Here is a 72089-nt window from a genome sequence, read left to right as displayed (position 1 = left end):
TAAAAACTAATTCTACGGTTCCTATTGCCGCAGCTGCAACACTTGCAGTTGTTCCCAAGAACAGTGTCACTTCACCTTCACTCAGCCTTCTGCTAACTTTGAACCCCTGCAGTGAGTTACACGCATGAGTTGAAGCCCCGGAGTCAACACACCAGGACACAGAAGTAACTAACATATTAGTTTCTATGACACAAGTTTCGATATTACCTTTCTTAGATTCCAGGTAGGTAGGACAGTTCCTCTTCCAGTGGCCGGTCTGCTTGCAGAAGTGACAGACATCAGATGCCTTGTTCTTCTTCTGCTTCTTGGGTTTGGTAGTCTTCTTCTGGGGCTTCTTTGCCTTTCTCTTTCTCTTGCCCGATTTGTTAGCTTCAGCAAGCATAACCACAGGCTCATCCTTCTTGAGTAAATCCTCGGCCCTCTGCAACATATTGCAGAGTTCCTGGATGCTGACATTCAGCTTATTCATATTGTAGTTCATAGTGAACGCATTGAAGGAAGAGGGCAAAGAATTTAGGATGGCATCCACTTGCGTGCCAAGATCTAGCCCGGATCCAAGAGCTTCAAGTTCGTTGATGTATCCCATCATCCGAAGACAATGGTCATGAACTTTCTGCCCTTTGGTCATCTGCGCGGTCATGAACAATTTCAGGACCTTCTGTCGAGTAGAACGGTTCTGCTCCTCATACATTGTCCTTAGACTGTCCAATATGTCCTTGGCAAGTTCGATCTGATCGAACTGCCTCTGTATTGAGTTGTCTAATGAGGCAATGACAAAGCAGCGGGCTAGGGAGTTCTTATCCTCCCAATCTTGGTAGTCCCTCCTACGGGCCTCAGAAGCCCTATCACCCGGACGTTCCGGGGCAGGATTTTTCACTACCTTGTCTAACTTTTCAGAAGTTAGGACCAGCATAAGATTTCTGTACCAGTCGGCATAGTTTGGGCCCTTAAGCTTGTTATCGTCTAGAAGCTTTGCAAATTGACCGTTTGCCATTTTCTGATAAAACAGCAAAATCATTAGTCCACAACCTTAGTTTGATTCATGTTTACCTACATAGATATGGCTTTTAATCTATGTTCCATTCCCATTTGTTCATCTCTGAGATTTCCCTCCTATCTCAGTGACGGAGACGACGAAATGTCTCTGGAAATGTGGGAAATCACATGGGGTGCGTGAAGCCAACTGTTTCAGCTGCATAACCCCACCACCTTTCTGTGACGGATCATATCCACTCATCAAATGAGTTTCCCTTTGGCCTCTGTCAGACAAGGTTCAGAGCCGTTTTCAGGTAAACCCTTCTGTCAGTGAGTGCACACCCATCATATTCAGGTTACGCCAAGGTACCGTGAGAGAGTTCCCATTTTCTGGTGAAGCCCCTCCCACATCGGTCTATGACGCCCCTATCATCTTATGAAACACTCTAACAGATCCAACAGCAAATGGATAGCCCAATTTTATGGTGCGTTTCCTCATTACTGATGGACCCATCATTGTGCTAATGACGGAAGGCCTTTAGAGAGTCCATCATATGGATCTCCCTATCACTTGCATTCATATTTGCTGGAGGGAACAAAATCACGGCCTAGTTCTAATTTAGGTCAAACCAAAGTGGCTCCCACTGACTTTCATAAAGTCAGATTTCTGGTGGGCCTTAATCGGCTAGGGGTTCCGTACGCATCCCTTTTCAGGGTTGTGGGGCCCACCAGGCAAAGAGGGGGTCATCCAATGACCTTCAGGGACACCATGGCAATGATGTGCATTCAGCCATGGTGTGCGCAAGAGCCACTAACGAGTCATCACGGGCCAAGTACTTATGGCCCATGGTCGCAGCACATCAAACATCCAAACATCACATGTAAAGGAGGAATTGATCCAATCAATTAATTGCTGTAAAGCCCATTCAACGGCCCATTTAAAAACCAAGTCATTAACGATTAATGTCCACTAGGTGTATGGGCTGAATCGCAGATAGCAGTTCGGCCCATACAGCTTATCTCACAATAATGGGCTTTTGCAGTTTTAACCCTTTAAAACTGGGCTTTACAAGTGGGCCGAATTAATCCCTGTAATTGAACATCAGATTTGGAACGAAAGTGTGAGACAATTGGACTGAGAACAGCCCCTTTCGAAACCCAGATTCGGTCCAAACAGTTTTGGTCCAATCTAGTCCGAAATGGTCCAAAACTGATTTTCAATTCAAGAATTAATTATTGAATGATCTGAAATTAATAGTTTTGATTTCTAGCAAACACAAAACAATTATGGACTGTTCGCACCACCTGCAAAACAGAGGTTAATCACAAGGGTTGCAGTTTCATAAACTGCAAATCGCAGAAAACGATTTCTCCATCTGCAAATCTCCTGCGCCGCCATCTTCTTCCATCTTCTTTAATCAAGAAAAATAACAGAAATCCTATTTCTATTAATTACATTCTTGATCAAATCCTATACATTCAGTCTAAAAAAAAAAAAAATTATTTACAGACCGAATTGAATGAAATAAATAAATAGAAAAGAAAAAGGGTGCGCAGACCATCTGCGCTAAAACTGCACTGCGATCTCCAGGTTTGAACAGTCCATTAAATCAAAATAAATAAAGAACAATTCCAAATAAATTTTGGATTTAATAGAAATTAATTTCAGATCAATCGCCCTTAACAAGAAACAGTTTCTTGAAAAAAAAAAAAAGAAAACAATCTGCGCAAATCTTGAAAGAACACCTTCTATCCATCTGCGCAGGGTCAGATCTGATTTTCTTTTGGTTCAAGATTCGAACTTGTGGCTCTGATACCACTGAAAGAATGGTAGGATCCATCTAATGGACGCCATAAAGGTTGCGGAATGGGTGGGGCGAATTTCAAAAATTTCCTACCTTCTCCCAACTGGGAATCATATTCCCTGAATTTAGAATACAATATTCAAGGATCTACTTGAACCCTAATCAAACCAGATCTGTACCAAAAGATAAATGGGAGGATTATACCTGATCCGGAGAAGCAGTATCTCCCAAAGTTGGTGTTCACGCCCAAAGAATGCTCCAAGATCTGTCCCTACTGAAGATGACACAGCTGTGGATGAAACAGAACCAGCAGGGTGCGTCCTACACACTGGATCCTTCACAAGAATCCCCTGGATGTACTAAACACTGAATTCTTTCAGTCTTTCTTGCAAGACTGATGTCAAGAACTGGTTTCTTGACTTTCTTTTCTGCAAAGATCAAATCTTGCAACAATGCAGATGGCGGCGGCAGGAGGAGATTTCCAGAAACGAAAAAGCTGAACTGTTTTTTTTTTTGGAGAGAATGAGATCTAATCTCAATTCGCAGGAACCTTTCTTGCTTACCAGAACCTCTTTGATCGAAATCTGATTTCCCTCTCTTGGTTCATTCGAAAATCTCCTCTCTTTTCTTCTTGATTAAGAAATCTCCTAATTAGGAGTTATCCCAATCCAAATCAGTGTTTGGATAGGGGATAATCTTAATCCCTTTTCCAGATAGAGTTAGCTTACTCCTGATCTTATCAGGAGGTTACCAGATTCAAATCTGATTTGAATTTGGTCTCTAAGAGTGGATAAGGCTAAGAGCCCAATCCTTTTTGCTAACTTCAATCTCAAATTCGCCCCATTGATGGGTGATCATATCAGCCCACTTCGAAATGGGCTTTTGGCCCATTAAGTATTCAGTGTTTAATTAGTTTCCAATCTGCTGCCCAGTTGGGCTTCTTTGTATGGCGTGGGACCCAAGCATTGATCTACACACCAGCCACATGGGTTCGGCCCAGCCTTTAATGCAAGGCCCAGCCAAATTCACTGAAAATCTCAATGAACCCCTTGAGTCCATCGTATGAACCCTATGGGCCCAACACTTACATTAAGTGGTCCCTGGGCCAAGCCATCTTATAAAAACCCAGGGACTGTGGGCAGGTGCAAGATTAGCCCATCAGGTATTATCCTAAATGGTCTTACACTTAACCTCTCAGCCCTTAATGATCAAGCACTGCCCGACAAGAGAGGACCTCTCCCTCGGCTGCAAGGAACAGTGCCGCACTCTCCTCTCACATGGATCCCGGGAATTAAAACCATTTGCAAACATTTTGAAACCGTACATATATATGTAAATATATTAATTTTGCAAAAACAAAATTCCAACGATTGAAATCAACTGCCGGCAGTTTGGTTTCCATCAGAGAGAGTGCATTCCCGATCATTACCCTTTGTCCGACAAAGTGGCTGATTCTGTCACTATGACCACCCACTCAGATGAATTCTCAAACAGCCCCAACATACCCAGGTTTTGATCCCCACTAAGGATCTCACTGATTGGCATATCAAAGGCAGCCTGATCCAGCACCTAGTGAAGTGTCATAATCGAGTCTAGGGGTCAGGTGTAACTTTCCAGTTTTGCCCATCTATCTCCAAGGTCCAGGGCAAGACTGGAAATCTGGTCCGGTTCAAGGATTCAAGTAATCCCATGCTGTATGTGCCTCGGGTCTTACCCTGATGGCTGAGACAGGCCATCCCAACACTTGGTGGCACACCAGTATCAGCCTTGACAGGATAAATCTCCCCAGACTTATCCAACGGCTGTGAACATTTAAAACTAACATGAGTCTCTACAAATGTCCAGTTTTAGGGTTTTACACAGAATTAAACCAAACAACATGAATCAAACATGCACTTTATTTATTTCCACTAAATAACAAAAGTACATCAAAATGATTGAAGCTAAGGGCATACAAAACTGTCTAACACGTCTAGTGGACGCAACCTCAGGGCATGAGTTGTTGAGTTTCTTAGATGCCTATTTGGGCTACAACCAGATCAGGATGGACCTAGTTGACGAAGAAAAGACTGCCTTCATAACCGAGCTCGGCCTGTACTGTTACAAGGTCATGCCCTTTGGGTTAAAAAATGCCGGGGCAAACTTTCAGAGACTTGTAAATAAATTATTTGAGCCATTGATTGGCAGAAAAATAGAATGTTATGTAGACGACATGGTCATCAAAACCCAATTTTCACAAGATTTAATACAAGATTTGCATTCAGTTTTTGAAATTCTGCGTAAATTTAACATGAAATTGAACCCAAATAAGTGTGTCTTTGGTGCCACCTCGGGTAAATTTCTAGGGTACATCTTTAACCGACGCGACATTGAGGCTAACCCGGATAAAATTAAGGCTATCCTAGATATGAGATCACCCCGAAAATTGAAGGAGGTTCAGAGGTTGAACGGCCATATAGCCGCTCTGAGCCACTTCATGTCCAAATCGGCAGATCGCTACCTACCTTTCTTTAAGGCAATTAAAAGCAAAGGCTTTGAATGGACTGAAGAGTGCCAGTTCATGTTCGACGAGCACAAAAGGTACCTCGCTAGTATACCGATCTTAACCCGACCCAAGGAGGGTGATGTTTTGGAGCTGTATCTCTTGGCAAGTGACGAGGTGGTCAGCTCGGTACTGATAAAAGAGGTAGATCGGGTCCAGTGACCTATCTACTATGTTAGCAAAGTGTTGTAGGGAGCTAAGACGAGGTACCCAGAGATCAAAAAATTGGCATACGCGCTAGTCATTGCAGCTCGGAAGCTTCGTCCGTACTTCCAAGCTCATACTGTCGTTGTCCTCACCAACAAGCCTCTAAGGCAAGTCTTGCTCAAGCCCGAGGTCTCTGGTAGGTTGACGAAGTGGGCCATCAAGCTCAGCGAGTACGATCCCCAATACAAGCTGCAAACTACTATCAAGGCCCAAGCCTTGGCAGACTTTGTCGCGGAATGCACTTTCAGCTCCAAAGTCCCCAGGCCGGTTGAACACGTAGATGGCTCGTCAAACCAGCAGGGCAGCGGAGCTGGGATCATTCTGTATGGGCCAAGCGGTGTGAAACTGGAGTATGCACTACGCTTCGAGTTCGCGGCATCCAATGATAGCTATAATTATATAACCCTAGCAAGTGCACTAGTTATCAAGTAGTATAAAGATATCGTTCCCACGAGGATTTAACAAAATAAGTATTAGAACTATAGCCTTCCTTAATTATTTGGACAACCGAATTTCAGATCTAACAATAAGAACTACTGAAAATTAAGAATAGAAGAAAAAGAAATAAAAATAAGAGCAATAAATAACAAAACTTGTAATGATCTAATTAGAAGCGCTAGGACTGCTGGTCCACCTAACCCTTCCAATGGATATCAATTTATTAGATTAACCAAGATAATTTGTTATTTTCATAAGCTAAAGTTTTTCCAAATTTATTTAATATTCCCTCTTAGGATATATCAAATCTACCTCTATCAAGTAACCCCCCCGATCTCTCGACTAGAGTTCTCGTGATAGAGATGCATTAAGTTCTATGAAAAACTTATATCATCCGATGAATCATGTATATATATTTCTATATACCATTCAATTCACACTATGAATTATTCAGTCGATTATGTGAATTCCTCTCTCGATTCATTCACATAAACCAAATCAATTAAGAGGTGGCCAAGCTCTTAAACGCATTATGCATAATAACTCATAGACAATATGAAAATAACAATCTTGGATAAATCAGAATAAAAATCAATTCATTGTCGTGGTTAGGCTTCCCACAGCCCTAGCTACAAATAAATTAGTTCATGATAAAGGAAATAAAACAAACAAGGGGTAAGAAAGAACTCATGATGTCGCCCTTGAAGCTGAGATCTTGTCTTCTCCTTGCTGCCACCTCCTTCTTGAAGCCTTCTTGCCTTGCTGATCTCCTTATTGAAGCTTTCTTGATTGTCCTCTTGATTACTTCAGAGAGAGATTCCATGAATTCGGTGCTGGTCCGCCCAACCCTCTTTATTATTTTAGGGGGAGAGGTTGTTATAACTACTTGGAGTTATCTCCAGAATGGACAAACCAGGTTAGTTCTAAATTAATCCTATCCTATATTATTTCTTATCTAGTAATCTCAATCTTCTTTGACTTTCTAGAATTACATTTGAAATTCAAATCTGAGAAGACTCTGGATTCTTGAATTCGAGTTGGGCTGCTTTAATAACTTGGGCTGCTATAAGGATTTTCTACGAATTGGGCTTCAGCTATGAACTGGGCTTTACTACGGATTTGCTTCGTCTTTGGGCCCGATTTTGACCTCGATGCAGGACGAATCGGATGCCGGATATGAGAGTTATGCCCAGATTACTGAACGGTACCGAAACTGTGAAAAATCATCTAATTAGACTTGTCTTCCTTCTGCCGGCTTCTTTCCTTGCCCTGAATCGAAATACAAGAGTAATGAGTCCAATTAAGTGTTAAATTAAGTGTAAAAAGACTGAATTTCAAAGATAAGAATATGATAATTTTTATTCACATCAACTCCCCCACTTAAACTTTGCCCGTCCTCGGGCAAGACAAAACTCAAGCAAAAACAAAATAACTACCTACCGATTTTTAAACTCTCTCTCAACATGATGCTAGTCCTCTAGCATACCTTGATCAAATTTTCTAGTCTTTCCATTTTCCACTTCTTTCTCATCTTTAACTTATCAGAGAGTAATCTCAAATCACCATTCCTCATGATCCCAAGTTAAATCAACAGTCAAGGAAAACAAGCATTCCACCGAATGAACATTTTTGGACTAAAATAAGCACTCATTGTTTTAACAATCAAAATGCAGCAAGATTCAAATACACTTTCTTTGTTTTTGAGGTATCATTAGCCTCTCAGGTCAAAACAAGGTATGCTATTACCATAGGCTTGCTTAATGATGCGAATAAAATTTATCATATTCTTATCTATAAAAATTCAGTCTTTCTACACTTAATTTACATTTAAATGGACTCATTACTCTTGTATTTCGGTTCAGGGCATGAAAGAAGGCATCAGGAGAAAAGCAAGGCAAATCGAATGATTTTTCACAGTTTTGGCACCGATCAATAATCTGGGCCTACCTCTCGTATCCGAGATCTGATTGGGCTGATTCAAGACTCACTAAAAAGATAAGAGAGAAAGATACAACTTTCATGTTTTGAGCTTTTGCAGATTCGGCTTGTATCGAAGTCAAATCCAGGACCAAAGTCGGGGCAAATTCGTAGGAAGGCCCAATTCGTAGCTGAAGCCCAACTTGCAGAAAAGCCTTGCAGCAGCCCAATTCACAGAGGAAGCCTAATACGAATGCAAGAACAAGAAACTGAGAAGAGTCCTACCATATTTAAATTTATGATGTAATCCTAGAAAGATAAAGAGATTGAGTTCACTAGATAAAGAGATAAGAGTAGGATTAGACTAGAACTTTCTATTTTTGAAAGATAAACTCCAAGAAGGAGTTGGAGACCACCCCCTCCCCTTTAAGCTATATAAAGGAATGGGGGGTGGACTAGAGAGGTATCAAGAAAGGAAGGAGTAACCAATCCATCAAGAAAGAAGACTGGAAGAAGGAGGTGGCGGCAAGGAGAAGAGGAAATCTCAGCTCCAAGGGCGACACCATGAGTTCTTTCTTTCCTCTTGTTTGCTTTATTTCCTCTAGTATGAACTGATTTATTTGTAGCTAGGGCTGTGAAAAGCCTAATCATAACAATGGATATATTTTTATTCTGATTTTTCCAAGATTGTGATTTCCATATAGTCTATGAGTTATTTGCTTAATGCGATTAGGAGTGACCATCTCCTAATTGATTAGGTTTATATGAATGAATCGGGAGAGAAATTCATATATTGGACCACATAATTCATGGTGTGAATTGAATGGTATATAGGAATATATACACATGATTCATTTGAATATATGAGTTTTTCTTGCACTTAATGCATTTCTATCATTGAGAACTCTAGTCGAGGGATCGAGGGGTTACTTGATAGAAGTAGGTTTAATATATCTTGGGAAAGAATATTAAATAAAATTGGGAAAAACTTCAGCTTATGGGAATGACAAATTATCTTGGTTAATCGCATCCATTAATATTCATTGGGATGGTTAGGCAGACCAAAGGTCCTAGCGAATTCAGTCAATCGTTGCATACTTCAGTTTTGGTACTCTTGCTCTCATTTTCTTTTTCTATTTTTCAGTAGCTTTTACTCTTAAATCTGAAATTCGATTGTCCAAATAATTAGGTAAGGTTGTAGTTCTAATACTTATTTTGTTAAATTCTTGTGGGAACGATATTTTTATACTACTTGATAACTAGTGCACTTGCTAGTGTTATAATTATAGCTATCAAGTTTTTGGCGTCGTTGTCGGGGATTTAATCCTAAAATAATATTAGAACTTGTTAACCTTGATTAATTTGGATTTTTATTTCTGTTTTTATTATTTTTTTATTTTATTTTTTTTTATTTGTTCGCATTCTTGCTTTGTTCAGATCTACTAGTGCATGACACGCACTAGAAGAGAGGGACTTGCAAAATTCGATCCTGAAATTGAGAGGACCCTTTGCTTATTACAAAGGGCCAACAAAGGTAAAGCGAGAGAGGAGGTTGAAATTGGCGAACCAGCTATAGAAATTGACGAAGAGATGGTAGAAGCAAATCGCACCCTTTTGGACTATGCTTGTCCAACAAATGATGGGGCTGCTTCCAGCATTTGCAAGCCCACAATTCAGGCCAATAATTTCAAAATCAAGCCTGCAATCATCCAAATGATTCAGACAAGTATTCAATTTAGTGGGTTACCAAGTGATGATCTTAATGCACATATTGTTAATTTCCTAGAAATATGTGATGCATTTAAACATAATGGAGTTAGCGATGATGCTATTAGGCTAAGATTGTTTCCATTTTCATTGTGTGATAGAGCTAAAGATTGGCTTAACTCATTCTCTGTAGGAAGTATCACCACTTGGAATGGCCTGACCCAAAAATTCTTGGCTAAGTATTTCCCACCCTCTAAAACAGCAAAATTAATTAATGATATCACTACTTTTTCTCAATTAGAGAGGGAATCTTTGTATGAAGCATGGGAACAATTCAAGGAGATGCTTAGGAAGTGTCCTCACCATGGGATACCAACTTGGCATCAAATTCAAACCTTTTATAATGGTATTACCCCCTCTAATCGTTCTATTATTGATGCAGCTGCAAGTGGTGTACTCCCCTTCGATCAGTTCGGTCATTACTCCACAATCATGAGAAAGACACTAGAGGAAGCTTATGATCTAGTGGAAGAGATGGTGCCGAATAGTTACTAGTGGAGTAATGACCGAACTGATCGAAGGGGAGTACACCACATCGATTCCCTTGCAGCCCTATCTACTCAACTTGCTAGTCTGAATAAAAAATTTGATACTTTTAATATTGCAGCAATGAATACATCATCTAGCATCCCATGTGATTTCTGTGGTCAAATAGGACATACTAATTCTGACTGTCCATTAGGTAATCCTTTTGCTTCACATGAGCATGCTAATTTTATCTCTCATACTGGCAGGCCAAATTTCAACCCCTACTCAAACACATAAAACCTACGGTGGAGGAATCATCCAAATTTTTTATGGAACAACAACCAGCAAAAAGCACCCATGGGATTCCAACAACAGCCGCCCCCACAAGAAAAGAGTAATTTGGAAGAAATGATTTCTAAGTTCATCAATGCTACTGAAGCAAAGCTCCAAGAACATGATAAGAGATTCTTAAGTCAAGAAGCATCAATCAAGAACTTAGAAGTCCAAATGGGGCAGATTGTGAATCTGTTGTTGGAAAGAAAGGAGGGACGGCTGCCCAGCAATACGGAGAAGAATCCAAGAGAACAAGTAAATGCCATAGCTTTGAGAAGTGGGAAAACAATTGGCGAGACCCAGAATGATGACAAGGAAGCTAAAGTAGCCAATTCACAAAAGGAGACTGAAGGGAGTACACCTAAACTGAATTTAGATGCTATTAAACTTCCTCTCCCCTACCCTGGAAGAATTTTGAAAGCTAACTTGGATAGACAATTTGAGAAATTTTTAGAAGTATTTAGAAAAATACATATTAATCTCCCTCTTCTTGATGTATTGTCACAGATGCCGAAATATGCCAAATTCTTGAAAGAGGTGATGTCGAATAAAAGGAAGTGGGAGGACTGTGAGATGGTGAAGCTAAATGAAGAGTGCTCAGCCATTCTTCAAAGTAAACTGCCCCCAAAGCTTAAGGATCCAGGGAGTTTTTCTATACCTTGCACCATAGGGAATGCTGAATTTGAGAAAGCTTTATGTGATCTAGGTGCTAGTATAAATTTAATGCCCTACTCTAATTTTAAAAGACTCGGATTGAATGAACTAACATCTACAACTATTACCCTACAATTGACCGATTGAAGCATTAAACACCTAGGGGAATAGTGGAAGATGTCTTAGTTAAAGTAGGTAATTTCATCATCCCTGCTGATTTCATTGTGTTGATTATGGAGGAGGATAGGATGATGCCATTGATTCTAGGGAAACCCTTTCTTGCTACTGGTAATGCTTTAATTGATGTACAAAAGGGTCTACTTACTCTTAGGATCAATGATGAAGAAGTGGTATTTAATGTATTTCAAGCCATGAAGTATCCCAACACAAGTGAACATGAGATATATGTAATCGACTGTATTGATGTTTGGGCAGCCGATATTAACAAATCAAAGTTAGATGACCCATTTGAAAGCTGCATTATTAATTCATGTAAAAACATGTAGGTCATGGAGGAAGAGGTAAAGGAGGCGATGAACTATTTAGAGGCCGGTCAGGAAGAGTTCAAGCCAAGACACTTCTAGTGATCTCAATCTTCTTTGACTTTCTAGAATTACATTTGAAATTCAAATATGAGAAGACTCTGGATTCTTGAATTCGAGTTGAGCTGCTTTAATAACTTGGGCTGCTACAAGGCATTTCTGTGAATTGGGCTAAAGCTATGAATTGGGCTTCACTATGGATTTGCTTCGACTTTGGGCCCGATTTTGACCTCAATGCAGGCCGAATCTGTCAAAACCCAAAACATAAAAGTTGTGAAGTTCTCTCTCATCGTTCCAGTGAATTTGGAATCAGCCCAATCGGAGGCCGGATATGAGAGTTATTCCCAGATTACTGAACGGTGTCGAAATTGTGAAAAATCATCTGATTAGCCTTGTCTTCCTTCTGTCGGCTTCTTTCCTTGCCCTGGATCCTTCACGTAGATGGCTCGTCAAACCAGCAGGGCAGCGGAGCTGGGATCATTCTGTACGGGCCAAGTGGTGTGAAACTAGAGTATGCACTACGCTTCGAGTTCGCGGCATCCAACAATGAAGCGGAGTACGAGGTGTTACTAGCCGGGCTGGCTCTAGCAAACGAAGTGAAAGCCAAACACATTGTCATCTGCAGTGATTCTCAGCTCGTGGTCAACCAGGTTACGGGTGAGTACAAAGCTCGCGAGCCAACCATGATCACTTACTTAGCCAAAGTAAGAGAGGCTCTGCTTAACTTCCAGTCACACTTCATCTAGTAGATTCCGAGATCAGAGAACGCTGAGGCCGATGCGCTATCCCGGTTAGCCAGCAACAATGATAACACCATGAGAACCGTGCATATAAAGAACTTACCTCGGCCTAGCATTCTCGGGGGGGGGGGGGGGGGGGGGGGGCAGAGGAGGTTGCTCCCGTCGTTCAAGCAGAGTCGAGCTTGATCAATCCGCCCATGAGCTTCCTGCTACACGGAACCCTCCCTACAGATTGTAATGCTGTCAGAAGGGTAGAGCGTCAGGCAGCCAAATATGTCATGATAGATGAACGGTTGTACCGAAGATCTTACACGCTCCCCTACCTGCGCTGCTTGCGACCTTCCGAGGCCGAACTCGTCCTCCGTGATACTCATGAGGGCCTGTGCGGTAAACACTTGGGGGGAGGGCTCTCGCCCAGAAAGCACTACGACAAGGGTATTACTGGCCAATGATGAAGGCAGATGCAATCAAGCTCGTCAGAAGATGTGACAAGTGTTAGAAGCACGCCAACATCCACCACCAGCCTACCACCGACCTAAAATATCTTACCAGCCTGTGGCCCTTCGCACAGTGGGGGATCAACATACTTGGACCATTCCCACCAGCAACAGGGTAGGAAGGTTCTTAGTGGTGGCAGTTGACTGTTTTACTATGTGGGTTGAGGTTGAACCTCTCGCGACGATTACAGCTCGGAATGTGCAAAACTTCTTCTGGAAGAGTATAGTATGCCATTTCGGACTTCCCCGAGTACTAATCGTCGACAATGGTAAGCAATTCGAGAACATCAAATTCCAAAACTGGTGCAAAAACAAGGGGATACAACAAAACTTTACCTCGGTAGCGCACCCTCAAGCAAACGGCCAAGCGGAAGTCACGAACAGAGCCATCCTCCGTGGACTAAAGGCACGCCTAGACCGAGCTAAAGGACTATGGGCAGACGAGCTACCCAGTGTTCTATGGGCTTATCGGACCACGGTGAAGACTGCTACAGGAGAGACTCCCTTCAACCTCACTTATGGCTCCGAGGCAGTTATCCCAGCCGAGGTCGAGGTTCCCACGTTACGTCTAGAAGCGCACGACGACAAAGCAAACAAAGACAAGCTATGCACCAGCCTCGACCTACTTGACCAGGTACGGGACCTCGCATACCTAAGGACCACGGCCTACCAGCAGAGAGTAGCTCGGTACTATAATGCTAGGGTCAAAAAGTGGAACCTCCGCGTCGGAGACCTGGTCCTTCGTAAAGTTATGGTGCTTGAGCTCGATGTTGGTAAGCTCAGGCCAAATTTGGAAGGACCCTACCGAGTAAAGCGGGTGCGCGGGGAAGGAACATACGAGCTCGAAACCCTAGAAGGGAAACAAGTACCTCGGGCATGGAATATTGTCAACTTAAGGCAATAATACCTATAAATTACTGAACTGAGTGGACTACAAGTCGCTCTCTGAGCCTAAGGGCCAAAATGTCGAGCTAACAAAAAGACCTCGGCACTATAAGAGCTAGTCGCCTCTTCGACATGGGCAAACTCCAGAAGGGGGTGGACCGCAGTCGCTCCCAGAGCCTAAGGGCCAAAATGTCGAGCTAACAATGACCTCAGCACTATAAGACCCAGTCGCCTCTTCGCCATGGGCAGACTCTAGGAGAGTGTGACTATAAGTCACTCCCTCAGCCTAAGGGCTAAAACGCCGATTTAACTAAGGGCATCGACACTATATATGACCTAACCGCCTCATCGGCGTAGGCTTAGTATGCCAAGGATGCAGGCATCTCAGTATACAACAGGTTGGACCCGCTAGGGACAACTATCAATTCAGGTAACCTAGGAGTAGACAGGTCGGGCATATGCCTTACTATGTCACTCACCTTGGTGTACGTTATAAAAATCACCCCTACAAAGTATTGGGAGACAGTTCGGGGTGACGACAGTTGAAAAACCTTACTTCGGGCACTTAACTCTAAAAGCTCGGATAAAGCAATCATTTCGGCAAAAGGATAAAGTGACAACACTTGGCAAAAAACAAAATTCATTAATGGAGAGTTCTATACAATGAGCTCAATATATATAAAAAAAAAAAAAAGAGAGAAGAGGAAACTAAAGCTGAGCTCGCAGGCTCATAGTACAAGGACAACTATTTTGGGGGCTCGTCGTTTCTACTCGGGACCTCCTCGGGAGCTTTAACCAGGTCGGTGACATCTACCTCTTCGTCACCACCCTCCTCTTCGGAATCGGGATCCTCTGTAGCTTGACGGGCTATGTCATTCGTGATCTGTGAAGTGGTGATGGCACTTGTGTCAAGCTTGGGGTACGTGTTCCTTATCAACCACCTGCTAAGCTTAAAGCCCTTACGATAGGCCTCCCCCAGCACGACACCGAACCTGTCTGACTTGACATAGTCCGTAACGGCCTTGACGTTCATCTCCTCTATGGCCTGGGTGAAGATCTTGGTTTTCTCCTCAATATCAACTTTGAGGAACTCCACCTCGTGCTCCAGGGCTCCCTTATCCTGCTTAAGGCCTTTCACCTCAAGCTCTAAGTCCCCCTTGTCTGCCTTGAGGGCGTTCATCTCGCTCCTCAGCCCGTCCCTCTCACGTGCCAACTCTTCTTTCTCCGCCATCAGTGCTTCGATGACGTTTTTCTGAGCTGAAGCATCGCTCTCCAACCGATGGATTTGGCCGTGAGCTGCCCTCAGATCAGTATGGGCTGTGCGAGCCGAGTCCTCGGCAGCCAGAGCCTGCTTCATGTGCTTCTCGGACTGAAGGGTCAAGGCGTGCATGACGGAGTTCACCTGACAAGAGGAGGTCGGTTAGCACCGAAGAGGTAATGACAAAAAAAAAGGAGAGAAGTTTTTAGAACTTACCACCATAGAGTGGGTGGCAGCCCGGGCCCCGAGCTTAGCAGGAGTGAGGTCGGCCCATTCGGTAACATCTTCGGCGTAGACAGCCCCCTTACTCTTCCGAAGGCTGCACTGTGGGATCAAGATACTCTGGGATCCCTCCTGGCTCCCCGAGCTGGAAATTGCCGTCTCAACTACGCGAATGGGCTCGACAGAGGCTTCAACGGCTGCATTAGTGGCTTCGGTAGCGACCTCGGGCTCCATAGCTGCCTTAGAAACAGGCTTTGCCGTCGTCTCGAGCTCCCGAGGTGGTAAATCCTCCTCCAAGTCAATGACCGGAGAGGCATCAGGAAGCTCGGGCTCAGAGGTAGGGACCTGCGGAGACTCGACGCGAGCTCTCTTGGCAGCTCGCTTCTTTCTCCCCTTCATATGGCGGAAAAGCCTCTCCCCCTTAAGCTTTTCTTCCTCCATGGGTCCTGCAACAAAGCTCGGCGTCAACAACTCAAAGGTACAAGCTACTAAGGTAAAATGTTTAACTCTAGGTAAGGCAACCTACCTAGGCTCAAGCCGGCCTGTATGAGCTTGCTCTCAGCGATATAATCCTTGTAATCAAACCCGAGCTCAGCCCATGACTGGAGCGCCTCCCTTGTCTCCTTGTCCAGTATAACGCTGGGGTCCTGAATATTCTACCTCCAATGAGTGGGGAAGGGCCACCCCGCGGTGTTCCGGACTACAAAGTAGTCCTGTTTCTAAGCTGGGACTTTGCTAGGAAGCTTATGCAGTAACTTGTAGCCCGGGCGAGGGGACAGGTAGTAGGCCCGCCTGTGCTCAGGGAGAACGCTTGAAGCGCTCTTCTTTATTGACATAATTGAACAAAAAATATCTAAGTCCAGGGGGAGGGCGTAGTCAAAGCAGAGGGAGATGGTCCCGACCACATTACGAATGGAGTAAGGGTGGAGCTGGTCTAGGGTGACGTTGAAGTGTTTTAAGACCTCCACAATGAGAGGGTGAAGAGGAAGGCGGAGCCCGGCTATGAGCTGCTCCCTAAAGATCATGATCTCATCAGGACTGTGCTCCCAAGGGAAGTTACCCGCGGGCAAACTGTAAGTATACTCCCTAGGGAGATTGTACTCCTGGATAAGATACCGGAGCCTCTCCAGGGTCATGGTGGAAGGACCGAACTTATCCGGCATCTGACCTCGGTGAGAGGTGGACGACAAGATTACCCGAGGCCTCCCGCGCCTCGTGAGAAGACTAGACCTCGGTAGGGCCACCCTGAGCCAAGGTACCCACCTCGGGCTCATCCAGTTGACTATTGAAACTAGACATGGTGATAGAGAGAAACGAACTGGAAGAAATAAGGAAACTGAAAGAAAAGCTAAGGGGACTCACCAAGGAAAAGCTACCGAACTGGAGAGAATTGACCCGAGCTGGAGACCTTAAACGTGAGCTCAAGACGAATGCTGAGAACTTATGGTGAGGGAAAAATGACCAGGACCCCCACTATTTATAGCCGCTATACTCGGGTATCAACGGTCAAGATCAAGACGATCTAACGGCTCTCAAGAAAACTGGCTACGCGACCCCCGAGGCAAAATCGATTTAGCGTGTTTTTTGACGTCCGCAGAGTCCATAGATCGTGTGACATCTGCACATGAACTGTATGCAACCTGGGTTGCTCTTGATTGAGCCGAGCAGTGAACTGGTCCAACCAATGAGCTGTCTGACAAGAAGGCCTGAGCTCCGAGCCAAATCCACCCGGCACACCGCGGACTCCCCGCGCTGGGTCAGAACCCCCAGCACGGGGAGTGGGGGGCAATTGATGGAGGGTGATTTGGCCCGACCTCGTAGCATGGGGACACATGGACATGACCTGGCATAAGTGACAACTCAACGTGACAGCCTGGCCATAACTCGGCGTAACGAACTCACCGGAGCCCGACCGGACAGCTTGGCGGACGAGGCAACTTGTCGAGAAATAACATCCAGTTCGCCCTGAATTCTCTCCAAGGGTGGAGTGAACCGAGCTCCCCCCCCCCCCCCAGCGAGGGGACCCGACCTCCTCTTAAGACCAGAAATCTGCAATGGGCTTGTCCGTACTTTTCTATTTTTTTTTATTTTTTATTTTATCAAAAGTACACTTGAATGAAATTGTACTCCTTTTTATTTATATACTTTTACAGCATATTATCAATGTAAATATGCATTGGGAAATGTGTTTTCTGTCATTTGTGTGCATAAATGTAATGGAGCAAAACACAGGCAAAAGTGAACCAGAGCACAAATTTACCTTGAACCAGGATTTACACTCTGTTTGCATCATTTCCAAACGCAGCCTTAATTCCTCTGAGAAAAGAATGGCCTGCAAGGATCAAGAAAACGTGTTATTGTCTTGTCTATTACTGACTAGGGTTTGGAAAAAGCAGTTCAAATCACCTTTTGCGATGAACTGGTACAAAATTTGAACCATCATATCGTTATGTGTTCAAGTTTTCCATCTCCCTCTCCGACTCTAGTATTATATGTTTGACCTGTTCTTCACCAGTGGAGAAGCAGCGGTTTTGGAAAAGATAGTACAAAATAGCTTTGTAACAACAAAGTAGTGACAACAACGAAGCAAAAACACACTAACTAGATCGATCATCTGTTCAAGTTTCTTATCTCCTTGTCTAACTTCAGTGCCCTATATTTGGATTGTTCTACGTTGGTGAGGAGAGTAGTGGTTTGAAGCGATCGTTAACCCTAATGTTTTTGAGTTTGGGAAGAAATGATCACTCCATGTAGATGTGCAAACTTAAGCAAGGTTAGTTCCATCATTTTGCACTTGTAAACACGGCTTCATATCATTGGTGGAAATTTAGGGTGGAATCTGATACAAATGAAAGTTTAATTAGGTAGTTAAGTGATATACCCGTATATATGGGGCTATAAGGAATCTACACTATTAATATTTAATAAAACTCATATTCTTAGAAAGATTTATCATTTGATCTTACTCGGAAAAAATCCAAGTTTTTAAAATAAACTAATGGGGCTCCTGCATTTCTTAAAAAAATCCAAGTTGAAGGACCCTTATGGCATTTTCAATTGGGCAAAGCCAAACTGATTCCAGCCCAAACATTATTTTTGGATTAGTTTTGTTCGATAAACTTGCATTAATTTTTCTATTAATTTTTATTTTGGTTAGATAAATTTTTGCTAATTTTTCTTATTCCAAATTGAATTTAAGTGGGTTTTATTTTTTATTATTTTTATTATGTTTTATTAAAATTTATTCATTTTAATTTAATTTAAATGTGGGTGCATAATACAAAAAATAATTTGAAATTAAGACTCAGTTTGGAAAAAATACAAATATGATGAGGGCGGATTTGGCTCTCTAGTGAAATTATGACACCTGACACCTCATGCCAACCAAGTACAGCCTCTTGTCAACTAGACAGCTCGAGCTAGCTACAGGCAGCTCGGCACCTGATCAGCTCGACACCTCACAGGTAGCTCAGCACCTGGTTAGCTCGGCACCTCACAGGCAGCTCGGCACCTTATATATAGCTCGGCACCCGGTCAGCCCGACACCTCACAGGTAGCTCGGCACCTAGTCAGCTCGGCACCTCACAAGGAGCTCGCCACCAAGGAGCTCGCCACCAGGTAGCTCGGAGCTCGCCACCTAGGAGCTCGCCACTAGGTAGCTTGGAGTTCGCCACCAAGGAGCTCGCCACCAGGTAGCTCGGAGCTCGCCACCAAGGAGCTCGTAGTAGGATAGATCGCTCGAAGCCTCACGGAGAGCATTCCATCTGACAGTCGTACCAGAAGATTGCACCCACGTCTCTCGCCTGACGGCACCGTACCTGCCAGCCCTGAAAGGTGTCTCTCATCTGGTAGGGCCATACTCTGCAATGGTTACCTGCGCCCACTAGCTCAGCTCTGGCAATAACGGCTGCGGCAGAGAATTAGAGGTGGTTACGCCAGATCTGTCAGGAACCCGCTATATAAGAGCTCCGACCCCCTAGGGGAGGAAATGGAGGTAACCCCAGCTCTCTAGCTCTCTCATTTCTCTAATATCATCTCCAAGCTCTCTACTATCAGGGCGCTAACTTAAGCATCGGAGTGTTCCCGCTGGGAAAGCTCCCCGGGTCCTCTGATTCAGTTCTCGTAGGTTCCCCGGCTCCCACTGGAAGAGCTCCCCGGGTCCTCTGATTCAGTTCTCGCAGGTTCCTCGGGTCCCGCCAGAAGAGCTCCCCGGGTCCTCTGATTCAGTTCTCGCAGGTTCCTCAGCTCCCGCCGGGAGAGCTCCTCGGGTCCTCTGGTTCATTTCTCGCAGGTTCCTCGGCTCCCGCCAGGAGAGCTCCCTAGGTCCTCTGATCTAGTTCTCGCATGTTCCTCGGCTCCTGCCGTCTACAAAGAGGAGCGGATCATCTCATGCAGAGGGCAGTCGGGTTACACTACACTAGAAGGCTCGCCACCAAGGCAGCGCACCCAGCAGCTCGTCCCCAAGTAGCTCACCACCAGGGAGCTCGCCCCCAAGTAGCTCATCACCAGGGAGCTCGCCCCCAAGTAGCTCACCACCGGGGAGTTCGCCACCAAGTAGCTCACCACCAGGTACTTCGTCACCAAGGAGATCCACCATCCTCTGAGTCACAGGCCACTTGAGAGCAGGTCAAATGACGAGATACTTAGCCAAAAAATCGATACATCACGAAAAAAAAAATTGATATGTGACCAAAACCGGTCGCATCAAAATACAAATATGCATAATGCAAATACAAGGCTTACAATACAATATACACATTTTTGAACTGTACATATTTGTACTTGTACTCTATCCATATTGAGCTTAGATGGCTAATTTAAAACATGTAATGAAATATTTCCCATACATATATACTAATATTTGTTAACTTGCTTTAGAATTATTTATTAGTATTTATGTGATTTTTCGTAATTTATCTTAGTAATTTTTTATTTTGACTAACTTCATGTGTTGCTATTATATACTATTACCAATACTATTACATAACTAATTTTTTGATTAATTTAATATATTGACATGGCATAAATTAGGAACGGTAATTGGCCGAGCTCAGGTTAGGGACTATCCTTCCCATCCTTATCTCCAATTTTTATGCAACTATCCATCCATAGCCTTGATTCTTGTCAGCGAGAAAAATGAAACTCCTTTCCCAATGGGGAACTTGTTCCCATTGGGGACCTGAATCCTCAATTTATTTAATTAAAAATTGCTTTGCAAAAAATATTTGTTTCATTAATCACTAAGATAACATAGATCTTGGAATCTATGTTATTTCAAGGCAAGTTTGGATTCAAATCTTATTTCAAGGCAAGTTTGGTTCCCAGGCAAGTTCCACTAAGGTCAGTTTCATAATGCCAACCAAGGTCTGTTCAGGTAGGATAAACCCCTAGATCTTGGAATCGACCTGGGTGGGGGTCAATTCCAAGAATTTGGAACCAAATCCTACCCTATAACAGATTAGGTAGGGTTGGTTCAAGGCCGGTTCAAAGTAGGTTCCATTTGGTTTTGGGTAGAGCCTACTCATTTACTCACCCCTAATAGAGACCCACCAAACTTTCAAATTCCGACAAAGACCCCTCTGTTAGCATTTCATCAATTAACGTTAAAAAATATTCTCATGTGATTGTATTTAAACTTTTTTAAATCCCCAAGCTACTCTTTTTCCAATGATTTTTAGCATCTTTTTTGTAATTAATTTCCATCTGTTACTTGTTTAGTTGATATTATTTGATTGTTTGTGTTTGCTACAATGTTTTTCATAAAGTTTCTTGTTTTCTTTTTGTTGCTATTTCCATTTAATAGAAGTTTATTGAGTGGATATCTGCTAAACTAACTTCTTCTGTCACACGACCCAAGTTAACCGAGGGGCGGTCTTTGTCGCAAATGAAACTTTAGGGGGTAATTTCCACTACCACTAAATTATAGGGTAATAATCTGTAATTTACCTTAATGATTTATGATTATAGTAAGATTTTATAATCAGTTATTAATTTTTATTATTTTTTTCTAGTAGTACATTAGATATGCTTTAATTATCGTATTTCATATTTGAAGTTTAAAGTAAACATGTATTAAGAAAGTGGAGAGAGAGAGATAAGATAATCTACTAGGGATGTAGGGATGTGAGTAGGAATGGCAACAAGGTGGGGCATCCTCTCCCTATCCCTACCCTATCATATTCTTTCCCCACCCCATCCCTTGTGCCGGGGTGGGGTACCTATTCTCCGTCGGGGACGGGAAATCTATGAATTTTCCCCACCTCGATTGAACCTTAGAGGTATTTTAAAAATATGATTATAGGAATTTGGCAGTATTTTATGAATTGGATTATGACAATTTGGGGGTATTATAAAAATGGAATTATGGGATCCTAGGGTTTTAAGAATTTTGAAGAAACTTAGATATATTTTAAAAATTAATATTAAACCTAGGGATATTTTACTAGCTTACCATCAAGTTTGAGAAATTATATGTAAACCCCATCCTCGGTTCGAGGCAAAAACATCTTCCCTATCCCCATTTACGATCGGGAAAACCTGCCCCATTCAGATCGGTTGGGGCGGGGTGAGGCCCCAATTCTACGAGAAAAATTGCCATTGGAATGCTTGAAACATCAACCAGTGGACAATTCAAATGGTTCAATGGGTTAACACCCGTCTCAAATGGGTTTTGACCAAGTCAACCTTTGGTTAGGGATAAAATCTTGACCTCCGGATGATGCGTTAAACATTTCAAGCATCCTACATCAAAGCTATAAAAACACTTGCAAAAAAAAAAGTTTTTGTTGTTCAGTCCACCCCAACAAATCTTACCCCCACTACACAAGTGGGAGTGCAGTCTATTATCCCTAAAAAAAGCCAAAGTGCATACGACCATGATAGGAACCAAATAATTAAAGCTACAAATTGAATAAGCGGTTTTGTAATGGCTGAAGTAGTTGAACTAAATGACTATTACTATCGCTTTTCTTTTTTGTGAACTAAATAATTAAATATTAAAATATCTATATTAAAATAAGTCATTCAATTCCACTTCAGCCATTGTCAAAGGGCCCTTAAACGTAGTCCTTGTAAAATAAAAATATCTACTCTAACTTTGTGGCTCTCAAGATCAGAAGTCCTGATGGACAGTGGAAAATGCTGCTAGTTTCTCACTCGTGATTTTAGCCATTAATGCCCACTATCCAGCCTTCTTCATTTGGGTCTGAACTCTGAACTCTGAAATCAAGGCCAACCTGGTTCACTCACCTTTTCAACAACCAATTCATGTACTTCGTGATCCCCCCTCCTTGAGCCAACAACATCTCAACAAAGACTTCTTTTTACCTTCTCCGTCTTCTCTTTCTTAATTTGCTTCTGAGACAAAATTTTTATTAAGTAGTTGATGAATGAGGAGGTATAAGGCAACAAAGCAAGCACGTGGTCTCTAAACAATGAATAATTAATAACGAGCTCACATCTTCTGCTTCAGTGGCTTCACCTCACTGTATATATGTGTCCTCTCTCCACCCTAAAACTATTCGCCAGTTAAGACATGGATCTCTTGTTTCTACTGCTCCTTCTCTTCTCCCTCCTCTCTCTGTGTCTTTCTGTTTCTGCCTGCTGCTATCCATCAAAGAGAAAACCCAACTCCCATCTCGCATTCAAATCCTACCCTCTCCTTGGAATAGGTCCAGACTTCTTGAGAAACCGTCACCGGTTTTTTGACTGGACCTCCGATATCCTCTGCTGGAGCCCCAATAACACTACTGCATACTGCCGCCCTGGGATGCATGGCATCCTCACGGCAAACCCATTAAACGTCGAACACATTCTCAGGAACAACTTTGACAACTACCCAAAAGGCCCGTCTCACTTTCACACCTTAAAAGACTTCCTCGGCCGAGGCATCTTCAACGCAGATGGTAATATTTGGAAGGTTCAGCGCAAGATTGCGAGCTTCGAATTCAACACAAAGTCGCTTCGGAGCTTTGCAATTACGAACGTGAAGGAGGAGATTCAGACCAGGTTGGTTCCCCTGCTGAGGAAAACCAGTGAGTTAAACCAAGTGGTCGACATGCAAGATATTCTAGAGCGTTTTGCTTTTGATAACATCTGTAAGCTAGCATTCAACGTCGACCCAGGTTGTCTTGGCGGTGACGGAACAGCTGGGGCTGAGTTCATGAAGGCATTCGACGATGCATCACTATTGAGCGTCGCCCGGTTCTTCGACGTCCATCCCTTGTGGTGGAAGACCAAGAAGGCGCTCAACATAGGATCAGAGAGAAGATTAAGAGAAGCCATTAGGATGGTTCATGATTTTTCCGATAACATCATAAGGTCAAGAATGGAAGAGGAAGGAGGGAAGCAAAGCACCGAGGATCTACTGTCGCGATTCGTTGCAGACGACTTGAATTCACCAGAGTTCCTTCGTGACATCGTCATAAGCTTCATACTTGCGGGACGGGACACGACGTCGTCGACGCTGGCCTGGTTCTTCTGGTTGCTGTCGTCGAGACCAGACATCGAACATAACATACTAGACGAGCTAAAATCAATTCGAACTCGTACCAGGAAGGAGATTGGCGATGCGTATAGCTTTGAGGAGCTCCGAGAAATGCACTACCTACAAGCTGCAATCTCCGAAGCACTGAGACTGTACCCTCCGGTTGCAATGGACACGAAGGTGTGTCTGAAAGATGATGTCTTGCCGGATGGTACGTCAGTGCGTAAAGGATGGGTTGTGACATACCACGCATATGCCATGGGTAGGATGGAGTGTATATGGGGAAAGGATTGCAGAGAATTCAGGCCTGAACGGTGGTTGGAGAATGGAAGTTGCCGGCAGGAGAGTCCTTTCCGGTTTTCGGCGTTCCATGCGGGGCCGAGGATGTGTCTGGGGAAAGATATGGCGTATATACAGATGAAATCAATTGCAGCGTCCGTGGTAGAGAGGTTCCATATCGATGTGGTTGACGGGCTGAAGTGTCCAGAACTGCTACTTTCGTTGACAATAAGGATGAAAGGAGGTCTCCCCGTGAGAGTAAAAGAGAGATGTTTTCATAATTAGGTGTTGTGTCTACATAAGGGTCTATGATAAATTAATGAGTTGATTAGATATTTTAATATTAACTAATGATAGTAAGCTTTTAATTAAGTCTAAGTAATTATTTATCAAAAAAAATTCTAAGTAATGATTATCAAAATTTCAATCTTTCTGATGATAAATTGATAATAGAAACTTGAACATTCTGTGCTATATATCTAGAAGAGAAGAAAAACTGAAAAGAAAAGAAAGAGGAGTGTTGTAGGACTAGTGAAATAGAGAAATTATGCCATCTTTCTCTTCTCTTAACCAAATATATACATGCGAATTGGGGATCAGACAATTGAATATTCTACTTAATTAATAGAAATTTGAGTTCAGCTTCGGTCAGTGTAACGTCCGTTCAAACACAAACACCCTTTACATCTTGCATTGGGAATATCTCCATATTTATATGTTTTATTACGCGGAATTCACTTCAGGGCGTGTAATCACCTCTGGATTAGACAAGTCGGTGATCTCAAACATGTTGATGCTGTACGATTTGGGCACTCCTAGCTGGTTGTGGCCTGTCTTCTGACTGGAACAAACGACACCTAAGAGGAAGGAAAAGCGAAGGGTTCCCGGGGAGTTATCCCGGTGGGGACACTCCGATGGCTAAGTTAGAACTGGAGGAAATCTCAAAGAGAGTAGAGAGTAAGAGTGCTCAAAGTGCTTTAGCTTCAATACCTTTTCTCTGTGTGGGTTCGGGTTCTTTTACAATGGAGTCTGGTCACACCTGGCATAACCGCCATCGCCCTTGCCGTTACTGCCAGGGCAGGTGTCGTAGGCTCAGGTGGCCACCACAAACTGCCATTGCCAGGTACGGACTTGACAAACGTGCCCTGCCTTCTAGAGGAGGCAAACAGAATGCCGCCTGGTAGGCGGAACGCCGTCTGGCGAGGGATCAGAGCCCTGCTACTGGGTTCGGTGGGTACGGATGTCAAACAGGGCTCCCCACAGCATACCAAGCTACCGCGCACTGGACTGTCTGGGGCAGGTCTGTCTCTGTACCGAGGTGCCGAGGTGCCTGCACTGGGGGGAGGGAGGACGATGCTGTCCCAAGGTGCTCAAGACACTTAACCACGAGCTAGGGTGCTCCCTTTTTGGGAAGGGAGAGCTCCGGGCCCCTTAGGGGGAGCTCGGGACCTTCCACACTCGGTGGAAGTCACAATTGGCCAGGCGTCAGTCCCCGGCGAGTTGCTTAACTCGCCGAGTGGCCAGCGTTGGACTCGGCGTGTCTCTCCCGTCGAGTTGCGGTCGTGTTGTCAGGCTGAGCTGTACACTGGGCCAGGTCATATACACATGTCCCCGGGCTACGAGGTCGGGCCAAATCACCCTACATCAATTGCCCCCCACTCCCCGTGCCGGGGGTGGTGACCCAACGCGGGGAGTTCATGTCGCGTTGGGTGGATTTGGCTCGGTACTCATGCCACCCTATCGGGTGACTCGTTGGCCGGGCCGGTCTGGCGTTTGATTCGTTCGGAAAGAAAACCTGGGTCGCATACGGCTTACGTGCAGACGTCACGTGATCTGGACTTCGCCAATGCCAAAAAGTGCGCTAAACTGATTTCGCCTTGAGAGTCTCGTAGCCGGTTTTCTTGAGGACCGTCGGATTGCCTTGATCCTGGTCATTGGCGTCCGGGCCCCTCGGCTATAAATAACGGGGACCCTGGCCATTTTTTTCGCCACTAAGTACCTTTCGTTCACCGTGAGCTCGCGTCTGGAGTCTTCAGCTCGGGTCTTCTAGTCCGGTCGCGTCTTTTATCCCGGTGAGTCCCCGAGCTCTCCTTTCTCCCTTTTTTTCCAATTCATTCCCTTTCATGTCTAGTGGGGATAGTCTTTTAGACGAACCCGAGGTGGGTACCTCGGGTCATGGTGACCCTATCGTCGCCCGTCCTTCCTACGAGGCTCAGGTGACCTCAGGCAAACTAGCGTCTACCTCTCGTCGAGGTCGGGCGCCGGACCAGTTCGGTCCATCTGTTATGACGCAGGAGGGGCTTTAGCACCTCATCCAGCAATTTTACCTTTCTCCAGAGTACTTGTATAGTCTTCCCACCGGCAAGTTCCCTTGGGAGCACGGTCCAGATGAGATCGTGATCTTTAGGGAACAACTTGTCGGTGGGCTTCATCTTCCTCTCCATCACCTTATTCCTGAGGTGTTGAGGTGCTTCAGCATCACGCTGGACCAACTCCACCCCAACTCTATTCGGAACTTGGTGGGGACCATCTCACTCTGTTCCGAACATAACTTCCTTTTAGACGCGGACATCCTTTGTTCCATCTTGTTAATAAAAAAGAGTGCCTCTGGTGCTCCCCCCGAGCATGGGCAGACCTATTACTTGTCTCCTCACCCGGGTTTCAAAATGCTATACAAGTTCTCAAGCAAGGTCTCGGCCTGGAAGCGGGACTACTTTGTAGTCTGAAGAAGCATGGGGTGGCCATTCCTTACCAACTGGAGGGTGACCACTCAAGCTCCCAGCGTTGCTCTTAACCAGAAGACGTGGGAAACCTTTCATTCGTGGGCTCAGGCCGGGTTTGGTCACAGGGACTACATTGCTGAAGGGAAGCTCGTTCAGGCTGGTTTGAGCTCGGGTAGGTCGATTTCCGCTTTAGTGTTTTGCTTAATCAGCCCAGCATCTTTGAACTTACTGACGCCGAGCTCTGTTGCAGGTCCCATGGAGGAAGAGAGGATTGCCGGTCCGAGGCTCCTCCGTTAGATGAAGAAGAGGAAGAAGCAAGCTGCCAAGAAGGTGCGCGTGGAATCCCCAGGGACCCCCACCCCTGAACCCGATCTTCCGCAGGCCCCCTCTTTGAGGCCCGAGCTCCCACAGGCTCCCATTTCAGGGCCCGAGCCCTCCAATGCCCCTCCAATGGTAGACTTGGAGGGGGACTCACCACCACGGGGGCCTAAAATAGCGGTAAAGTTAATCGCCAAGCCAGCCGGGGCTGCCGCTGAAGTCCCAAACCCTATTGGGACTGCTGCTAAAGCTTCTGAAGGGTTGGCTCATCGTGTCGCAGACACGACGACATCCAGCTCGGGGACCCAGGAGGAGGAAGAGAGCATCATGAATCCCGATATCGGCCTTGACAGAAGTAAGAGAGCGGTTATCACGGCGGAGGTCGTAGATTGGGTCGAACTCTCCCCTGGTCAGCTCGGTGCCCGCGCTGCAACCCATGCCATGGTGGTGAGTTCACACCCTAAGAGCCACCTCTTCCTCCTTTCTTTCTTCTTTCTTCGGTACTGACCAACACCTTCTTGCCAGGTGAACACTGTCGTGCACGCGCTGACCTTCCAGTCTGACAAACACCTGAGGCATGCATTGGCTGTTGAGGAGTCATCTCGCGCGGCTTACAATGAGCTGAGGACAGCTCAGGGCAAGATCCACCAGCTGGAGAGTGACGCTACCGCCTAGAAGAGCTTTACCGAGGCCCTGCTATTGGAGAAGGAGGAGTTGGCCCGCGAAAGGGATAGGCTGAAGGCCGAGGTGAACGGACTCAAAGCGGGTCAAGAAGCCTTGAAGCTCGAGGTGGAGAGTCTCAAGGCGTGTTAGAGGGCTTCACAGCTTGAGGTGCAGGGGCATAAGGAAGCCAAGGGGGGGCCTTGGAGCACGAGGTGGAGTACCTCAAAGCCGACATTAAGGAGATGACCGAGATCTTCAACGAAGCTCTCGGGGACGCGAAGGCCCAGGCCATTGTCGACTATGTCAAGTCATTTAGGTTTGACAACATAATGTCGAAGGCCTATCGTAGGGGGTTCAAGCTCGGCAGGTGGTGGATAAGGCGTGCATACCCTGACCTTGACATAAGTGCCTTCACCACCTATAATATTACAGACGACATGGCCCGTCAGGCCGCGGATGACCCAGATTCCGACAATGAGGGCGGCGATGAGAAGGTCGATACTACCGACCTGGCTGACACTCCCGAGGAGGCCCCGAGTAAGGCTGATAAACCTTCTAAATAGTTGTGTGCTCCTTGTATTCTCCTTTTCTTGTTTCTTTGTACTTGGGGTTTTGTAATGAAATCACATTTATGTAGTGAGAGTGTATATATATTCTGTTAAGTGTTTGTGTGATTCGCTTCTGCCGGGGTGTTGGCCTTATCTGAGCTATTGAGTTAGTAAATTCAGTCCTTGAGGTGAGCGACCCTTTACCGCCGTCACCCCGAACTATCTTCCTGCACTTAGTAGGGGTGATCATCAGGTTTTAGCCTCGTACTCCAAGGTAGGCATAGTAAGGCGCGTGCCCGACCTGCCTGCTTGGCTATTTAGGTTGGCATTTACCTCTAGCAGCATATACCGAGGTAGGCTAGGAGTCAGAAGGTCTGTTCTTGAGACGCCTTTGGTCTTTGGCATGCTAAGCCTATGCTGGCGAGGCGGTAGAGTCATGCATAGCGCCAAGGTCTTCAGTTAACCCAGCGCGTTGACCCTTAGGCTGGAGGGAGTGACTCGTGGTCACACTAAACTGTTTTCTTGGAGTCTACCCCTGTTGAGGGGGTGGCTGGACCTCGTGTTTGCCGAGGTTGTCGCTTGTTTGGCAAATTGGCCCTAAGGCTAGAAGGGAGTGACTCATGGTTCCCTCAGTTCAGTGGTTCATGGGTAATATAGTCTTAGGTTGACGATATTCCACGCCCGAGGTACTTGTTTCCCTTCCAGGGTTTCGAGTTCGTATGTTCCTTCCCCGAGTACTCACTTTACTCGGTAGGGTCCTTCCCAATTTGGATCGAGCTTTCCAACGCCGGGCTCAGGCACCATAACCTTGCAGAGAACCAGGTCGCCAACGCGGAGAGTTCGCTTTCTGACCTTGGCGTTATAGTACCGAGCTATCTTTTGTTTGTAGGCCGCGGTCCTGATGTACGTGAGGTCCCGTACTTTGTCTAGCAGGTCAAGGTTGGTGCGTAGCTCGTCTCCGTTTGCTCTATTTTCATATGCTTCTAGTCTCAATGAGGGGACTTCAATCTCAGCTGGGATGACTGCTTCAGTGCCGTATGTAAGGTTAAAGGGAGTTTCTCCCGTGGCAGTCCTTTCCGTGGTACGGTAGGCGCAAAGTATGTTGGGCAGCTCGTCCGTCCACAATCCCTTAGCTCGGTCCAGGCGCGCTTTTAGTCCTCGAAGGATAGCCCTGTTCGTAACTTCCATTTGGCCATTCGCCTGAGGGTGCGCCACCGAGGTGAAGTTCTGCTGAATTCCCATGTCTCGACACTAATTTTGGAACTTGATATCTTCGAACTGCTTGCCATTATCAGAGATCAGTACCCGAGGTAATCCGAAATGACACACTATGTTCTTCCAGAAGAAGTTTTGCACGTTCCAAGCTGTGATTGTCGTGAGTAGTTCGTCTTTGACCCACTTCGTGAAATAGTCCACTGCCACCACTAGGAACCTTCTTTGCCCTGTTGCTGGCGAGAATGGCCCGAGTAGGTCAATCCCCCATTGTGCAAATGGCCAAGGGCTAGTGAGGTATTTCAGGTCGGCGACAGGGCGGTGGTGGATGTTAGCGTGCCTCTGGCATTTGTCGCATTTTTTGACAAGCTCGGCCGCATCTGCTTTCATGGTTGGCCAGTAGTACCCCTATCGTAGTGTTTTCTGAGCGAGGGCCCTGCCCCCCAAATGTCTACCGCACAGGCCTTCATGAGTGTTGTGGAGGATGAGCGCGGCTTCCGAGGATCGCAGGCAGCGCAGGTAGGGGAGCATGTAGGACCTTCGGTACAGCCGTCCATCTATCATGACGTATTTGGTTGCCTGGCGCTCTACCCTCCTGGCAGCATTACGATCTACGGGGAGGGCTCCGTGTAGCAGAAAGCTCATGAGTGGATCAATCCAACTTGGCTCTGCTTGAACGACGGGAGCGACCTCCTCTGACCCCCTGAGAATGCTAGGCCGAGGTAAGTTCTCTATATATACAGTCCTCATGGTGTTGTCTCCCATGCTGGCTAGCCATGATAGGGCATCGACCTCAGCGTTCTCTGTTCTCGGGATTTGCCGGATGAAATGTGACCGAAAGTTGAGCAGAGTCTCTCTCACTTTGGCTAAGTATGCTACCATAGTTGGTTCGTGAGCTTCATACTCACCCAAGACTTGATTTACCATGAGCTAGGAGTCACTGTAGACGACAATGTGCTTGGCTTTCACTTCCTTTGCAAGGTCCAGCCTGGCTAGCAACGCCTCGTATTCTGCTTCGTTGTTGGATGCCACGAACTCAAAGCGTAGTGCGTACTCCAACTTCACACCGCTTGGTCCGTACAAAACGTTCCCAGCTCCGCTGCCTTGCTGATTTGACGAGCCATCTACATGAAGGATCCAGAGTTCATCATCATAGTTTGGGCTTAGCCTAACTAGGAGAGATGTCGCGCTGGTTGCTACTTCACGGTGCTCGTGTTCAACCGGTCCAGGAACTCCGAGCTGGGGACTTCGGAGCTGAAGGTGCATTTTGCGATGAAATCTGCCAAGGCTTGGGCCTTGATAGCAGTTCGTGATTTGTACTGGAGCTCGTATTCGCTGAGCTCGATGGCCCACTTTGTCAACCTTGCTGAGATCTCGGGCTTGAGCAAAACTTGCCTTAGAGGTTTATTGGTAAGGACAACAATGGTGTGAGCTTGGAAGTATGGGCAGAGCTTTTGGGCCGCTATAACCAGCGCATAGGCTAACTTTTCTATCTCTGGGTACCTCATCTCTGCTCTCTGCAACACTTTACTAACATAATAGACGGGTCATTGGACCCGATCACCGAGCTGACCACCTCGTCACTCACCGAGAGGTATAGCTCTAAAATGTCACCCACTTCGGGTCGGGTCAAGATTGGGATGCTGACGAGGTGCCTTTTGAGCTCGTCGAACGCGAGCTGGCACTCTTCGGTCCATTCAAAGCCTTTGCTTTTTATGGCTTTAAAGAAAGGCAGGCAGCGGTCTGCGAACTTGGACAAAAAACGACTTAGGGCGGCCAACCGATCATTCAGCTTCTAAACCTCTTTCAACTTTTGGGGTGGTCTCATTTCTAGGATGGCCTTGATTTTGTCCGGATTGGCCTCAATGCCTTGCCGGTTGACGATGAACCCTAGGAATTTACCCGATGTGACGCCGAAGATGCACTTACTCGGATTTAACTTCTTATTAAATCTACGCAAGATTTCAAAGACTGAGTGTAAATCTTGTATTAATTCATTTGAAAATTGGGTTTTGACGACCATGTCATCTACATAACACTCTACTTGGGTGCCAACAAGTGGCTCAAATAGCTTATTTACAAGCCTCTGAAAAGTAGCCCCAGCGTTCTTCAGCCCAAAAGGCATGACCTTGTAGCAGTACAAGCCAAACTCGGTTATGAAGGCGGTCTTTTCCTCGTCAGCTAGGTCCATTTTTATTTGGTTATAGCCCGAATAGGCATACAAGAAGTTCAGCAACTCGTGCCTCGAGGTCGCGTTCACTAGGCGGTCGATCCTGGGAAGTGGGAAGTAATCTTTTGGGCAAGCCCGGTTCAGGTCGGTGTAGTCGACGCACATGCGCCACTTACCGTTTGCCTTTTTCACCAGAACGGGGTTGGCTACCCAGCTCGGGTAATGGACTTCCCTGATAAAATCAGCTGCAAGGAGTTTCCCGACCTCCTCGTTGACTGCTCTCCATTGCTCTGGGGCTAGGTTGCGCTTCTTTTGTCTAACGGGCATAACTGAAGGATCAGTGTTGTCTGTGAGTGATAATGTTGGGGTCTATGCCAGGCATTTCTGTCGCCGACCATGCGTAAACATCTAAATTTTCGAGTAAGAAGCTTACCAGTAGAGATCGTAAGGGCTCCTCAACAGAAGCGCTGATCTGAAGTGTCCGCTCTGGATCGTCCGTCGAGGTCGGGACGGGGATGGTCTCTTCAGTAGGCGTGGCCCGCTCTGTGAACTGCTTTGCAGGTCATCCCAGCTCGAGGTCGTCAGCTACCTTGGCCTTTCCTTTGAGGGCGGCTACATAGCATTTGCGAGATTCGAGCTGACCGCCCCGCGCCACTCCGACTCCGAAGCCTGTAGGGAACTTCATCACTAGGTGGTAGGTGGAGACTACTGCTCGCAGGACGTGGGTGATGGGTTGGCCCACTGTCGCGTTGTATGGAGAGGGGGTTGCAACCACCAGGAACTCGTGATTGAGCCTTACCACACTAGGCCAAGTACCCACCTCCACCGGCACAGTGACTTTCCCTAACGACCCGCTGAATCCCACTAGTGGAGTGCTTGCGGGCTTCAGGTCACCCTCTGGGATCTGAAGCTGATTGAAGGCTGCCTTGAAAAGGATGTCCGCCGAACTGCCCGAATCTACCAAGACACGCTTGACTTCGAAGTCGTTGACCTTGATCTTGATGACAAGCGCGTCATCGTGGGGGTAGTGGACTCCTCGTGCATCGTCTTCGGTGAAGAAGATCGGCTGCTTTGGTGGGTTTAACTCCTCTCTGGCGGTTTCACGGGCTGGTGACCGAGCTGCTGTCGAGGTGCAGCCCGCGACAATTGACCCTCCCACGATTAGGTGGATGGTCCCTCGGACTGGTCTCTCGTATGGAGGTTGTCTCTGTAGTTGCTCCGCCTATCTGCTGGACTCGGGGGTTTCTTTATTCAGCCCCCCGTTTCGAACTGCTTTATTATTATTATTATTATTATTATTGCCATGTTGTACAAAATTTCTCAAATATCCGCAAAGGATGAGCTCTTCTATCTCATCGCAGAGGTTATTACAATTTTCGGTGCTGTGACCGTGATCTCTATGGAAACTACAGTATAAGTTCTTGTTCCTAACATTAGGATCGGCCTTGAGCCGAGGTGGCCACTTTACATACGGGGCGTCCTTGATCGCCATGAGGATCTCTGCTCGCTCTGTGTTGAGGGGTGTAAACACCCTTTCTGTTGCTGGAGCTCAGAAAGGTTGAATCGGGCTCGCCCCCCAGGCTTGATCCTTCTTCTTCTTGTAGTCGTTAGGAGCCGGGGGTTCCGGTTCCCTTCTCCTTTTTTCGGGGGTGTGCTCGCCCTTCTAGTTGATATCTTCCTCTGTCCCTATGAACCGATCTGCCAATTCGAGGAACTCGATCACGGTCTTGGGTTGGTTGACAACCACGTGCCATCTAAACTCCTTGTGGGTGATGCCCCGCTTGGCCGCAGTGAGTCGAACTGCAGGGTCTAGGTCGGGTATCTGCAGGCAAGCGTCATTAAACCATTTGATATAGTTCCGGATGGACTCCCCATCTCTCTGGACTACGCTGAGGAGGCTTTCTTGGGTCCTCGAGCACCTCTTGCTAGTGACGAAGTGGGAGGTGAAGACCTTCACGAACTGCGCCCAGCTCCTTACCGAGCCCGGCGAGAGGTTTTGATACCAGGTGCGGGCCACTCCTTTGAACGTAGTGGAGAAGGCCATGCACATGCAAGATTCACTCACCCTAGCCAGATGCATCTGGGACTGGAAGGTGTCGACGTGGTCATTGGGGTCGAAGGACCCATCGTATTTGTCCAACGGTGGGAGCTTGAAGTCTTTGGACATGGGAACCGCAAGGAGCTCCGGGGACAGAGGAGAGGGGACCGAGAGAAGTGGTGCGACTCTTACCTCTCCCGAGCTTATTTCAATTTTGCCCTTGAGCTCGGGCAGGTTGTGGACGGTGGTGGTTCGGCGAGCCCAGCGACATCTTCGCTGCTTCTTGGCCGGCTCAGCATTGGTGCTGTTGGCTTCTGTATTGCTGAGCTCGATGGGCCCAGGGGGAGGCAGGGATGGCTGCCGGTAGCTGCGGACAGAAGAATCTTGTTCTAGGTCATCGGCTAGCACCCCAAACTGTTCCCCACGAGTAGAGGCTCGAACTGCGAGTGTTGGGGTGACGCCGGCCTAACCGGCTGGGAGGCCGCCTCGGGGGTAGGGAGTCTTCCCTTCCTTCCGTGAGATGATGCCGAAGTCTTTCCCCGGGGGGAAGGGAGTTCACTGCGGCGCTGAGGTTTAGCTGGCTGCGCCGTCGGATGCCGGGGAGGGAGTGACGGGAACTGTTGCTAGTATTGGTACTGGGATACTTGGTGCAGCACTTGCTGCTGGTGAAACTAGAGTTATTGAAACTGCTGCATCTGGGCCTGCATGGCCCGCATGCACTGCATCAGGTCTTCGAGTCGGCCTTGGCCGGCCACCGAAGGGAGAATGGTGGGTTCGACGAAGGTCATCCCGACTGCAGGAGACAGCGGGACAGCTATGGGTGCCACCATTGCAGGCATGTTCAGGCTAGGAACCTCGTCCGCAGAGAGGGGGACGGTGAACTGCCCGATGCAAACGATGGGCATTTGGAGCTGCTCCTCTAGGGCGTTCAGGCGTTCGGAGTTGCTAGAAGAAGCCATGGACATCGGTGAGTAAGAAAGAGAAGTTTCGCAGAGATTAAAGGGAGGCTTTTTGAAGTGTATTCCCATAGACGGCGCTAAATGATGTTGCACGATTTGGGCACTCCTATCTGGCTGTGGCCTGGCTTCTGACTGGAACGAACGACACCTAAGAGGAAGGAAAAGCGAAGGGTTCCCGGGGAGTTATCCTGGTGGGGACACTCCGATGGTTAAGTTAGAACTGGAGGAAATCTCAAAGAGAGTAGAGAGTAAGAGTGCTCAAAGTGCTTAAGCTTCAATACCTTTTCTTTGTGTGGGTTCGAGTTCTTTTATATTGGAGTCTGGTCACACCTGGCATAACCGCCATTGCCCTTGCTGTTACTGCCAGGGCAGGTGTGGCAGGCACAGGTGGCCGCCACAAACTGCCATTGCTAGGTACGGGCTTGACAGACGTGTCATGCCATCCAGAGGAGGCAAACAGGACGCCGCCTGGCGAGGGATCAAAGCCCTGCTACTGGGTTCGATGGGTACGGATGTCAGACAGGGCTCCCCACAGCATACCAAGCTACCGCGCACCGGACTGTCTGGGACAGGTCTGTCTCTGTACCGAGGTGTCAAGGTGCCTGCACTAGGGGGAGGGAGGACAATGCTGTCCTGAGGTGCTCAGGACACTTAACCATGAGCTAGGGTACTCCCATTTTTGGAAGGGAGAGCTCTGGGCCCCTTAGGGGGAGGTCGGACCCCTGGGAGAGCTCGGGACCTTCCACACTTGGTGGAAGTCACAATTGACCAGGCGTCAGTCCCCGACGAGTTGCTTAACTCGCCGAGTGGTCAGCGTTGGACTCGGCGTGTCTCTCCCGTCAAGTTGTGGTCGTGTTGTCAGGCTGAGCTATACATTGGGCTAGGTCATATACACGTGTCCCCAAGCTACGAGGTCGGGCCAAATCACCCTTCATCACATGCTATGTGTGAAGCCCATGGCAACTTGCGCCTATATAAAGGCGACCCATTCTTCAAGCTCTCTTGCTCACTAGCTTACCAACACTCTTTGTTTACTTAAGCATAGAAGTGACCACCTTGGAAAAAGTAGCCTAGACACTTTGAGTTTACGTCTTAATTATACACCATTATACATGCTTAATTACAAGAAAAACAACTGACTAGCAGATGCAATTGCAAATTAAAGCAGTTCTTGATAAAGTGCAATTGTGTATATGAAGATGGTACACATGAGGATCGTCACCAAAAGTGACTAGCACCTAATTCATAGGGCAACATTATTGTCAGAAACAAACATCCTAAATCTGTTGAAAGCAATAAGTGTATGAACACACTGACTATACCACATCCAACAGTAGTACGTTGGGAACATTTTCTGTACTTGTATATTAAATTCGTGTGGAATTATTCCCATTGTAGCTCATACCCTTGTATGATAACCTTAGACAACTTAATTATACACCATTATACATGCTTAATTAAAAACAACTGACCAGCACATGTAATTGCAAATCAGGTGTCAATTGATCTTCCACTAAGGCCAAGGTAGTTGTTCTTATGAACAAATTAAACTCATCAACTAAAAGACTTTGTTATGAGTCGAGGTTTCATTAGGGCAGCTGGTTTCAAGGGACCACTATTTATTAATTGTGAACATGACAAATGTATTGATGGTCTCATTGTATAGATTATTCCAGAGAAGTTAAAAGTATATGTCCCCCTCCTGTGATAATTAAACATTTAGTGGCTGAACATTTCATTAGTAGTTGTATCTCAACTGAAGATAACTGGTTTCTTTGTGAAACCCTTTTTGGTGATGAAATTAAAGGTACTCTTCAGTATGGCACCCCTCAAAGCTCCGGGCTCAGACAGACTCCGTGTCTTGTTGTTCCAAAATGGCTAGAACATTGGTAAAGACCTCTATCAATTTATTTAATCCATCTTCAATGATCTTACAGTCATCTCTACAATTAATGATATTCTTATTGTCCTAATCCAAAAAAGGAGGATGTTTCTTTGCCAAGTGACTTTAAAATGATACTCTTATTGTCTTAATCCTACAGTCTTTGATGTTTGTATTGTTCTTATTAAAATGTATTTTCTATTATCTCATTCTTGCATATTTTTGTTCTACTTTTTGTTTAATTTTGAGTTTTTCATGTTTGCATTTTGCGAGAAGTTCTTGATTGTATAAATATTGGAAGGAAATATTTTGATGTGCCATGGGAACTTAATTTTCAAGCAATTGGATAGTACTAGAAAATTAAAACTTATTTAAGTACCTCACTTAACATTTTAAGCTTTTAGGTTGAATGTTTCTTTGAGAAGGTATGGGAGTCTCTTCTTGTTGCTCTCATTATAATTAATTAAAGGGTAAAAGACTTAAACATACACTGTGTTTTGGTTAATTGACTTATACATACCTTGAATTTTGCAAATGGATTTATACATACCGTGTGGGTTGACCCCACTAGACTTAAATATACCCTCTATTTAAAAAAAAAACGTTAATAATGGTTACAGATAAGGTTATGTGGTCTATTTTTTTATAAAAAACCCATTTTACCCTTCTCTACCCTATTAATAACCAGCAATTTCTACAAATTGTTCTAGGTTGGAAAACAGAGATAGCTACCACCTGCTCGACGAATTGTATCAATGGACCAAATCTATAAAAATCCTCCCCAACCCACACACCAACTCCCCCATATATGTTAGGTTGCATTGCTTGGCCCACACATCCCCTTCTTCAAGTGCAGCATAAACAAAAGACCCCTGCCCACATGCTAGGCCACCCCTTGCCCTTCTTACCCACCAGTCCACACCACTGTTCGAAAAAGTGCCTCAATGAGGCCAGAAACCAAAGCCAGAAAATATGATTATCTTTGTATGTATTTTGAATGGGTTGCAACGAAATGATGCCACCATGCTAGGCCACCCCCTGCACTGCTTACCCGCCAACCTACCCAACTGTTGGAAAAAAAATGCCTCAATGAGGCCAGCAATCAAAGCCAGGAAAATTCCTCCTATTTAAAGGAGCTTTCACAATTAAAAAAAAAAATGACTTTTAGAATTATAAAATTCACCAGAATTAATTCTCACGCCAAACATGGCTTTAAGATCAAACCCACCTTGCATTGGCTGAAGCCCCTCATTTCTACTACCAAGTACCGACTACCATTGGTCGAAGGCACCCATCATCCTTATCTATTCATTTGCTTGCTTCCTTGGAGTTTATTTGTTTACTTATATGGATGTTAGAAAATTGATTCTGAGTTATTTAGTAGAGGTTTTTGGTTGGGTAATTGCTTAACTTGCAAGTCTACTTATTAGTCAGACAATTATTGATTGATTACAAGTATAGAAGTCGTGGATGTTACTGAATCAACTCCGGAAAATTAAAGAGACATAATTAAGTCCGTCATCGGCGAAGTCAAGCATGGAGGCGTTCTTGTAACATCAAACGGGTATAGACAAAATAGCTAGTGTGGTGCTGTTTTTTTTTTTTTTTAAATACACATTTAAGCTAAACCAAAAGAATAAAGTCCTCCACCCTTAGTATTCCATCTTGATAATCATTAAGAACAAAAGATGATAAATAGTGACATTTAACTACATGGGATACCTTATGGGCAGGGCTATTAAACATTCCATTTACAAAACAGAAATTCATATTTCAAAAATTTAACATTAGAGATCTGGTCCTAGACAAAGGCCAATGGTAGGACCAGGGAAGATCTGCACTCTGTTGTAGCGCCCTTACAACTTGCTTAGCATATATATATATATATAAAATTTCTGAACATTCCAGACTAAGAGCTCTGATAAAACCTGCATGATAGCATATAGTTCAGTTTAGATTACTGAAGAGATCTGATTGGTTCTATCTCCAATAATTTTTAAATAGGATGAATTTTTGGAAAGAAGAATTAAACCACAAGTACACAAAGAATCTGAGATTTTCCCTGCATCATTGAACACAATTATATCCATAGTATAATTTATGGTAATTGGAAATTTATCCATTGAGTTTCTTATTATAGAAGGAGAAGTAACATTCGAAAGACCATTAGAATGGAGGAAAAAATTATTAATTCGGTTAAGAAGATTAATAGGCTGGATTTGCCTATTTCTGAAACACTTTTCATTTCTGGCATACCAAATATAATAAGAAGCTGTGGCTATGTTTGTTTTAGGTTTGCAAGAGGGTGTTTCAATGCAGAAGAAGATTTCCTTTGACGTTTTAGAAAATGGCAAATTTGTTCTTTTGTTTTATCCGTCTAAGATAACGGTATAAAGCATGTATAAGTTTTTGCAAAATTCAGGATGTGTTCAAGTTAATCAATCAAAACCCCGAGTATTTTAAGTCTTTTACCCTTAATTAAATTTAAAATTTTCAGTATAAAACAAATTGAGTGAGCCTGTGTTTGTCCATGCTTCAAGTCCGATGAGCTTTTTCTTTCTGCTCCCTTTAAGTTCAAGCTAGTCTTATTTAATTGTAATTTCTATCCAATTCTTTTTTCTTGGATCTCACATACTTGTAGGTGGTGTGGATTTTCATATTTTTCAGTAAGAACTCACTTTTTCTTTTTATAATTTATGTTAAGGATGAAGATATTAATACGATATACCCCATATCAAATGTATCGTAAGACCCATGTATGCATTGACTTGTTTTTTTTTAACTTTGGGATGATAGAAGACAACTCTCTCACACTGTTGGGTATGGGTCTGTGTCAATATTTCTGCTGCATCTGATATAGGTTTAAATTCTCTAGAACTTGTACAGGGCAAAGCCAAGCTTGATCTTGTTTGAATATTGTAATGTATGTAACGTAAAATCTAACAATTAATAATCTGGTACTGGTAGTACTGAGGAGATTTAACTATCCTAATCTTCATCAAAGTATAACTAACCCAATCTCGTATTCATAGTGTTGAATAGGACAGGTGGCAATTAAGGAGGTTTTAGGTGGGTTTGGGTTCGGGCTGAACTTCAATTTGCCCATCTAGCCCGCCAGCAAACCCATTAGTAACCTATTTGCATGAAATTAAATAAATCAAGAGTGATCTTTTACTTTCCAAAATTCTCTCTTACAAAAACATGGATTTGAAAAATCCTTTATAAAGTTTAGTAGTTTTATGCAGGAAACAGTACTCCATTTATCAATTACTACTAGTATGTAACAGCTTTAGCAGTGCCTAAGCTTGAGTCGGAAGACTTGCTAACAAAATAAGGGCCCATTTGGTGTGTCTTTTTGAGAAGATTTTCTTGTAGCTCTGACAGTTAAAAGACGGATTGAGCTTTTGACATAAGATCTGGGTAGATTGAAGATAGTTTGGCAGACGTGCGTGTTTCCGTGTGTCTGCCTGCGTTTTTCCGTGCGAGATTAAATGCGAAAGACGCGGGTCCGGAATCAGCCTGAAATGGGCTACTTGCGTCATTTTAGTGCACCATCTTTTGGCGGCTAGATCTTCTGCAAGCCAAATGGGAATAGATGGAAAATCGGTCTTCCCGGCTTGTAAACAGTTGAAAGACCGCGCGGAAAGATGCGTCAAATGGGCCCTAAGTTTCAATACTCTCTACTCTCTACTCTCCAACATGATATATGATATGACATTGCATGTACATCTCATACATGGCCGGTCCCATTTTTATGGTGAGTCCTAGTCTTATGGTGAGATGTGTGGTTTTGGATAATGTTAGAGGGTGTTGGAACATGTTTTGTTGGCAGGTGATTCCAATTAAGCAAGAGCTTGGATTTCCTACCCACAAGAACCCTATCCGCACTTACCCACAGGACACTACAACTATACATTGGGAACATCTTCTCTATTTACATGTTATCATTCATAGGGAGATGTTCCTAATGTACAACTGTAATGTCATATGGGTAAAGTGTAATTAGATCAAATAAGAATACATGGGAAAAGGAGAAAGATAGAGTTTAGTGGAAAAAGACAAAATTTTGTTGGAGATGATAAATTTGATCACGCAAGGGAGAAAAAAGTTTTTGTGAAATCACATCAGTGCCCCATATGCACATCTCAATGTACATTGGGAATATTTCTTATAATTGTCATCGCGAGATATTTCGGTTGGGATGTGCTGTGGGGCACTGATGTGAACTCAGTTTTTGTAGTGGATTTGGCGGTGTATTTCAAAGCCTGATGAGGCAAAACGCATTAATTCAAGCTAAGTTATATAGTCCCAAAGGATGCTGAGGACATGAAGCCCAGGTCTTAGGCTGAGATATATTAGATCCAAATTTAGCAAACTTATGGGCCACCATATTTATCTGACCTTGGCGGATTAAAAATTGAGCTGAGGGGAATTTTCTTCAACAAAACTCTACAATCAGCAAGAATAGGATAAATGCACCACTAAGGAGAGTCCCTTTTTCTCCAACAGAGTTTTAGGCTGTGCTTGGTTGCTATGTAAATTTATTTGCACCGATGCAAAATTATGATAATGTAAATGATTTAGATGCAAATTCTGATTTTATTTTTATTTTAAAGTATATCTTATTTTCCTTCATTCAGTATAAATAAAGTAAAATAAGACTTGAAGTTAAATAAAATAATACCTGTAACAAAATTAAACCAGAAATTGCATTGTTTTTGTTTGTACTTCTTTGCATTTGTACTAGTGCAAATAAAATTGTATTACAACCAAACATAGCCTTAATAACGAACTTGGTGATGTGATTTTTTGAAGTGTTTTTTATATTTCTTAAATAGAATATCCAAGTAGCTATGTAGTGGCGGTTTATCTATGGCAGTTAATGCCATAGAATGGAAAATCTTGTATTGTAGTAGCTCTAGCGGTGATTCTCAACAACCGCTGCTAGAAACCATATTATGGTGCTTAAGAGAATTGCCATCACAAATAACATTATTATATATCTATTTTTTTTTAATAATGTATGTATGTATGTAACTCAAGTAAGTCATCTAGGCATATGTAAGCGCATATAAACTAATTTATGCTAGATTTTGTCTCAAGACCTTAGACTATGTCTGATTTGATAGAAAATAAGAGAGTAGAAAGTTGAGGAAAGTTCCCAAAGCTAAAGTTTGAAAAGAGTGCAAATAAAATTTATATTTTTCTCTTATTTTCTACCAAACCAAACATTGCCTTAGGTTCGACTAACTGCTTAGCCTTGTTAAGTTATTACTTGCGTCAATTGCCTAAAAGAAATCAAATAAAGTTTGCTGATATTGCCCACGGAATTAGTTTCATTTCCATATCAAAATACATCATTTTAGAAGCTGTCCACGTCAAAACATGAAGAGGTTACCCTCCACACTCCACAGCCACAACATATTCCATTACTCTCTGCCAGGCGCCAGCTATTCTTACAGAGTATTAAATCAGAGAAACAAGCCTTAGTAAACGGAATGGGATCTGCTCCTCACATGTACATACACAGTGTATTGGAAACATCTCCTGTGAAAAATAACTTATAAGTATGGGAGATGTTCTCTAATACATAGTAAAATGTGCGTGTGCGGCGTGTGAGGCGCCCTATGTGAGGAGCATATCTAATCTCTTAATAAACAAGTAGGTACCAAGGTGGTTTCAATTCTAAGTTTTAACCTAGCTATTGTTTTGAGACCACCCCCAATATGATATAGCTCCTAATGTGTGGTAAACCTTCCCCCTACGCAACATCACATTCACATAAATACATAATTGGGGTTTGACGCTGGAATTTCAATTCCTTTTCTAGGGTTGAGGTCCCCTCGATTGAAATGCAATTTCATTTGCACTAGTGCAAATGCATAGGAGTACCAATAACAAGAGTGCAAATTGTGGTTTAGTTTTTGTTTTTGGTTTAATTTTATAAATGTATTGTCCCAAATCTCTCACCAATGTTACGCCACCCCTGCCCCTTGAATTGTGATGAATTCTCCCACCTGCCCACTATTCCCAACTATACAAACTCATGAAAATTTATGAGGTAGCTAGGCTGAACAATAAACCCCCCCCCCCCCTCCCCCTTTCTACACTAACCAATGCGAACACATAAAAAAAAATAAAATAATAAAATAAATAAATAAATCACGGGGTTGGGTTTTAATTGGTCAAACTTTCATACATGACATCAGACTTCCAAGTTTCAAACATGAGACCTTACTCCCCTGTCATATATACCTACGCACTCTTACATTTAAGAGTTTGACCAAACAAAGCCGAATTGGAATCTACTCCTCTCTCCTCTCAGGTCACTCCTCACTCAGACCTCACGACCACATCTTAACTTGTATTAGATACATTTTTCATGAAAAATAATAAATACTTGTATTAGAACATGCTGGTGAAGTCAGTTTGGAGCACATTTGGACTCAACAAAGCCACTTTCCCGAATTTAGCTTGATTAATATTCTCGTGTACACTTTAGTTCAAAGCTTTAAATAGTGGAGGTGGTTCAGAGTCCTTGTACTAATTAAAGCATAAATGCATTTTAAGGGCTAGTTTGCTTGTAATTAATAGATGTCTAAGTTTGAAAGCATGACTACTTAGACGTTTCAAACCGTTTGATGCAACATTCGAATCTAGAAGCTAAGATGTCTTTTATAATAACTTTCAATTAGCAGAGGGGCCTTGCTTCGCAGGGCTGAATTGGAATTGTAACAATATTATTTGTTACATTAAGATAATGGTTTCTTAATAAGAAATTTTCAATTATAAGTATTCAAGTCTTGAAACTGATATAGAGACTTAAGAGAGATCATCATGTGCTCATTTTTTAAATATTGTTTCAGCAAAGCATCTCATATAAAAAAACATAATCATACAGTGATAGTTATGAGTTCTACTTCATAGCTATCCTTTGTTTCACATCTAGAACTCCCAACCGACATGAACGGTAGGACCGTTCGGCCCAGGAACCGTCCAAGCAACTAGTTATATGTTTTACCCCAGACCCAGTCCTTGGCCAAAAATTGTTGAATCAGTCAATGATCTGTTGACCCGAGCGGTCGAATTGTCGATCCATTCAACGGTTTTGGCCATTTTTCTTTTTTAATTTTTGTTGTCAGAACGGACCATCCATTCGAACTGGATGGTCAAACCATCGATTTGAAAATCGGTGGCCAGAATGATTTTGTTTTTGGGTTGTTTTTTCTAAATGTCAATAATTAGATGAAATAACTGTGTAGTCATAGTCATGGGAAGGGTGGACATTGCAAGGGATTCCAAAACCTTGAAAGATAAATCCAAAGTGACTTTAAATACAAAACAAAAAAAAAAAATGGCGGCAAATCCACCAAACTAGGAAACCAAAGAAAAAAAATCAAAAAATTGAGTCAAAAGTTCCACTTTGAGGTGGAGCTAAACATACATGCAATCAAAGAAAAAGACAAAGCAGATCGTCTTGTAAGAAAAAAAAAACCATTGCACAAGAAAACCCAAAGAAAAAACAAAAAGAAAGAAATAAAATGGTGGTAAACCCTAAACCATTTTGGAGGATCTTGAAGAAGACCAAACACAAAAAAAAAAAATACAAAGCAGAAAATGAAAAAAAAAAAGAATATACCACACACACTTGAATAAAGCTCATAGTAGAAGAAACCATTGAATAGTGAAAACCCAAAAGCATAAATAACCATGGTTTTTGAACCATCGTTGATTCAAATGGATGGACATTTCGGCCCAGGAACCGTCTTAGCAACCAGTTTCGTTTTACCCCAATCCCGGTCCCTGGCCAAAAACTGTTGAATCAGTCAACGACCCATTGATCTAGGTGGTCGAACTGTTGACCTATTGACCCGTTCAATGGTTTTTGGCCATTTTTTTATTTTTTTAATAAGGAACCATCCAGGAAACTAGTTCCATTTTATCCCAATCCCCCCTAGCCAAAAATCATTGAATCGGTCAACGACCCATTGACATGGGTGGTCAAATCGTTAACCTGTTGATTCGTTCAATGGTTTTGGCCATTTTTTATATTTTTTAATTTTTGTTGTCAGAACGGGTCGTCTATTTGAACCAGATGGTCGAACCATCGACCCAAAAACCAGTGGCCAAAACGACTCCATTTTCGGGTTGTATAAGTCCCAACTCACACGCTCGAATGACATAACACGTATGATACTGCTTAATGGACCTCACACGCTCAATTTTTTGCTAGTAATTTTTGTTGTCAAAATGGGTCATCTGTTCGAACCGGACGGTCGAATTGCTGTTTTATTTATTTTTTTAATTGGAAATCGTCCTGGCAACTGGTTCCGTTTTACCCTAATCCTGGTCCCTAGACAAAAATCGTTGAATCGATCAATGACCCATTGACCCGAGCAATCAAACCGTTGACCCATTGACCCGTTCTTTGGTTTTTAGTTGTTTTTTTATTTTTGTCATTAGAATGGGTCATCCATTCAAATCAGACGGTCAAACCGTCGACCCAAAAACTGGTGGCCAGAACGGTATAATTTTTGAGTCGTATGAGTCGCACACTCGAATGACATAACACGTATGATACTGCTTGATGGACCTCACACACTCAATTTTTTGCTTGTAATTTTTGTTGTCAAAACAGGCCATTCGTTCAAACCGAATAATCGAACCATCGACCCAAAAACCAGTGGCCAAAACGGTTTCATAATTTTTTGATAAATATGCATAATTTACCCAAAAAGTTATATTTAAGGCTAGTTTTAATAATCATTTTTTATCAATTTGTTGATTTCTTAAAAATTGGCCAATTAAACACCAAAAATACCAAAATAAAAGTTGTATTTAAGGCTGGTTTTAATAATCACTTTTATCAATTTTTTGATTTCTTAAAAATTGGCCGAATAAACACCAAAAATACCAAAATAAAAGTTATATTTAAGGCTGGTTTTCATAATCATTTTTTGATTAATTTGTTGATTTCTTAAAAATTGGCCGATTAAACACAAAAAACACCAAAATAGTCAACTAGCGGAGGGGCCCCGCTTCGCCAAGGCTGGAATGGAACTGTCAACCCGTTGACCCAGTCTTTGGCCAAAAACCGTTGAATCGGTCAATGACCCATTGACCCAAGCGGTCGAACCAGCAACCCATTGACCCATAAAATGGTTTTTGGCCATTTTTTATTTTTTTATTTGGGAACCATCCAGGCAACCGGTTTTGTTCTATCCTAATCTTGGTCCCTAGCAAAAAATCGTTGAATCGGTCAATGACCCATTGACCCGAGTGGTCGAACCATTCACCCGTTCAGTGGTTTTTGGTCATTTTTTATTTTTTTTTTTTATTTTTGTTGTCAGAATGGGTCATCCATTCAAACCAAAGAGTCGAATTGTCAACTTGAAAACTGGTGGTCAAAATGATTCCATTTTTCTGGTTGGATAAGTTACACGCTCGAATGACATAACATGTATGGTACTACTTAATGGACATCACACACTCAATTTTTGCCTTTAATTTTTCTTGTCAGAACAGGTTGTATATTTTTTTTTCTTTTTTTAATTGGGAACCGTCTAGGCAACCAGTTCCATTTTACCCCAATCCCAGTCCCTGGCCAAAAACCATTAAATCAGTCAACGACCCATTGACCCGAGTGGTCAAACCGTCAACCCATTTGACCCGTTCAATGGTTTTTGGCAGTTTTTTATTTTTTTAATTTTTGTTGTTAGAACGGGTCGTAACCCAAAAACCGGTGGCCAGAACGGTTCCATTTTCAGGTTGTATGAGTCATACGCTCGAATGACATAACATCATGGTTTTTAAAACCAACCCGGAGACCGAACCGGTCTCCAATCTAGTTACCGAGTCGAATGGTCTGCCTATTCTAACAAAAAAAGTAAAAAAAATTAAAAATTAAAAAAATAAAAAAGGTTAAAATCGTTCGAACAGTTTGATATCTAGTTATTAACAATATTTATAATAACTATTATATATTTATATAATTATTGAACGGTTGGACCGCTCAGACAAAAAAGATAAAAAAAATAAAAAATGGTCCAAACCATTCGAACGGTTTGATATCTAGTTATTAACAATATTTATAATAACTATTATATATTTATATAATTAGATAATGATATATATCTATCTATCTTATATAATTATCGAACAAATGGACTATTCTGACAAAAAAAAATAAAAAATGGTCAAAACCGTTCAAATGGTTCAATAACTAGTTATTAACAATATTTATAATAACTATTATATATTTATATAATTAGATAATTGTATATATTTAATTATCTAACAATATTTATATAATTAATTGGAAATGTATTGCTCTCACGTGGGAATCTACTCGCATGAGTATATTCCATTTCCTGCATGGAGAGAGCACACCAATCCTATTAATATATATACTAGCGGGGACCCATGCGATGCACAAGATTTATTAAGTGAAAGCTAAATAATAGAAAGGATCATTTACTAAAATACCCCTTATAGTTTCATGGATTTACTAAAATCTACCCTATAATTAATCAATCTTCTATTAGATGACAATGGAAAATGGCAGTGTTGACCATGATGATCATTTAAATAAATTTAATCAAAAGAAAATAAAAATAAAAATACCATTTTTGCCCTATATAAGACAAGGATAACCACTCTATTGGCTATATTTGGTTAGTTTTGTTTTCTATACAAATAAAAGTGTTAAGGGTATTTTTGGAATAAAAAATCATGGGCCTAATGGCAAAACAAACACTTCTCAATGAAAGGTTAATTAAGTAAATAAGTTGTAAAATATATGGGATGTTTTAATAAAATGAAAATTATAAGGTAGTTTTAAGTAAATATGTAAAACTATAAGATGTGTTCTAGTGAATGACCCTAATAGAATCACATAAGAGTATACAATTGTTTTATATTTTCAACTTTTTAAATAATAAATAATTATTCATATTTTATATATTATTTTTAATAAATTTTTTATAACACAAAAATAACAATAATTAATTCAATTAGGTTTATTCATCAAATTGATGAAACTGACCAACTCGATCAACTCGACCCGAGTTGGTCGGTTTTCTAGTATTTTATGTCAGCTTTGGTTAAAAAATTTCCCAATTCGACCAAGTTGGATCAATTTCACATTGGTCATTTGTAAACCAACTAAAATCGAACAACCTAACCGTGGATATATATTAATATTTTATATTTTAAATATAATTTTTAATATGGAAAAGTGGGAAATTTCCCATATTTGTTAGTCTAAAATGTTTTATACCATAAATCTAATTTTTAATAATTGCACTTTGATTTTTAAGTTTAAATCTTTTGAATCAACTGACCAAACCAAAAAACGACCCAAACCGATACAACTTGAGTGGGTCGATTTTTAGAAAATGTTAGTCGGTTTCACTGACCAACACCCCAACCAGACCATGTCAATTTGGTTGGCCAAATAGCCTATAACCGATCCGAACCAACTCATCAACACTCATAATTTCAGCTAAATTAATAGTCTCATATCTAATAAATAACAATAGTTTAATCTCCAATAATAATTGAAAATTTATAGAAAAAATACACAATTATAGAAAATATATTTATAATGAAAAAAATACAATAATTACTAAAAAATATTAAATTAGTCAATAAAGAGTATAATCTCAAATAATAGTTTAATCTATAATAAATATTAAACAATAAGTTATAACAAAAATACAATAAATACAATAAGTACAATAAATTAAATTTAAAAATTTCACTAATAGTAGTTTAATCTCCAATAATTATTGAAAGTTTTCTATTAAATAACAAAACAAAATAAATTTATACATAATCGTTGAAAATACATTTATCACAAAACAATAAATAATTAATGAATTACAATAAATATTAATTTTAGTATATATAATTATATAATAAATATAGATTAAGAGTTTAAAATTATTATTAATAAATATTTATTTTTCGAAAGTTTTTTTCTCAAATTGTTACTTGATATAAGTGAAATTAGTTAATTACAATATTATGTAAAATATTAAATTATTATTAATTTCAATATTCTATTATAATTATTTTCTACTTTTCATAAATGTTTTAAATTTATTACACAATTTCTTTATTTTAACTATTTAAGATCTAGTTTTGTTAAATATTTTGTTATTTCAAATACCTGGTTATTTAAATATTTAACATAATATGCAAAATATTTAAATTTTAAAATATTAGTTATTTATGGAATTTTATTATCCATAGTCATAATTTATACTATTATTACATAATTTCATTATTAATTTTGTTATATATTAAATTATTATTAATTTCAATATTATATTATAATTATTTTTCTACTTTAAAGAAACTTTTAAATTTATTACATAATTTCGTTATTTTAACTGTTTAAAATATAGTTATCATAAATATCTAATTATTTAAATATTTAAATAATCTATAAAATATTTAAAATTTTTAGTTATTTTAATTTTATTTATTTAAAGCTATGACGTATTATTAAATGTTTGAAAAATATTTAAATTGATGATCAGGAAAAACATAATTTAAGGAGATGTTTGGAACCATGGTCATTTTTCAGAAAAATGGTGCCACGTCGGATCCACATAGGCATTTCAACAAATGCCCACGGATCCACATCGGGACCCCACCGATGCTTGAAACTCGAAATTTGTCGTTTCATGCATCAGTGAACCATTTCTCCCAACGATTGACTAATGTGTATCCTATGTGGTGCGTACCTGTCAGCACATACATGAAAAACAGTGATACAAATCATCTTACGAAACAGCACAGTGTTGCTCACTGCTTACATGGCAGAAGCATTTCTTTTGTGGAAAATGGGTCTTTGAAGCATGGGCGTTTTTTCTTGAAAATCGGTCCCAAAAAGTGTCCACGCTTCCAAACACCATGTAAATTGTCAGTACATAATTTCATGATATATTTTGTAAAAATATAAAATTATTTATCAGATAATTTCGTTATTTTAACTATTTAAAATATAGTTATGACAAATATTTAAATAATATATAAAATATTTAATTTTTTATTATTTGAATTTTATTTATTTAAGGCTATTACATATTATTAAATATTTGAAAAGAATTTAAATTGATAATCCAAAGAAAATAATTTAAATTTTTAGTACATAATTTCGTGATATTTTTTGTAAAAATATAAAATTATTTTTTGTGTTTTAAATAAATATTTTAAAATTATTAAATAATTATGTTAGAATATTTAAATAATTCTTAAATTTTTTAATCCAAAATTTCTTTAGATAGATATAGATAAAAAGTAGGGGAGAGGATAAATAGGAATTAGAGATAATTTAGGAAAGAAACTCTCTACTAAATTAGAGATAAATAGAATTTAGAGATAATTTAGAAGATAAATAGGAATTAGAGATAATTCTTGAGAAAGTGGGGGAGGTAGTTTAGGATAAATCTTAGGAGAAGTGATTATTTAGGTTATTGGGAAAGTCCATTTCATTGGTTGTTTCAAAAATGACATGGAATGAAAAAACAAAATATTCAAAAAAAGGAGAAAATTTCTTGACCGCTTTGTTTTAATATAAATACTAGCGGGGACTTGTGCTTGGATTAATTAAGAAAAAGCTAAATATTAGAAATGGCCATTTACAAAGTACTCATTTAGTTTCATGGATTTACTAAAATCTATCCTATAGTTAGCATTTTACTAAAACACCACTTATAATTTGCAATGGATTTAATCAATCTTCCATTAGATGACAGTGTTGACCCTAATGTTCATTTAAAAAAATTAATCAAAATAAAATAAAAATAAAAATACCATTTTTGCCCTTAATAAAACACAAGCAACCACTCTATTGGCTATATTTGGTCAACTTTATTTTTTGTACAAAAAAGTGTTAAGCATATTTTTGAAATAAAAAATCATGGGTCTAATGGCAAAACAAACACTCCTTAATGAAAGGTTGATTAAGTAAATAAGTTGTAAAATATATGGGATATTTTACTAAAATGAAAACTATAACGTAGGCTTAAGTAAATATGTAACACTATAAGGTGTGTTTTAATAAATGACCCTAATAGAAACACATAAGAGTATACAATTGTTTTATATTCACAGCTTTTTAAATAATTAATAATAATTCATAATTTATATATGAATTATATATATATATATAATTCATATTTTATATATAATGTCAGTCTGTTTCTCCTAACCAACTCCCCAAGCTGACCAGGTCAATTTGGTTGGCCAAATAGCCTATGACCGAACCAAACCAACTCATGAACACTCATAATTTCAGTTAAATTAATAGTCTCATCTCTGATAAATAACAATAGTTTAATCTCTAATAATTATTGAAAGTTCTCTATTAAATAACAAAACAAAATAAATTTATGCATAATCATTGAAAATACATTTATCACAAAAAAAACAATAAATAATTACTGAAATACAATAAATATTAATTTTAGTATATATAATTATATAACAAATACAAATTAAGACTTTAAAATTATTATTAATAAACATTATTTTTTTGAAAGTTATTTTCTCGATTTACTACTTGATATAATTGAAATTAGTTATTTACAATATTATGTAAAAATATTAAATTATTATTAATTTCAATACTATGTTATAATTATTTTTACTTTTTAGATTTTTTTTAAATTTATTACATAATTTATTGATTTTAACTATACAAAATATAGTGAAATTAAATATTTTTCTATTTAAAATATTTAGTTATATAAATACTTAAATAATATGTAAAATATATAAATTTTAATATATTAATTATTTGTTGAATTTAATTATCCATAAAATCGTAATTTATACTATTATTACATAATTTCATTATTAATTTTGTAATATATTAAATTATTTTTAATTTCAATATTATGTTATAATTATTTCTCTACTTTGAAGACTTTTTTTTTAAAATTTATTATATAGTTTTGTTATTTTAACTATTTAAAATCTAGTTATGATAAATATTTAGTTATTGGGAAAGTGCATCTCATTGGTTATTTCAAAAATGATATTGAATAAAAAAATAAAGAATTCAAAAAAGGAGAAAATTTCTTGACCGCTTTGTTTTAATATATATATATATATATATGATAAATATTTAGTTATTTAAATTGATAATCCGGAAAAAAAATCATTTAACTTGTTAGTATATAATTTTGTGATATATTTTGTAAAAATATAAAATTATTTTGTGTTTTTAATAAATATTTTAAAGTTACGGTATAATTTTTTAGGATATTTAAATAATTCTTAAATTTTTTAATCCAAACTTCTTTTAGATAGATATAGATAAAAAGTAGGGGAGAGGATAAATAGGAATTAGAGATAATTTTGAAGATAAATAGGAATTAGCTACAGATAATTTTGAAGAAAGTGGGGGAGGTAGTTTAAGAGTAATTTTAGGAGAAAAGATTATTTAGGTTATTGAGAAAGTGCATCTCATTGGTTGTTTCAAAAATGATATGGAATAAAAAAAATTCAAAAAAAGGAGAAAATTTCTTGACCGCTTTATTTTAATATATAGATATAAATATATAGATATCTGCCTATGTGGTGTCTATCTATCAAAAAACGTCAATAAACATTTTGCATAAGATTTTCTTGCTTTTCAAATCCTTCTTTTCAATTTTATTGTTATGAGATTTTTTCTACAATATAGTGGCGAATTGGCGATAGAGCAAACAAGATGGAGGGGACAGAGTCGTGCCTACGTTGTCAAGTAAGATTTTCAAATAAGATTTTCAAATGTCGTGCCTACGTTTTCAAATAAGATTTTCTTGCTTTTCAAATCCTTCTTTCAATTTTATTGTTATGAGATTTTTTCTACAATGTAGTGGCGAATTGGCGATAGAGCAAACAAGATGGAGGGGACAGAGTCGTGCCTACGTTGTCAAATAAGGGAACATTAGGTATTTTAAAGTTTTAGAGAGTATGACATATATATATATATATATATATATATATATATATATATATATATATTTGTTATGTTTCAAGCGTCAACCTAATAAAAGGTCTGACTCGATAGACCCAATAATAATAAACTTGTTGAAAATATTTATATACTAGTGTATTTAAAATATTAATATATATGTATATATACCTAAAATATATAACTTATTTAATATATTATACGCTTAATATATAGCTCAGGTAGGGTCTAAGCTGATTCAAGACTAGGTAGAACCCATTCTGAAATGATAATATATATAATTGGGATGATAAATTAGGAACTTAATTTGACCCATCATTACAGGTCATGAAACCAAAATCAGTCCAATTGGTTTAGGTAAGTCAAGACAAACTCGACCCATTGGCAATCCTAGGGCTCCGTTTGGTTTGTGGGAAAATTTGGGTAGGATGGGAAAAGATGAGATGGGAAAGTGTAAAAATTTATACTTCCATTGTTTCGTTTTAGATATGAGAAATAAATGGGAAAAGTACTGTGACGAAGAAGAGAGGAGAAAGGGAGGAAGGGGAGGTAGCAGATTTGGGTTTGAACGGGGAAGGTAGCAGATATGGGTTCGAAACAGGAGGTAGCAAAAGAAGAAGAAGCAGCGGCGCTGCCGCCGCTGCTTTGCGTCTAGGTTCGAATGGAGGTAGCAGATCTGGGTTCAAGAGAGCCACCGCCGCTGCTCTGCTTCTGAGTTCGAACGGAGGTAGCAAATCTGGGTTTAAAAGCTGCCACCACTGCTCTGCTTCTAGGTTTGAACGGAGGTAGCAGATTTGGGTTTGAAAGTCGCCGCTGCTTATCTGCTCTGCTTCTATAATAGTGGTTTTTAATAGGAAAGTACAATTAGGAAAGTGTATAATATCCTATCCTCTGAATTAGGAAGGTGTATAATAGGAAAGTACAATTAGGAAGGTGTATAATATCTTGTTAGACTTTCTTTTTCTTACTTACTATTTTTCTGCCCCATAACTTGTATATATATTGTAGCCTTCGGCCCTTTCTTTGTACAAGTTTATGAGAAAGAATTTCTCCCATTAAAAGTTCTTCTTCTTCTCTGAGTTCTATAGTTTTTGGTTCTCTTTCTTATGGTTTTATAGTTTTATCAATTTTGTCTTAGCTATTATCTTCTCCATAGTTTTCTCATGGTATCAGAGCCGTGGTGAGTTTCACCACTGATCCGTTCAGAGGGTGTGTGCCCATCAAAGAAGAGGAGTCGTGTGACTCGTAACAGTGAGGTTCGGTGTGTGCCGAGCCACTCCTTCAATCCAGCCGTATTTTGAGTAACCTCATGTCTAAAGCAATGACTGGCAGCAGCTCATCCACCTCTTTCAAGATTCCATCGATCAGTGATCCCACGTCTATGTATTATCTGAGCTCGTCTGATAGTTTAGGTATGCTTCTAAGCCAAATCATTCTTAATGGAGAAAACTATCATATTTGGGAAAAGGCCTTTCAAAGAGCTCTAAAATCTTAAAACAAATTGAGTTTCATTGATGGGACTCTAGAAAGAGCTAAGGCAGATGACATTGACAAGAATACTTGGGATAAATGCAATGCTATGGTTGTTTCATGGATCTTTAATTGTGTCGACAAAAGCATACAAAACACTATAATTTCCTTTGATGATGCTAGAGAGTTGTGGATTGAACTCCAGCAAAGGTATCATCAAGGACATGGTCCCTGAATATATCAATTGAAAGGGGAATTAAATGAATTCAGGCAAGGGTCACTAAGTGTCACAGATTACTATGCTAAACTTAAGGGAATATGGGATCAGTTAGATCAGTATACTAAAACCAACACTTGTGTATGCGGATCGACGTGCAAAACGTTGATCAATATATTGGAAGAAAGAGAGAATGAAAAGGTCTATAAATTTTTAATGGGCCTTGATGATCGATATGGTACTGTTAGATCAAACATTATAAGCATGAACCCACTGCCTTCACTCACTCGTTGCTTTGCCATGATATCAAGAGAAGAATTACAATTGAAGGCAGGGCAGCGCGAAGATCCAATGATACAAGCTGCTGCCTTTGCAAGCCAAGGTAAATTAGATCAAAAGGGTCAAATAAGAGAAGAGCGAGACTCTGCTGATCTACCCGTAGTGTGTGCTCACTACAAGAGACCTGGACATGACAAATCCCGCTGTTTTGAAATCATTGGGTACCCGGAACACTGGAAGAATCGAAATGGAGGTAAAACAGGCCATGGTCGAGGATGAGGCAATGGAAATCGCGGAGGCAAAGGAGCAATGACCAATGCCATCTAGGGCCGAGTAGGTGCTGTCACTGAAGAAGTGGGAGCATCAAACAATACTGTACAGATGTCGTCCCTCACGCAAGCCCAACTTGATCGTTTAATGTCTCTGTTGGGTACAAGTGATTCAGAAAACATGATCCATGATGCACTGTCTGGTAAGAAATTTTCCTTGGTTCGCTTATCAAATTGGATTATTAATAGTGGTGCGTCACACCACGTTTCTAGTAATCTTAAAGCCTTTGAGAATGTTCGAGAGGCTGGAAGGGATGAAAGAGTCGTCATCCCAAATGGAGATTCTTTGAAAGTGAATAAAATAGGGGACATCATGATTGACAGACATATCAAATTGAAAGATGTTCTTTATGTTCCAGATTTTAAATGTAATTTGATATCTTCAAGAAAGTTAAGTGAAGATATGGGTTGTGTTATTACTTACTATTTGAATGTTTGTGTAATACAAGACCCCACCCGGCGGACGCTGATTGGACTGGGTGATCTCAAGGATGGCCTATACTATTTGTGAAACACACATAGTGCTCATGCAATGGCCACCCAGAAGAATACAGAGGAATTGTGGCACAAACGTCTAGGACATCTTTTTGAAAAAAATTTATCGTACTTATCTGAAGTGTGTGGTTTTGACTGTAATAGTAATTATGTTGAGTACTGTGATATATGTCATCGTGTGAAACAGACACGAATTCCATTTCCTTTAAGCGACAATAAAGCTTTACGTGCATTTGAATTAGTACATTGTGACTTATGGGGTCGGTATCATACTCCATCTCTCTCAGGAGCCCATTATTTCTTAACCATCGTGGATGATTTTACACGTACTACGTGGGTGTATCTTTTGCATGATAAATCAGAAACTCAAAAGGTCTTCATGTCCTTTTGTATTATGGTTAGGAGACAATTTGGGGTCGATATCAAGATAGTTCGTAGTGACAATGGAACAGAATTCTTAGGGACTCTCAATGATTTTTTTTTCAGCCAAGGAATCATTCATCAAACCTCCTGTGTTGGGACACCACAACAAAACAGGAGAGTAGAAAGAAAGCACCAACACATCCTCAATGTGGCAAGAGCTTTACGTTTTCAAGCCAATCTACCTTTGAAATTTTGGGGGGAGTGTGTTATGGCAGAAGCTCATCTAATTAACTACACTCCAAGCAATGTACTAGGAGGTCACACACCATTTGAAGTGTTATTTGGAAAAATACCCAATTACTCTCACATTAAAGTTTTTGGGTGCCTTGCATATGCCAAAAGGCAAGGCATTGGAAAAGATAAGTTTGGAGAACGTGCCGAGAAGTGTATTTTCGTTGGATTCCCATATGGAAAGAAAGGATGGAAAATGTATAATTTGGATGAAGGAGATATTTTTACATCCCGAGATGTACATTTTTATGAGGAAGTCTTTCCTTTCAACAACAATGAGGCACTTAGAGGAGAACGACTTCCAAGTGAGGGGGAGCACGTGATTGTGGAAGATGAAAACGAGCTGTTTAGGGATAAGAGGAGTCTTGTTGGGGCTAATGACAACCAACATATAGGTGCAAATGAGGAAGGCATCCACACAACTAATGAGGAAACAAATTCGGAAGAACATCAAGGAACAGGTGCGTCTGACCAAGCTACAGTGAGCACACCACAAAGAAACGAAAATGAGCAATCTGTTCTGCGACAGAGCGACCTCAACGAGAAAGAAAATGGTTTGGATATTTAAGAGACTATGTGTGTGACGCGTTGTTACCACCATCCAACGTGAACCCAGTTCAAAAGGTGGCTGCAGGTAAGGCCCATTCCCTAACACACTACATTTGTTATAGTAAATTTAGTCCAACTCATAAAGCTTTCTTAGCGGCCATCGATTTTCATGATGAGCCAACCACACAGGCGGTCAAAGATGAATGATGGATTAAGGCAATGGACAAAGAAGTTAAGGCCTTGGAAGAAAACAAAATATGGGAAATTGTGAGTTTGCCTCCAGGGAAGAAAGTGGTCGGATGCAAATGGGTCTACAGAATTAAGTACAAATCGGATTGAAGCATTGAACGTTTCAAGGCAAGATTAGTTGTGCAAGGCTTCACTCAAAGATGGGGAGAGGATTATACAGAGACTTTCGCTCCAGTAACAAAGCATGTATCTGTCTGTGTCTTTTTAGCAGTGGCAGTAGCAAAGGGATGGGAACTTCATCAAATGGACGTAAACAATGCGTTTCTACATGGTGACCTCAAAGAATAAATTTACATGAAGCTCCCACCAGGCTTCAGCTCCGAAAAACCAAATGTAGTATGCAAGCTACAAAAATCTCTATACGGCCTAAAACAGGCCTCTAGAAACTGGTCTCTTGGTGTATGTTGATGACATTATACTAGGTGGGAATAGTTCAGAAACGTGTGCAGAGTTCAAGGCGTATCTCAACAGTTGTTTTAAGATAAAGGACTTAGGAAATTTGAAATATTTCCTTGGAATAGAAGTAGCTTGGTCCACTATTGGATTGTTTTTGAATCAATGCAAGTTTGCTCTAGACATTTTGAAAGAAACTGGATTGACTGGATGCAAACCCGTAGACACCCCAATTGAGCAAAATCACCGTTTGGGATACGCCAATGGGAGTTTTCATTCTGATCCAAATCAGTACCGAAGATTGGTGGGACGACTATTGTACTTGACAATCACGAGGCCCGACATCACTTATGTTGTGCATGTGCTTAGCCAGTTCGTCCAGCAACCCCGAGTTGAACATTCGAATGGTCTGGTGCACGTTCTGAGATATCTCAAAGGATGCCCAGGGCAAGGTATATTGCTAAATGGTGAGAATGATATGGTATTGCGAGGATACTACAATGCCGATTGGGCAAGTTGCCTTTTGACCAGAAAATCAGTAACGGGTTTGTACTTCCAACTTGGTTTTTCCCCTATTCTTTGGAGGAGCAAGAAACAACTCACAGTGTCTAGATCCTTGGCAGAAGCGGAATATAGAGACATGGCCATGGCTACTAGTGAAATAGTCTGGTTGCGGAGATTATTGAGTGAATTATTAACACCGTAGTCAGGAGCCACTAGTCTTTTCTGTGACAACAATGTGGCTTTACACATTGCAAGCAATCCCGTTTTCCATGAGAGGACTAAACACATCGAAGTAGATTGCCATTTTGTATGTGAGAAGCTGCTTTCTGGCGAAATTTTACTGCGCTATCTTCCATCACATTTATAGTTAGCAGATTTGTTCAATAAAGGTCTTGGCAAGCGACAATTTCAATTTCTCATTTGCAAGTTGGGCATTTTGAACCCTCATGCTCCAACTTGAGGGGGAGTAATAGGAAAGTGCAATTAGGAAAGTGTATAATATCCTACCCTCTAAATTTGGAAGGTGTATAATAGGAAAGTACAATTAGGAAGGTATATAATATCTTGTTAGACTTTCTTTTTCTTTTACTTACTATTTTTCTGCCCCATAACTTGTATATATATTGTAGCCTTCGGCCCTTTCTTTGTACAAGTTTATGAGAAAGAATTTCTCCCATTAAAAGTTCTTCTTCTTCTCTGAGTTTTGCAATTTTTGGTTGACTCTTTCTTATGGTTTTATAGTTTTATCAATTCTGTCTTAGCTATTATCTTCTCCATAGTTTTCTTAGTTTTTCAAAATTTTCCACCGGGGTCGCACAGTTTTTGTGTGACCCCAAATCCAAGATTTTGGGATCTAACATCCTACATTTTTCTCATCCCATCCCTCTATTTCCCTCAAAACAAATAAAAGAAAATGAAATATTTTTAGAACATTCCCTTTTTCTCATCCCATCCCACAAACCAAACGAAGCCCAGGTGTAAATCTAAAAAGAAAGCAAAAGTATTTAAATGCCATAATGGTTGGAACTTGGAACCTCGGGGGATGTTTTTGCTATTTGGAAAACACAAGATAGGTTTAAAAATGGTTATAAAATACAGGGTAGGTTTTATTAATTTACACAACACTATTTTGAAAAAATAATTAAAAGAATGGGAAAATCTCTTAAGCCACCCCTAATTTGAAAGAAATGGATTAACGCTAACCCGTTATGAATGTGCCGTCACAATCTGTTTACACGTGACACGATGTAGCTTATATATTTTTTATTCCAATTTTACCCATTTGTGGTCAAGAATGCCCTTTGGCCTTCACCCCTTGGAACATTGTGCTAGGTCTCATTTAATAACAATACTAGCGGAAGGGCCCCTGCAAAGCAAGGGCTGGAATTGCAATATTGCTATTTACTACATTAAAAAAGATAATGGTTTTTTAATAAGAAACCTATAATTATAAGTACCAAGTCTTGAAACTTATATAAAGACTTAAAAGAAATCATCATGTGCTCGTTTTTTAAATATTTTTCCAGCAAAGCATCTCATATAAAAGAATTAATACGATTGTACACTGATAGTTCTGAGCCCTACTTCATAGGTGTCCTTTGTTTCACATCAAGAACTCCCAGCTGACTCGAACATTAGGATTGTTCAGCCCGAGAACTATCCAAGCAATCGGTTCTGTTTTACCCCAAAACCAGTCTCTAGCCAAAAATCATTGAATCAGTCAACGACCCATTGACCCGGGTGGTTAATCCATTCAATGGTTTTTGGCCATTTTTTATTTTTTGTTTTTTTTTATTTTTTAATTTTTATTGTCAAAATGGACCATCCATTCGAATCGAACGATTGAACCGTCAACATAGAAACTGGTGGCCAGAACGGTTCCATTTCTGGGTCATTTTTTCTAGATGTCAATAATTAGACGAAATAACTTTATAGTCATAGTCATGGGAAGGGTGGACATTGCAAGGGATTCTAAAACCTTAAAAGATTAATCCAAAGTGACCTTAAACATAGAAAAAAATGGTAGTAAATCCACCAAACTGGAAAACCCAAGGAAAAAAAATCAGAAAATCGTGTTCAAAGTTCCGCTTTGAGACGAAGCTAAACATACATGCACTCAAAGAGATAAAGCACATTGTCTTGTAAGAAAAAAAAAAAACACTACACAAGAAAACCCAAAGAAAAAACAAAAGGGAAGAAATAAAATGGTGGTAAACCCTAGACCATTTTGGAGGATCTTGAAGAAGATGACCAAACACAAATAAAAAGTAGAAAATGAGAAAAAAAAGAACATTTTGCACACGCTCGAATAAAGCCAACAGTAGAAGAAACCTTTGAATAGTGAAAATCCAACAATACAAAAAACCATGGTTTTCGAACTGTCGTTGACCCGGACAGATAGACATTTTGGCCCTAGAACTGTCCAAGCAACTGGTTCCGTTTTACCCCAATCCCAGTCCCTGGCCAAAAACCGTTGAATCAATCAATGACCCATTGACCCAGGCGGTTGAACTATCGACCCATTGACCATTTTTTTTTAATTGGGAACCGTCTAGGCAACTGGTTCCGTTTTATCCCAATCCTGGTCCTTGGCCAAAAACTGTTGAATCGATCATTGACCCATTGACCCAAGCGGTCGAACCGTCGACTCGTTCAATGGTTTTTGGCCGTTTTTTATTATTTTCTAATTTTTGTTGTCAGAACGGGTCGTCTGTTCGAACTAGATGGTCGAACCGTTGACCCAAAAATCGGTGTCCAAAACGGTTCCATTTTCGGGTCATATGAGTTACACGCTCAAATGACATGACATGTATGATACTGTTTAATGGACCTCACACACTCAAGTTTTTGCTTGTAATTTTTATTGTCAGAAGGGGCCATCTGTTGAACCAGATGGTCGAATTGCCTTCTTTTATTTTTTTTAATTAGGAATCGTCCAAACAATCAGTAGCCAGAACAGTTACGTAATATTTTGCTTATAATTTATATTGTCAAAACGGGTCATTCATTTGAACTGAACTGGTCGAACCATTTGAAACCGGTGGTATATATATATTAAAGTGCTGCCATTTGGCGAAAGGGAAAACCACCCCTATAAGACAATAAGATTTCTTTGAAAAAAAAAAAATGATTCCACACTTGCATATAAATGCCCATGTCTTTTATCTAAAACCCTACCTAGTTCTCTCTCGTTACCATTATCTTTCTTTCTTTTTCCTTTTATGGTGCCAGTGCTACAACAAGTAAACCATTTTCTTCCTATTTTTTACTTTTTATATTTTGTATCTTTTCAGAAATTATTGTTTTTTCAAACAATTAAAACTGCAGTAAATTAAGAATAGAAAAGCAAAGTAGCACACCTTGGCTCTTCAGAATTTAAAGCCACACTTTTATCTTATTTCTTTTGCTTTCTCAGAGTCAGACACCAGAGTTCACTGTGATTTGCTAAGAAAGGTATATTACTTGATGTGAGGCAGCATACAGAGCAGCAACAATGCTTCACTGAGCCATACCGGATTAGCCAATGCCAGCACACTGAAAGGTGGGTTGCTAACGAAGGAATGTCTCTATCCAACGACGGTGCACAATATTCTTGGCCATTAATTGTGCCCCACAAATTATTCAAATTATTTTGCAAGCCTTGAATCACAACTACCACTGTGTTGGAAATCTTGGCTTTGAGCCCTAACAAGGAAGGAAATGGATTATATTGCTAGCAGAACAAGCATTTTATGACCATTCTGCCCCAAAAGAGCAAACAAAAAATGGTAAGCTTTTTTATTCTAGATATTTTTTCATGGATGAGTACTTATTGCGGTATTTCTACCTTTTCTTCTCAATAAGTGTCTCCATCTCTTTATCAGCATAAAAAGCAGCTCCACCCAGAGCATATCACCCCAAGAATCACAATGGATCTCTTCTGTGTGCAGTCCCTTATCCTCTTCTTCTTCCTGTTATTCTACTTTTATTTCTATTTCTATGTCTACCCTTTAAAAATGAAGGCCGTCTCCAATGTAGGCTTCAAAGTCTACCCGTTCTTTGGGTCCTTGCCGGAATTCTTCAAAAACCGGAACAGGTTTGTTGAATGGGTCACTGATATCCTTGCCAGCAACCCCACCAACACTGCTGTCTACCACCGCCCTGTAAATATCAGAGGCATTATGACTGCAAACCCATTAAATGTCCAACACATGCTCAAGAACAACTTCGACAACTATCCAAAGGGCGAGCTTTTCACGTCTCACTTGGAGGATTTCCTCGGCCGTGGCATCTTCAACGTTGATGGTCATCTCTGGAAGGTTCAGCGAAAGACGGCAAGCTCCGAATTCAGCACAAAATCGCTTCGCAACTTTGTCATGGACATTGTGAATGAGGAGACCCTCAGCAGGTTGGTTCCTCTGCTGAGAAAAGCCAGTGGGCAGAAGATTGTCGTTGATATGCAAGATATCATGGAGCGTTTTGCGTTCGATCATGTCTGTAAATTGGCGTTTAACGTTGATCCAGGTTGTCTCGGCGGCGACAATACTGCCGGCGCTGAGTTCATGAAGGCCTTCAATGATGCAGCAACGCTGAGTGCAGGGAGGTTCCTTTATTTTCTCCCCTACTTGTGGAAGATGAAGAGGGCGCTTAACATAGGATCTGAGGAAAGATTAAGATCAGCCATATCAACTGTTCATGATTTTGCAGATAAGATCATCCGATCAAGAATGCAAGAGAAAGAGGAGAAGCAAAACGACGAGGACCTACTGTCTCGTTTCATTGCAAACGAGTCCAACTCTCCCGAGTTCCTCCGAGACATCATCATAAACTTCATACTTGCAGGAAGAGACACGACGTCAACAACACTTTCTTGGTTCTTCTGGCTGTTATCAAACAGGCCAGAGGTCGAACGTAAAATCTTAGACGAGCTGAAATTAATTCGGGCTAGTAACGGGAAAAAGATCGACGATACATATAGTTTTAACGAGCTACGAGAAATGCAGTACCTACAAGCGGCACTCTCCGAAGCACTTAGACTGTACCCACCGGTGGCACTCGACACAAAGGTCTGCCGGAAAGATGACGTCATGCCGGACGGTACATTTGTCGGTAAGGGATGGTTCGTGACGTACCATGCATACGCGATGGGGAGGATGGAGAGCATATGGGGGAAGGACTGCCTGGAATTCAAACCGGAAAGATGGCTGGAAAATGGTGTGTGCCGGCGGGAGAGCCCGTTTAGATTTCCGGCGTTCCACGCCGGGCCGAGGATATGTCTGGGGAAAGACATGGCGTATATATTGATGAAATCCATCACAGCATCAGTTATACAGAGATTCCAAATGGAGGTGGTTGATAAGGACAAGTGTCCAGAGCTTGTGGTCTCATTGACACTTAGGATGAAAGAAGGGCTGCCGATGAGGGTCAAAGAGAGATGTTAGGACTTGATTGATTGATGATAAATTTATTGTGTTTCTGTTCATACATTATGGTAAGTTCCCTTTTGAATAAATTAATGAGAAATTCCACCCAGAATAATTAATACATTTAAGATACTGGTATGTAAGAAGTTGTGCAGGTGTAAATGTGGGGCAAAACAGAGCGTTACAAGTGAAGATCACAGCATTTATATTATAAACTATATTTCTTACAATGTTTTCCGCCATTACAGGTGGCTGGCTCAGTTTACCACCTATCTTCAGAGTTCAGACTTCAGAGTAATTTATTAAAACACCCAAAAAAAAAAAAAGAAAAATATCTCGGATGCATATATGTTTCATGGTAGGTATAGTGAGGTAGCTTGAAGCAATTTTCAATTGCTTTTAGTTGGTATCAATATAAGTTATGTTCAGTACTAGTAGACGAAATGATCAATTATGGGGTGTTTGGCAAAATGTTGTGATTTTGCTTTGTTTGAAAACGTAAATAGTTGCCGTATTTATAAGTTTTGTTTTTCTCAAAACATCAATATCATGTTTGGTATTAGTTGATTGGGATTGGGGACCTCAATTAATCTATAATATCCTAGCCAAATTTCATTCAACTATCAACCTTTCAGTGTCTCGGTACATCAATACAACTAGCAGGATGATTAAAACTATAAATTGTAATTGAATATTTAAGTGATGCTTACAGCTTTATTTTGTTTGAATCAATGACACCTGAGGTTGCATTTGAACAAGTTCAAGTTGTGCTTTTAAAACCCAAAAGCACAAAGACCCAAAGTTTAGGCTTTGTGCGTGATTTCGGGTTACACTTTCAAGGTGCCAACCAGCGGGTTGGTAAGGTCTTCTGATGGTAGGGGTGTCAATTGGCTAGGTTGGGTTGGGTTCGGTTGGGGTTAAGCTCCAACCCAATTCATCCCTTAGATGACCCAATCAGGAAACTTTTAATGGATTGGCGTTCAACCGAAAACTGTCTTAACCCAACTTAATTCGCCCAACCCATTAATCCTATATAAATAAATTACAGAAAAATATAACAAAAATTATAGAAAACATAAAAACAAGAAGAATAAAAATAAATATAACAAAAGTTATAAATAAATATAGAAAATAAAAAAAATAACAAAAATTATAGGAAAATATAACAGAAATTATAAACAAACATAGAAATAAAAATAACAAAAACTATACCAAAGATAAGAGTTTTTATGTTCAAATTGGGCTTTGGGCTTTATACATGGGTTGAGCTTGAACTCGAGCCCAAACATTTTTTGTTGATAAAGAGGCAAAGCCCGACCCAAATCCAATGGAATGCAGCCCATGAATAGGTCTATTCAACACCAATTGGTGAAGACTCTTCACTCACTTGCATTGAGGTATAAATCAGGCCATGTCAGGCTCCAACTCATTACTGTAGCATGCGGACCATGTTATGGCCCAGCCCATACCTCCAGGTCATGTTGGGCTTGGATTTTCAGGTTTGCAGCACGATACAACACGACAAAGTGGGCTATGTTGGCGTAGACCTGCGGCCCAACCCGCAACATGGCCTGGCACAATCCATAAATATTTATATTTATATTATTAGATATTATTATATATGCATATATGTATATGTAATAATAATTATAAAATTATATATAATATATTAATATACAAATTTTTATTTTCAATTTTATTCCAATTGTATTGTATTTTCTAATTTTATTTTATTATTTCCAAGGTTCAAAATACCGATACGCCCAATATGTCGATAGGGGCGTATTGGGCGATATCGATACTGTTTTTTTTTTTTACTTTTTTTTTTCATAACCGGTTTAGGTCTCCTCTACCCCTGAACCGGTCAGAACCCCGATACACCCAGTGTAGGGGCGTATCTGAGAGGTCCCGGAATGATACGTATTGGCCCATGTTGATACTTTGAACCTCGATTATTTCATATATAAACAATTGTATACATCAAAGTTTGTATAAAATAAAATTTTAAGGTTTTTTTTCAAATTTTTCTCTGTTTTGCTAATTTATTTAAAAATTTTCATTATTTTTTCAATTTTCTTAAAATATATGCCTCTTATGGCCTGTCTCAAGGCCCAGCCCAACTCGAGCCCACCTAGGCTTCTACAATGGGTCATGTCGGGCCTAACCTATTAAGGATCTTAGAGTAGGTAGGCACGATTCACGTAGGCCCATGGGCTGGCACGACACGACCTGCTAAAGACGGGCAACCTGTAAAGTTGTGTCATGGTAAATCGACATGGCCCAATTTACACCTCTAATCTTGTGTAAGTCAAGTGAAAAATAATAGAAATATAAGAGGAAGAGTGAAATTTGTTCGTTTTCACATGCTCTAATTGTTGTTTTCAATTCTTTTTAGATGTTTGGATGGGATTGTTTAGTAATAGAAGAGCTAGTGCTGAATGCAAAAAGGCTAGAAAGAGAGAATAGAGTTGCAGAATTAAAATGAACAGAGAGAGAGAGAGAGGAGAAAAGTAGAAAGTATGAAATAGTGGTTACCAATTGGATAACCTGACCCAGCCCAACCCAACCCATTAAATAGAACTTTATTGGGTTAACCAATCCACTAGTGACTAAGATTAAATGGTTACAACCCAAACCATTAATTAATGGGTGAGTTGGGTTAAAAAATTGCTGCCCCGACCTGCTGGTCGTAGCGGGGATTTGGGATTGAATTCCACTTGCACTTGGGTTTGGGGATAGGCTACCCCTACTCCTTGGAGTTGTGTAGCCCTTTAGAAGAAGAAAAAAGTGTTTTGGCTTAGAATATTGTGTTTTTAAAACATTTTTTTATCAAATACATGAAACACTTTTTGGCTCAATTTTAATTGTTTTTCACAACCCAAAACTCAAAATAAAAATTTATCAAAAAAGAGGCTAATTTGTTTTAGTAGTGTCCCAAACCCAAGGATAGGTTACAGGGTTTCACAACTATCAATTGAACATGGGTAGCTTGTGTGACACACCAATAAAGATTTAATTTGAATAGGAGACTCCAAGTTAGGTATCAATTGCTTAAAGAATAAATAAAATCACACCTAGTAGAATGTCAAAAGCTTAATTAGAGACTAGGAAGACATCTATATATATAATAGAAAGAGGAAAGGAGAGGTGAGGGGTCCTCTCACCATAGAGCTCACACCTACCTCTTCTTCTCTTTTTTCACACACAGGATATTTATTTTTAAATTAAATTATTAAAATATAACAAGTCAAAATCAAAATCCTCATGGGTCTTTATTGTCTCTCATCCATATTTACTATCTAATAATACCATTCTTAAATCTCCTTATCTGCCCACTCCCCTTAATAGTCAATGTTTGTAACATCTCCCTTTTTCATTAAATTCCTCTTTTGTAAGTAATTCCAATAAACTTCAAAGCTATAGATTCATGACTACCTATGCCTGTTAGTACCAATTTATTTGATTATTTAAGCTTTGTCCCAATATGAAATCATACTTCAATTTCTTTAGTCTTAATTGAGTAGGATTGATAAGGTTAAGAAAAAAAGTAACATTAAAACATGATCAAGGATGATTTCATTTGATATATAATATAAAGTGTGTGTGTAAGTATAAGTGTAAAGAGTTGCTTGTAATTGATGTACATTGAATGTAACATCTCCATGAAAACATCATTCTTGATATATTTATAAGCAATTCCAATAATTGCAATATCCTTCCACAAGGACTTGTATGAACCATGTGAACATGCTCTTAGCTTGCAAGTTTCAAGTGCAGCACGTTGAAAACAGACAGCTTGGATCTTTCTGTTGAACAAGCACTAAATTTTGGTAAATATTTTAGGATGCCTTTCAATTATGGTTAAGAGAATCAAGTATTTGAGTATTTACAAATTACAAAACACAAAAAAACTGCTTAAAACTTACAAATATAAACCTGATTTAGGTAAATGTAAATCTATTAAATGCAGACGTACATCAATTACAAGCAACTGTTTACACTTTTCTTATACTCACACACACACATTACATTATATATCAAATGAATTCCTTGATCATGTTCTAAGTCACTTTTTTTTCTTAACCTTATCAATCCTAGTCAATTAGGACTAAAGAAATTGAAGTATGATTTCATATTGGGACAAAGCTTTAATAGTCAAATAAATTGGTACTTACAAAGGCATAGGCAGTCAGGAATAGGGGTGATCATGGGCCGGGTTTGCAATTATGATAAGGGTTATAGCTTAGGCCCGGGCCTGAAATATAAGCTCTAGCCCAAGTCTATACGGGCCCGGGCCAGGCCAGGCCTGATTCTGGGCCAATGTCACTCATATATAAAACATTACATATTTATATATTAAATGACATAACATGCATTTAAACTTATTTTATACATTATATAATATAAAATGTTACATATAATATAAATTATACATGTCATGTTATAATATTTACATATAAAATATATAATATAATGTAAAATTACATGTATACATACGTATACATTATACACAAAATGTGTAAGTTTAAATATATGTGGGCCGGACCAGGCCCGGGCCAGGCTTGAAGTATTAAGCCCAAACCCGGTCCTAAAATTTGCGGGCTTGATGTGGGCCTAGGCCGGGCCTGAACATAAAACCCAGGCCCAAGCCCAGAATTTCTGGGCTGGACCAGGCTGAAATGATCACCCCTAGTAGGGAATCTATACCCTTGAAGTTTATGGCTTCATTAATGAATAAAGGTCATGAAATTTGATGTGCGACTAACTTTTAGTATACTAAATTATTTGGGATTGTGCCTAATTGGAATATGAGTACTCATATGGTGTAAGATGTTAATTTGATCATTATTGTTGATTGGGAATCTAATGGTAGATTAAAGGAGTTTAAATGAATGTATCTTTTCTTATTTTGGAGGTGTTTAGAGGTGAAACTTGGATACCAAGGGTTTTGGGGTATCTAAGTTTATTGGTGTGATTTGATCAAGTGTTTGATGTGTGGATGGTGTAAAAAAATGACTTTTGGGGTTTTGTCATGTTTTGATGGATTTGGTCGTGTTTCTATATTTTGAATCAGAGAGAGATGATGGGACCAAGTAAAAATTGGATGATAACAATAAGTTTGTTATTAAATTGGGTTCTTATTAGTGGTGGTTTTATGGATATACTAACAACAGAAGAAGCTTGGATTGAATATAGAGATTGTACTGCCCTACTAAAACACTATGATTAAGAACTTCTTCTTCATTCTCTTTCTAAATAAGCTCCCTACCAAGAGTCAGGATCTCTTGTACATTCGTCCCTGCATATCTTCTTGTACATCAAATCAGAGGGTGCCATGTCAGCACCCTCTCATGCGTCAATCTCACATGTGCGAGTGGGATTAACATATGTTTCAAATGTCCTCCACTCCTCCTATCTCATTGTTAATATATTAAAAATTATACTAAATTTTAAAATAAATAAAAAACAGGGGTTAAGGGTTTCTTCTTCCTCTTTGTCAAATAAAAAGAGGATTTGCTCTCAACGAATAGAGTCCATTACGTAAGTCATCCACGGTTAGCCGACTAAGCTACTAGCACTTGGGGAGTGGCTAACCATACAGACAGTGGTAATGGAAGAAAGAGTCGGCACTGAACTTATTCACCTTCCCATCGAATGGAATCTCTCTGTATGGCCGATTATAGCTCAAGTGTAGTCAATACAAATTCAATCCCATAACCTCCTTGGGGATACTCCCTCTTATCTTGTTATGGGATAAGTCCAAATATTCTAGGCTCTTGGGAAGCATCACCCTGGAAAGATTAAAGTCGAACTCATTCCATGACAAGTCCAGTCGCAACAGTGTTCCGTTTGTTTTGAACAACACCGATGCATCTCCTGTAAACTTGTTCTTACTAAGATAGATTGTTTTTGCATTGAAATGGCTTAGAGATTTGGGGATCTTACCAAAAAGCTGGTTTTGTGAAAGGTTGAAATGTAGGAAGCAATTTTGTGATATCCAAAGTGAGTCAGGAATTGTTCTTGTCAAGTTATTACATGCTAGGCCTAGAAGTTCCAGTTTTGCTATGGAAGCCAGAATTGGACCAGAGAAATTGTTGTATGATAGATCAAGGAACCAGTGGTTCTGCAGTTGGTGAAGGAATTCTAGAAGTCGGAAATCTTATTCGCTATTTTTCTGCTTTCTAATATTCAGTTCCTCGGAGAGCAAACCCTTTTTTTTATTTGACAAAGAGGAAGAAGAAACCCTTAACCCCTATATTTTATTTGTTTAATTTTAAAATTTAGTATAAATTTCAATATATTAAAAACGAGATAGGAGTGGAGGGCATTTGAAACATCTATTAATCCTACTTGCACATATGAAATTCACGCATAAGATGGTGCTGACATGGCTCCCTATGATTTAACGTATAGAAAGATCTGCAGGAGATGTGGACTCCCCTACCAAAGTGTTTTCCAAAAATAGGGGATGGATAAATATTGACCAGGAGCTAGAGTTGATCAAGTTGCGTGGATTTGTCTTCAACTCAAACTCTTCTTAATATAGGATTATAATCAATTTTAGATTATTCATTGGAAAAGATGGAACTATCCTAATAAGTGTATCCTATCCATCCAATAATGGTAGACTAGCATGGGAGTTTGTATCCTAGTTGAACTTGGAGTCCATGATGAGTAGGTCAGCACCTAGTGCATATGTGAACTAGGTGAAGAACTCTCCATGGATGTGGATGTGAAAGTGGATATGTCAAATTTATCCACAGGATTATTTTTCATTGGCTATGCTAGTCGTTGCATGAATCTTGTTTTGGGTTTGAAATTTTGGCTTCCACTAACACCTTTTATGGTGAAATTAATTGAACACACTAATCACAGTTTCTTAAAGTGGTCATTTGTTAATGAAGCATGGTTTATTCTAGAACCAAGTATATCCCTTGCCATTGTGAGTTGTGATGAAGATGATGATATTCTTAATTGGTGGGAAGGCGTTATAGATTTGAACAAGAACAACAATAAAGATATTGGAGATAATATTGCTACAATTTTAGGGAAACTTTAAGATATTGTAATAACAAAATATACATTTACTATTAAAGAGCGCCAAACCAAGATACTATTTTGATGCTTCTACAAATTCAAATGGTGATTGTGCTTTTAGGGGTGCAACTTGTGCGAGCCTGGACCGATCCAAACCAAAATTTTATATAGCCTAGGCTTGAATTTTTGGTCCTCAGGCTATGTTCGGGCCTAAGATTTTGGGCTAAACCCAGGCCTAGCTAGTCCTTAGGTAGATCAAACCTGACTTGACTTTATCCTAACCTGAGCCTAGCCCAACTACACACATTCATCATATATATATAGGTATGTATTTACATATACATGCATACATATTTAAATATATACATACATGCATGGATACATATTTGTATAAATATGTAAATACATGTATAATTTTAGTTGACCAACCCAAGCCCGACTTGAGCCTGAGTAGGGGTGCAAATGGATTGGATCATGATCCGATCCAATCTTATTTGATCGAATTTGGATCACCCCCTATCCGATCCGAGAAGGTTTGGTCTGATATATATTATATATTTATAAATATATTTTTATATTACATTTTTATAAATTTGTTATATTATTTATTTTTTTATAAAAAATATGTATATATATGATGAAAATAATTAAAAATACTTGTATTTTTTGTTTTTACTTTATTTAAATTAGTATATTTTATTTTTCTTTTAATAATTTATTAATTTTTAAAGAATACAAGTCGGATCAGATCAAATGCAAAGGTCCAACTTACCGATAGGATTCGAATTCAAATCGAGTTCTATTAGATCCGATCGAATCATCGGATTGGATTTAAATATACCCTTATTCAAATCTGATCCGATCTATTTAAGCCTAAGTGCATCAAATTACAATGTGGGCTAGTCTTGGATTGGGAAGATCGAGTTTGACCTCAGGTTCGGTTCAGGCTCAGGCCTTAGGCCCAATTCTTAGGCTTGGGCTTGGGTTAAATATGCAATGTGTTCAAGTCCTGTATTTGTCACAATTGAGGAAGTGGGTGAGCTAGTCAATACATGCCTAGACATATAAACCTTAAGTAATGCCCTACGGGATGAAAACACATGGAAGTTAAGGTGGAGAAAATTTATCCCTAACCGAAGGAAAACAAACTACACCCAAAATCTCTTAGTGATGAAGTATAGTCAAGATCTTTCTCAGTTAGGATTTCCTAAGGACTTTGAATATCAAGTACTAAATACGGAATCCGATTGATGAAGAAAACAGCTAAAGAGAATGGCTCATACCAAAGTCTCTGAGGCACTTTGCTAAGAAAGAGCATCGAGAGTCCTAGTTAGTTCAATAATGTTGTGATGTTTTCTCTCTACCACTTCATTTTGCTCACTAGACAAGATATTTGTTTAAGTGTGCCCATATCATTCAACATTGTCAGAAATTTTATATCATTAAACTCACCCTTCCATCATATTGAGAAACTTAAGTTCTCCCCTCATATCGGTTTTTAACCATTTTGTCAGATATTTGAAAAAAAAAATAGAGAAGAACCAAAGAGTAAAGGCTTCCTTTTCTATTCCTGGTCCTTGCTACCTCCCCTGTTCTTTGATCCTTGATAACGAAGCCATGAGAGCTAAACACAAATTCACATAAATTATCTTCTATAAATTTACCAGCAGATAAAAGATTCCTTTTCAGTTTGGGAACAAGCAAAACATTCTTTAATTCAAGAGAACCAATAGTAGTATTAACAGTAGCAGATCCAACATGTGATATTTCTAGTTTTTGACCATTCCCGACCATTATCTTATCTGATGAAGAGTTTTGAAAATACCTGCATCATTAATCAGATGAGAACTGGCACCAGTATCCAGGATCCATCAGGATGCTGGATGGGTAGTTTGGATCAGAGTGAGACATAGTTACTAGATCCTGAGGAATGCTTTCTCATTGGTAAGAGTGATTAATTGAACCCATTGTATCAATCAATGTCTTCAAACTTTAATTTTTCTGCAAATT

General features: G+C 40.3%; 1 protein-coding gene, 1 non-coding gene and 1 pseudogene across 2 annotated transcripts; 2 read left to right on the top strand and 1 right to left on the bottom strand.

Moving 5' to 3' along the window:
• Window positions 1-9855: 9855 nt before the first annotated feature.
• LOC148790243 (small nucleolar RNA R71) lies at window positions 9856-9962 on the bottom strand. Its single transcript, XR_016078955.1, has one exon. It is a non-coding gene; the product is annotated as a small nucleolar RNA R71 (small nucleolar RNA).
• A 12617-nt stretch (window positions 9963-22579) lies between these two features.
• LOC104590311 (cytochrome P450 CYP94D108 pseudogene) lies at window positions 22580-24361 on the top strand (annotated as a pseudogene).
• A 36706-nt stretch (window positions 24362-61067) lies between these two features.
• Window positions 61068-63162, top strand: LOC104590310 (cytochrome P450 CYP94D108-like). The gene is made up of 2 exons (XM_088891965.1): window positions 61068-61406; window positions 61503-63162. Exons 1-2 carry the CDS (start codon window positions 61371-61373, stop codon window positions 63057-63059), a joined length of 1593 nt encoding a protein of 530 aa, XP_088748091.1. The 5' UTR covers window positions 61068-61370; the 3' UTR covers window positions 63060-63162.
• Window positions 63163-72089: the final 8927 nt, after the last annotated feature.

The sequence above is a fragment of the Nelumbo nucifera genome, chromosome 7, assembly GCF_055504915.1.
Source record: "Nelumbo nucifera cultivar China Antique chromosome 7, China Antique-T2T, whole genome shotgun sequence".
Classification (NCBI taxonomy): domain Eukaryota; kingdom Viridiplantae; phylum Streptophyta; class Magnoliopsida; order Proteales; family Nelumbonaceae; genus Nelumbo; species Nelumbo nucifera.
The sequence above is the reverse complement of the archived record's forward strand: the minus strand, read 5'-3'. Positions and strand labels throughout refer to the sequence as shown.

Bases quoted from the DNA above. Each gene is read 5' to 3' on its own strand.
- LOC104590310 (XM_088891965.1), top strand. From the start codon at position 61,371: ATGACCATTCTGCCCCAAAAGAGCAAACAAAAAATG. The intron at 61,407-61,502 runs GTAAGCTTTTTT...TCTCTTTATCAG, and splicing joins AAAAGAGCAAACAAAAAATG to CATAAAAAGCAGCTCCACCC.